This window comes from Chenopodium album, chromosome 7 (genome assembly GCF_948465745.1).
Source record: "Chenopodium album chromosome 7, dcCheAlbu1.1, whole genome shotgun sequence".
Classification (NCBI taxonomy): Eukaryota; Viridiplantae; Streptophyta; class Magnoliopsida; order Caryophyllales; family Amaranthaceae; genus Chenopodium; species Chenopodium album.
The window spans coordinates 65,305,018-65,362,539 of record NC_137840.1 but is presented as its reverse complement, the minus strand read 5'-3'; the positions used below and the strand labels follow the sequence as shown (position 1 = coordinate 65,362,539).

The 57,522-nt window shown below is 33.9% G+C and overlaps 2 protein-coding genes across 2 annotated transcripts; one reads left to right on the top strand and one right to left on the bottom strand.

The window, feature by feature from the left end:
* Positions 1 to 39,005: 39,005 nt before the first annotated feature.
* LOC145640489 (gibberellin 20 oxidase 1-like) lies at positions 39,006 to 42,583 on the top strand. The gene is made up of 5 exons (XM_081691761.1): positions 39,006 to 39,052; positions 39,136 to 39,193; positions 39,286 to 39,770; positions 41,010 to 41,331; positions 42,263 to 42,583. The coding sequence occupies exons 1-5, from the start codon at positions 39,006 to 39,008 to the stop codon at positions 42,560 to 42,562; spliced, it is 1,212 nt and encodes a 403-aa protein (XP_081547887.1). The 3' UTR covers positions 42,563 to 42,583.
* Positions 42,584 to 48,100: 5,517 nt separating this feature from the next.
* LOC145638103 (uncharacterized) lies at positions 48,101 to 50,073 on the bottom strand. The gene has a single exon (XM_081689057.1). The coding sequence runs from the start codon at positions 50,014 to 50,016 to the stop codon at positions 48,208 to 48,210; it is 1,809 nt and encodes a 602-aa protein (XP_081545183.1). The 5' UTR covers positions 50,017 to 50,073; the 3' UTR covers positions 48,101 to 48,207.
* Between the last annotated feature and the right edge of the window lie 7,449 nt (positions 50,074 to 57,522).

Sequence of the window (57,522 nt, the reverse complement as noted above, 5' to 3'; positions counted from 1 at the left end):
AAAATTTGTACATATATTTTTGTTCAAGAAATAAGTAAAACCAAATATATGGATGCATAAATGTAAATTTTTTATTTTTTATTTTTAACTCTCCACATATGTGTACGACATTACAATTTACGTGGGTTGAGTCTAAATAAATTTTCAATGCGGATTTGAGTTATAGTTGTCTCCAATTCTCCTAATTGATTATCGAAGTGCTTCAAATCTTGCTCCATCTAATCGATATGATATTCGATAGTTCTTTGAAGGTGTTCCCTTCATTACCCTATCCTATGAAGGTGTTCCTTTCATCGCCCTATCCCTCTTTTTGACAATTTTATATCGTATTTGGTAGTCTACATGAGTGAAGATGGCTAGTCCCAACACTATCATTCCGTCACTTCTTTGGCTTCCACGCATTGTGTGCACTTCCTTGAACTACCCTTGAATTAGTTTCCACGAAAAACTTAGCATTGGCTCTTTTATTGATTTGTACACCCGGATACACCCGGTACAAAACGACATTAGTTAATACATAAAACGCAGGCCAAGAAAACACAAAAAGGACGGAACGAACAAAGCGTTATTAATAAAGTACATGCGAGTTTTAAGGAATATCCAGCTATTCACAAGATAAAAAAATATTCCCATGGCCCACCTATGCTACATATTTTAACTTTTAAAAAATTATCACGGCCCACAATGTTGACTATGTATGTTAAATATTTATCTTTTACCAAAAACATACTTTCTCTCTATAAAATCACTCCCTCTCACTTCAATTTCATGATCTTCATTTTTTCTTAAAAAAATTTAAGCTCCCAAAAAAACCCTTAAGAGATTAAAAAGTAAAATTTAGTCTCACGTTGATTACCTCCTCTAATCTTTAATGTCTTTTTCCTTGTTTGATAGGGTCAAAATATTGAATTATTTGTGTTATAAAGTAATGTTTATATTTTGGTTGGATGTTCTTTGAGTTAAATTGTATATTCTATGGATGTTCTTTTTTATGCTAATAGATGTTCTTTAGTATGCTAATGGATGTTCTTTGTGTCTATATATTAATTTATTTATTTAGTTATAATTTAATGTTTTTTTTTTATGCTAATAGATGTTCTTTAGTATGCTAATGGATGTTCTTTTTTATGTTAATAGATGTTCTATAGTATGCTATGCTATAAGTTACAATCTCCTCATCATTGTCAATATCATGAATCATGGCGAAATTCGAATTGGTAGGACATTATATTGCTAAATTCTCTATAATTTGGATTGTCAATATAATTCTTCGTAAAATTCTTTATGAACTAGTCTCTAAATTCAAATTTTAAAAATGGTGGAAATTAACAAAAAATTCTCTCTCTAAATTTAAAATTGAAAATCAAGTGCAATTAAAATTTGGAAGTTACAGCAAAAAGGAGATAATCACGCCTCCCATGAATTGTGGAGTTTTTAAACTTTTTTTTTAACATGTGTAAAACTGACAGATTAAATATTAATTTAATGTAAAATCCAACCAGGGTGTACCATGAGCACGGTACACCCTGGTGTATTATGTAAATTTCACTTAGCTAGTTAAACTTCTCGTCTTTCTTTTCATTTCTTTATTTATCTTTAATTTCTTGCAATTTAGTTCAATCTACTGATACTGGTTTATCCACAATAATTAAATTTATCCATTGTCAAACATGAGTAAAAATACGGAGTACATATCAACTAAAAAATAACAAAAGAAGTAAACCATTAATTAATTGGAAAATTTAATTTCAATAATCAGACCTTTGACTGATTTATTTTTAATAATCCAATCTTTTAATCTATATCTATCTATCTATCTATCTATATATTATACTAAAAGACAAGCGCCTCAATGTGAGGATGACAAATGTTACTCTCTCATTGGCTTATCTTATGTATAAAATATATCTATATAATTACTGTTTACATATTCAAGCAAAATAAAAACAAGTTTCTATACATGCATACGATTTTCATGATTTCCTAACATAAATATTGAATATAATTTTTTATAATAAATATATACTTTCCAATACTACAAATAATCCATAAAATCTTTCCAATCTTTATTTATAGTTAAGTTAAAGAATAATAACTAATTTGAAGCAATATGATTAAAGTGGCATAATTAAGGAAACAAATATTTCGTATTTTGAAAGGCTAATATTGGTTTTTTTTTTTATGAAAATTAAATAAAATCGATAATATTTAGTTTGACATCAATTATGAAATCAATACAAACATTTATAAAAAATCAGATGTACAATAAAATATTGTGTACCTATTATAAAAGCTACCCTGTAATGAATGAAAGTTATATATGCTTTATTGATAAAAGTTATCCAAAATAGTCTACAAGTTATCCTAAATTCAATTCAGGTAATCGGATGAATACAAAAGTTTTTGATAAAGATATAAATTAAAATAGTGTAAAAATTACTTTTATCGTTTGTTGTACTCCTTGACAAATACTGAATGCTAAGACGAAATGTTGTCTTGGAAAAAAAATACATAATCTTGAACATAAATTTAATTTTAACAAAACCTTTTGCATGCACCCGGTTTACAATAATTTTATTGTACATCGAACATTTTACGAAAGTGACCCTTTTTTGAGTTTTTCTTATAAAAGTTACCCTTTTTTTTTTTACAAAAGTGACCCTTTTTTTTTATAAAAGTGACCTATATTTTCACAAAAGTTACCCTTTTTTTTACACAAAAGTGACCTTTTTTTTTCACAAAAGTGACCTTTTTTTCCACAAAAACAGAGTATCAAAATCAAAAAGTTATCCTTTTCTTCTACAATTAGCAAGTATTTTCCTCCATTTTCTCTCTCCTTTAATGGCGAAATCAATTATAGTCTGCCCTTACCACCTTCTTCCCAACAATACAATTCAATACAATTATCCTCCATCATAGGAGTATTCACTTTCCTCAAAAATCAACCATTTTTCTTCTACAATTAGCAACTACAGCACTTCTCCCTCTACTTTCCTCCATTTTCTCTCTCCTTCAATCCTTCAATGGCGAAATCGATGAAGCATGAGAACAACAACAACCCCTTCGACCTCCTCAACGAAGAACTCCTCTTCATAATCCTCGAACATCTCTCCATGCATTGACAACCACCTCGGTGTTAAATCATTTTCTCTCTCCACAAAATCATTTTTCTCGGTGATGAAGTTGTCCAGGCCAGCCCAGCCTGATTTACACTAATTTAGTGTAAACCGGGTGTTATTAAGAGTTTGTGTAATTTTAATCGGTCTTTCATTTTCTATACAATGTCTTTTACAATGACCTTTTTTTTCTTGCATAAAAAAAAAATAAAAAAAAAATAAAAAACTGAACCAATAACCAATATAAACAAGAAGAATAAAAATTAAATTGAATTAGACATTTGACGGAAAAGGGATAGATAGATATAAAATGTATCATAACTATTACTCGTGTTTTAAATTGTAATATTCGTATTAACAATGCTATTACTTATCAATTTTTTTTTAGAAAAACTAACATTTTGATTTAAAAATCGTGCATTGCTCATGTACTATACTAGATATATAACAATCATGTGCAATAATTTATGTTGTTTTATACATAATAATACTTGTATATAATATAATATTTTTTATAATATAAAAAAGTATATAATATAATATAATATTTTATAACACGTGTCCTCCATACCAAGTGTAGTCCCAATCATATCACCACTACACCAATTGGTTGTTGGTGTAGTGGTAATTGAGACTACACTTGGTAGGGAGGACCTGTGTGCTCCCCTGCAACAACAATCGGAAGGGGAGTGGAACCTAATAACCTAGAACTGATCCTCAGATCTGGATTAGCCCAAAGGGTGAACCGGATAGAACACCCAAAACTCAATGCATATATGACGGGAATTAACTTATCCTTTATCTATCTTATACAAAACTCCAAAGTCTAAATTTTTTTTCAAAATATAATAATAACATTTGTAAATTTTTGTTAATATGAAAGATATAAACCTATCAAAATGTATATATAGTTAAATTGTTTAATAACTTATATCGAATGTATAGTTTTATTAAGATTATTTGCATGTAATCATTAAATGTGTTGGATGTTGTGTAGCTATGCAATGTCCAAAAGTTTAGTTGATCGACTTTGATTTAGTGATTGTACGGTAAAAAGATATTGACTTCGATCTTGAAACCTAATAGTCTAATAAATTCTAAATAGAAAAATTAAAACAAAAGGAAATGAAAATAGTAAATGGCTTTAAATATTGAAATAAACATAACCTTTTAAATCAATTTAGCAAATTCAAGAGACAATTTTAAGGCATTTAAAATTAAATGGGGGAAAATATATGTAAAAAGAACATTTTTAGATATATAAATGTCCATGCACTATTATAAGAGTTTTGTTAACCTTTTTATAATTAAGGTAGGGATAAATCTTAGTAATATATACTCCGTATATTTTATTTATATAATATTATCAGTATCCATACCTATGTACGAAGTATTTGTGTCGTATACTATATTTAATCAGTTGTTGGTTATATATGACTATTATATAATACGGAGTATATAGTTTTTGGCACAATGCTTAATTTAGGAAAATATATGTTCTGGTAGGTCAAATATAAGGTTATTATTGTGTCTATAGATTTAACGAGTGCGGCGGGTAAATAAAACATGTATATATTAGATTGATTGTATCTACTGATGCGAATGGTATGATAAGAAAATTTTAGTTTTTTCTCAACGGGAGATTTAAATAAATTAGTCCACTTCTTATATAGCTATGTGGAGTATTATTCAATTATTTTTCAATTAATAAAATAAGATTATAAAAAATTAAAAGAAATTCAAATAACATAAAATACTATTCAAATAATGTTCCTTTAATTTTATTTTTTTTTATTGACCATTAGTACAAGTCCTTTAATAGTAAATGAATTACCTTTTGTTTTTATTTTTATTTTTTCTACGGGTTTAATAATTTGATTTATAAACCGTGCATCGCACGGGCACTATGCTAGTTATTCAACAATAATCCAAGCTTTATCCCCTATTCTTTTTTATTAGGCCAAAGTGACCAATTACCTAATGAACATTTTTTTTTTTAATTTAACAAAATTTTTTATAGGAAAAATATTTTTAAAAACCCATTTGTCTCTCCTCCGGTCCTCCCTCTTCTTCCCTGCTCAATTCACCACCAGGCACCAGCCACCCCCACCAGCTAGTCGACCACCGCCTCATCCCCTTCTGTTTTCCGATCATTAAACTTCCACCTCATATCTCTCTCTTCTTCATTCTGCCATTTTCTCTCTCCTCTATTCCCCAATGTCGGTTCTCATGTCCAACCGTCCAACAAATTCCCCCATTTCCTAACCTTCAATTTTTTTTCCAAAACCCTAGAAATTAACAATTAGTATTATATACTCCTGGAGTACTATGGATCATGGTACTCCTTACACAATATATTTGAGTTATTTTATGTATACTTTATGTTATTTTGTTTAAATGTTGTGTTATTTTGTTACAACAATATGTTATTTACTTATTTATTACTTCTACCCCAACTCATGCTATTTTTAATTTACATTAAATAACATGTACTTATTTAAAAATAACATATATAAAAATTGAAATAATAATAAATTCACATCAAAATAACATTAGCCGTGTTGAGTTTTAAGGCATCTTGAAGAAAATCAAACACTTGAAAATATACTAAATTTCTAGACATAAACACATTTACACCCTTAAATTACCTTCAAATCAATTGATTTCTAAGAAACACATAAAATTAGAAGAAGAAAAGGGGAGAGAGAAAGTATGTTAGATTTAGCGTTGGAGTAGTGAGAGGAAGAGAGTGAGAGTGAGGTTGAGAAAACCCAGAAAATTGGAAGAAGAAAGGAGAGAGAAAGTGTATGATTTTGAGTTGGAGTAACTGAGAGGAAGAGAGAGTGAGTGCGAGAGGAACATGAATGAGAAAAATGGCGAAATAACATACATGTATTTAAAAATAACATATATATAATTTTGAAGTAACAAAGAGTTAACATCAAAATAACATGAGTTTTATAGAACCTGGAGTACCGTGTGCATGTTACTTTAGGAGTATGCTAGAAATTGCGGAAATTAACGAGTTGAGCCCATCACTCCTTCCGAAACTATTGAATCGTTAGCAAATTCAACCAATTGTAGCCTAATTTTGACGATTTTGAGTTAAATTTAATGTCGATCTCGGCCTCGGTCATCGTCTCGCTTCGAAACTGAAATCCGAGAAGAACTCACGGTATTTGCCTTTTGATTACACTAGTAAGCGTCAGAGAAAGGAGAGTGCTGGTAAGACGATGTAATTTCAATTGCAGGATGATAAAGTTGAAGAAGAAAGTGAGAATGACGGTTGTGGGGGTCGTATTGGTGGTGTAGGGGTGCTGGTTTTGAAGATCGTATTGGTGGTGTGTCATTGAGGGGGAGGATGGTTGCTGTTGGTGGGTTGAGGGGGTTGTATTGGTGGTGGGTTGAGGGGATCAGTGGTAGTGGGTTGAAGGGGGTGGTTGCTATGGTGTATTTGGTAGCTAGAAGTTGTGGAGGCAATAGCCTAAGAAGGGAAAGGGAAAATGGAATTTTTTTTAAGCTTTTATATTCTTATTACTATCTCCGGTCAAAATTACTCACAACTTTGGGGTATTATTTGTGAGATATAAAATATTTCAAAGTTGCGAGTAATTTGGACCGGAGGTAGTATAATTTTTTAAAAAAAATTGAAATCAAAATGCAGCAACTTTTTGGTACAACAGGCCACACCATGCGATAGGGATTACCCGTGTTTTTTTGTTAGGGTTACCTGCGTTTTTCAATTTGGGGTTACTTGAGTTACTCAGTCAGGAGTTACCGGGGGTTCAAACATGGGTTACTCGAGGGGTTCACTCGGTTAAGGGTTACTTGAGTTTTTCAGTCAGGGGTTACTTGAGTTTCTTGGTCAGGCCGCATACAAAAAACTACAACTCAAGTAACCCTTGATCGAGAAACTCGAGTAACCCCGACAACTCGAGTAACCCCTAACAGAAAAACTCGAGTGATCCCTGACCGAGAAACGTAATCCCGGAAACTCGAGTAACCTCTGACCGAGAAACTCAAGTAACCCCGAAAAACTCAAGTAACCTCTGACCGAGAAACTCAAGTAACCTTTGTCGCACGGTACAACAGGCCATACATAAAAACTTGTGATAAAAATGTGACACATGACAAGGCAACCTGCTGGTGTAGATTGTTTATCGGTTTGGCCTAATAGAAATAAATAGAGGGTAAAGCTTGGATTATTGTGAAATACTCAAAAGATCGGTCAAAAATTAGATTATTAAAATTAAAATTTCCTAATTAAATTTTCTATTACTAAAAAAAATAACCTTTTTTTTTTGATAAAGCTTGCACTGTCACTTAAACTCATGACTTCTTGATTCACCTCCACATGTTCCCTCCTTGAGTCCTTGGTTCCTACAGTACCATTTTCTTGCTCTCCAAGCACTTGAATTTTCTTCTCTTATTTTCCTTTCTTAATTTTTTGCGCCTTCCCACTTTTTCCCTTCATCCTATATAATCCCCTTTATCCTCTCTCAAAATCTCATCACTCAAACAAGAATTCAAGTCACACTTTCAAAAATCTCTAACATTTCTCAATTTCAAGTTTTCAACCCTCTTTGTCCCAAAAAAAAAAAGAGTGAAAAAATGGATCAGATGAAAGTGAAAATGGAGAATGAAAATGAAATGGAGGAAAATCAATCAACCTCAAAAACTTGCTACTACTTCAAACCCAAAAGTGGAAGTGTTTTTCCTGCTAAAAGGAAACTCATCAAGAATATGATTTTCCAACAATTGCTTCATTTTTTCTCCTCTTCATCTAACCAAAAAAAGAACCATCAAGTTTTTCCTGCAGATTTTTAGGATCAAGTTTCAATTTTTTTGACCCCAATTCACGATTTTTTTTTTTTTTTTTAATCTTAACTTAAATCTTGCTGTAGATTTTTGAGAATCTTAATTTTTCTGGGGTTGTGAAAAATTCATTTCATGGAATAATTTTTTGATTAGTAATTTGTTTTTTAGTTGAAAATTAGGATGACCCAATTGGGTTTTTGGTTTAATATTCAATTTGAAGGTGAAGATTGATATTGAATTAGTTGGATTGTATTACTTTATTTTGTATATCATATGCCTAATTAGGCGATTACCATTTTTTAGGCATTTTGATGTATGAAGTTGATTTTTGATGAATGTTTACGACTTTTACTGAAATAAATGAATATGCCGTATATGATTATTTTGGCCATGTGTTCTTATCATTAGCTTTACATTTGACTAATCTACTTTAGCTTTACATTTGATTAATCTACTTTAGCTTTTTGAGGTGCCATGACCCTTCCTTGACTAAACCCGAAATTATCCGAATCCAAATTTAACTTAATCCAAAATGACCCGAATCCAAACTTAACTCGATGAGTCCAAATAAAAGGTTGAATGGATATTAAACCGAATTTGCAAAAAAACAATTTTAGGATGGGATTGGAATTCATTCCATAATTGAATATGGTTGCAATTTTAGATAAAACAAAGTACGAGTAGTTAAAATAGTACAAGTATTGGTCTAACAAGCAGTCAAGCAGCAGGGCATTTGCATTTGAACAAGTTGATTGAATGTGCAACTTATTGACTTTTTTTTCATTGATTTGGACGAATGAGGTAGCGTATATAAGAACAAGTCTTTCTGGCTTATATCTACCTTTCGTCCTTTTACTCATACTCCGTAATAGATTTGAATTAGTGCTCGATCAATAATTGGATAATTGTGCTGTGCTCAAACTTAAATTAGTTTAGGCTTTGCTTATCACAAACATTATTTTTCATATTAAAGAGAATAAGTTTTTTAAATTTTTTTTGTAGTATTTTTTGACAAGTTATTTACTTATTTTAAAAACAAAAATTATAAAGGAGCTATGTTGTATATCGTTAACCCTCAATCAATCCTTATAAGAACTTATCTTATCTAACTAATAAAATATCAATGTGAAAAAAAAACAGGGCCTTAGACCCACTTTACAAGAGTTCCAAGTTACAACCAATTACAAGAATTGTTCCACTAATTAGCCCAAGACAAAAGACTCAGCCCACTGTATCACTAACATTGTGGACTAGTTACATAATAAGTTTGTTCCGATTTACTGAAAACAACTAAACTGATTGGGGTTGGATTGAACTAAACTAAACTGAAATGAATTATTTATGAGAAAAGGGAAATAGAAACTTAAATGAATTGAACTAAAATGGAATTAAACTGAACAGAACATGTCCTAAGTCTATAAAATTTGTAACACAAACTCTTTTCTTTGGGGAATAGCTCTGTTCTCTATATGTTGTATTTTTGCAAATTGAAATTTATCTTTGCTGAAATCTATTTACTTTATATCATATGTTAAGCTTTCTAGAATAACTAGGAAAGTTGTATAAATAATCATCACTATATTAGCTTTTTGGCAAAGCCATGCTTTAGTAAAGGTAAAGGTTACACATATAATTGTTGTATTTGATCTCTATATACAATTTTAATTTGTCATTTTTTACTGAGAAAATACCTATTAATATGCCATATTAACAAAAAAAAATATTAATATAAGCGTATTTTTGTATTTTCTTAACTTTACCCCTTTTCTCTCTCCTCAACCTACACCTTCAGCCCACCTTTGTCACCACCTCACAACCATACGAACCACCCACTGCACGACCACCGACATCACTACACAATCACCGCACGACCACCGTAATTATGTTAACACCATCGCGCGACCATAGTACTTCGGTTAACATGTTGCACGACCACCGCAAGACCATTAGAACCACCATTACGACCATTAGCGCCACCGTCACGACTATTAACACCGCCGCACGAGCAAATTCCTTCGCCTAAAGGGTTAGTATGGCCCAATTTACATGGTTTGCAACTATGGTATCTTTGACTGGCCGACCGGATTATACCTTCGAAGGTGGTTGTGCAACTATGGCTGAGCAAATGAGTGAGTCTGAAATGCTTTGGGAGGGGAGGAGAGAGAGGAAATTGCTTTTGGAGGGGAGGAAAGAGAGCCAACAAACAAGTTTGTTAATATGGCACATTAACTGGGCAAAACTCGATTTACTGGCTAGAATTATGTGCCCATGTTTCATTTGAATTCAATTTATAATTGACTCCTAGTTTTCTCCTTCTTTTTTTTGTTTTTTTTTTTTTTTTATGATGTTCAAATTTCTAATTATGATGCTTTAGGGTAACCCAATTAGCGCAAAATTTTTGGTTTTGTCTATTATGAGTAACGATTTTTTAAAATAATTTACTCCCTCCGTTTCTAAATACTTGCTCCACTTTTTTTTTCGGTTGTTTTTAAATACTTGATCCATTTCCTTATTTATAAAGGTTTTACAATATTTAATTTATTTATCTCACATAGTGGACCTAACATAAATTATATTTTATTAATTTCATATTCACTCTCCTCTAATTATCTCCACTACTTTTGCTTTTTATTATTTTTTATTCTTCCACCAACCCCACTACTTCCATATTTTATTATTTTCTCCAATTTCTCCTAAAACTCCGCCCATAAACAAATAGAACAAGTACTAAAAAAACGGAGGGAGTACTTATTAGTTATACCTTATAATTTACTTATATTTTTGGAACATAAATCCAACAATCAAAACACAAATAAAATAGATTTATGCTTATAGTCAGCCTCGTAGACTTGATGCAGTCAACTAAGAGACCCTTTCTACACAATGGAAACACCTAATGCATTGATTTTTTGTTTTCAAGAATGTAAGGTATCGGCAAATTCATATTTATCACCGTGAGAGACAAAATATGTTTTTCACGGGGCAAATTCGTCTTTTTACGTGTTAAATTGAAGGCTATTATTGGAATTTGATGTGTCTGACTCATTTGGTTGACTGATGGAGCTAACAGTCCCAAACGGCCAAAACGAAACCCTTGGAGTGAGAAAATTCTCAAACACCAAGGCTTTGCTGAGGGAGTGTACTTCAAATCGTGAAGTTCTTCGAAGTGTGCTAGATGGTAAGTATATGTTAGAGCTTTAATTTTCGTGACTTGCTTGAATTTCAATTTGTCGGTGATGTTTGATTTTCAATTCGAACTTGTTAGATTAATTCCAATTTTCGTATTTGAACTTGAATTTCAAATTGTTCGTGACTTTTGATGTATACTTTAATTCCTTGGTGAGTTGCTTATATGTATTTTAAGGCTCCCCTATCATAGTTAATTAAGTATAGATCAATTTAATCTATATCGTTCCATATCCCAAGGTCCGAGGATAGGTTAATTAGATTGAACCAGATACAAGTAAAAGAATATTAAGAAAATGGAAAACTATAATTGCAAGCTTCTTATGGGAGGAAAAAATTAAGCTAAGTTGATACAAGGATTACAGTAAACAAAATCAACACCATATGACCATATCACTACTTATCAATCAAGTGTTGGCTCCCTTGCTAAAACTCTTACCATAAATTTTAAAGGTGTTGGATTCGAATTCTACCAATTGGGGGTAGGGATTCCTTTTCTTCTCTCTATATTCTCAAGTGTCTAACCAGCAAATATTAGACTAAAAAACTGTAAGGATTGAGATCTAATCAGGGTTCTCTTTGTCAAAAGAAAAAAAAAAAAAAAAGATCGTACCATTACTTGGATTAAGGGTCTGTTCACATTTATTGAACTGAACTGATTAGAGCTGAACAGAACTGCTTGGAGCTGAACTGAATTGAGTTGAACTAAACTGAACTAAATAAAGCTGAAATAAATATTTTATGAGAGAAGGAAATTAAGAGCTGAACTAAACCGAGCTGAATTGAATTGAGCTAAAATTAAGTTGAAGTGAACAGGCCCTAGATGCCTTCTTAACAAAGAATAAGGCCGTGAGCACCCAAAACACCAACACAAATTTAAGGGTTGGAGAGGCAATAGCCAGCCTATATAAATTGGCATATAAACAAAGTGGGCCCCAAGTATTTCCCATATTTTTAATCCTAACATTGAAAATAAGAAATAATTCTAAATTTTTTACCAAGCTAAGCTTGGTCTATTGGAAAAGATTGCACCTTTCAACTTTGAGGCTAGAGGTTAGGGGTCCAATCTCCACTAAAGACACTTGAAAAGTAGAAATCCCTTATCTACCCCTTCATTCTTAAAGTGTTTGACTAGCAAATGCCAGACTAAAAAAACGTAATGGTTGAGGATTTGAGGTATGATTAGACTTAGGGTCTGTTCTCATTGACTAAACTGAGCTGAATTGAACTGAACTGAACTGAATTGAATTTCAACGTAAGAAAACAGACCCTTACTCTATACTCTCCTTATTTAAAAACCTTGAAAACGAGGAAAAAGCTCTATAAAATCACCAACTTTCCACACTTCTTCAGCACACTTCCTCAACATGAAGGGACTATTAAATATTTGCTCCCCTAGTTGATTCATTCCATATATACTCCATAAATGTAGCATTTGTTTTCACTAATTTGACAAAATGACCCTTGAAAATAAGCACATGTCAAATCTTTTACTTGGCTTCCACTCCAAGCTATGGAATTTTCTCCCTTACTATTTTCGTCTTGTCACATGACTCACATGTCACATCAACTTCCACCTATAAATACCCACACCACTTCTAACCCTTTGCACTCAAACTAGAATTCAAGTCATACTTCAAAAGTCACCCACACCTTCCTCAATTAGAAAACCTTCCCAAAAAATTACAAAAATTTTCTTCCACCAAAAACCCAAACAAAAAAACAGAGAAAAAGAAATGGAACAAAAACAAATTAAAGAAGCAAAGTCAACCTCAACAACCAGCTACTACCTCAAACCCCAAATTAAAACTGTAATTCCTGCTAAAAGGAAACTTGTCAAACGTTTGATTTTTGAACAATTTTTTCAATTTCTTACATCTTGCTTTTCTCCTTCCACAAACCAAAAGAACAAAAATCAGATCTTTCCTGATGAATTTTGATATAGCATCAAATTTCATCAAATTTTGACCCCATTTCAACCATTTTTCCTTTTTTTATGGTTGGAATTGTAAATATTTGTTGATAAGACCCCCAAATTTTTTCTGGGTGGTATTCAATTTGTAATTTAATGGTTTAATTTGTAAATTTTGTTGTTGTTATAGAAGGAGTTGAAACCATGAAAGAATTCAATTGGGTTTCGATTGTGTAAATTTTGCTACTCAATTTGAAAGATTTGTCCTGATGATTATGAAGCAGGGGATGTAAATTATATGATGTTTGGTTTAGAAAAGCAGGGTTAAATCACTCATTTTGGAGTGATTCAAGGAGAATATCTCTGGATATTTCGAATTAGTGAAAAATATGTGTTTAGCTATTTGATGTTGAAGATGATGTAAAGATTAAGATTTAGATTTTATGGGAAATAATTTGATTATTTGGACTATTTGTTGGCATCTATCTTATTAATACTAATCAGTTTTTTTTTACTTTTATTCATCTTATTTCTGACTAATATAGCTATTTACACTATCCTTGGTCTCCAAGGCATGAAAACCCTTGGGTTATAATACTTGCTCTTCAAGGTCAAGGCTAACATTTGTAGTATAATATCACCATACTCTTATACAATTCGGGATTGTACTTCTCATAACCTTTTTCATATATTGGATAATTAGTACTCGTTGTTGGTGGGTTGTTTACCTCATTTGAGGAGTTTTCCCACATTAAATTTGTGTGTCTCTTATTACTCTTCTTGTCAAGGCCTTTAAATTTCATTAAAATGATTTATAGTTTAGTTTATTGTAGCTACAATCTACAAATTGAATTGAATGGTATGCTCAAGGTTAGGGGATCTAAGCCACGTCTATATTGGAAAATTGCAACATAACATGAAACCGTGTGTGAAACTCATTAAATTTTGCGATAACATAAAATGGGCCGAGACGACTCAAATGAAAAGGAGGAGAATTTGGTCTACTAACAAGGCCAAAGGAGGTTGCATACTAAAATCAATTGGTATAAACTATAAAGTGAAAATATCTCTTAGATTTCTCAAATGTGGGACACTCACAAGTGAATTTATGGGTAATATACCACAAAATGGCTGAACTAAGATTATATTTTGCTTATCTTATAAATCATACTACGCATTATATAGTTAAATACTTAAACAAGATCTCATATTATATTTTGCTTATCTTATGAAGTATATCACTTTTTTACATCGTCATATTGGTCACTAAACTATAATCCAGTCCGAGTACAAGTTTCAGCTCACTAATAACTTAATAAGCCCAAACTGATGACTCAGCCCACTAACTACGTTAGTTAGTCAATTGTAAGACTTATAACAAACCAGCTCACTCTTCCAGAAGGAGATACTTCATGCTGTGTACGGAATATTTTCTGCAAGGCTTTACATGAAGTCATGAAGACTTGAAGAGTACCTGTAGGCTGTAGCCAAGCTAATCCCCGCTAAAAGCAATTTGGGATGGAGATTCTCTTACCTTTTCCCCCCGCTTTTAAATTGTATACCCCGTTAATCTGGGTCGAAAGGACTTGTCAGAGGTTTTGGTCCGCTAGGATCCTTCTCTTTATTACCAAAAAAAAAAAAAAGAAGAGTACCTGTAAAAATTCTTGGTTGAAAAAAAAAAAAAAAAAAAAAAAAAACCATAAAAATTTTAAGGAAAAAGATATAAGGGTTGCATATAAGGAGCTAAAAGTAGAAAGAATAAACAACCATTAACATTTATTACATCGATTTACTCGTGAATTTTCAACACATTTCCAATCTTTTATTAAACCTATACTAAAGGCGAAACCTGAAATGACACTTGTCATTTCCTGGTTAAAAATTTTCCCGCCTTTTTTTCTTTCCTTTTTTTTTTGGCGATATTTTAATGACATTCATTTTATAACCTACAATAATAGTTATTTCCATTTTAACAACATATTTAATCTCATTATAATCAATTTTTTGTACATATAAATTTATATACTAGGAAACTTTTAGTTACATAAATACTAAGATAGATTAAAAATAAGGTATTGTAATATATTATTTTCCAAGATTGTTACTTCCTCTGTTTTTTTTACTTGACCTGTTTCTTTTATCACGCTTGCCAATGCAAAACTTTAACGGTTAATAACTTTAATTCTCTATAATTAAAAAATATAAGTTATATATTATGATAGTACTTATTGAGACGAATTCAAAATGATCCAACATAAATATGTTTTTCCTTATATATTATTCACAAAACACGGTCAAAGGAAGGGTGGTGAATAGTGTAAAAGTCAAAGCGGGTCAAGTAAAAAAGAACGGAGGAAGTATAATATTATCAATATCAATTTTTTTTCTCCAACTTTCATCATTTGACAATAAAATTTATTTTAATTAAAAAAATATCATTTGGTAGCATACTTTATATAAATTTTAAAATTATATAACGTTTATAAGAACAAAATCATTCTATTATAGTATACATAACATATATTGAAAAATTTAATCTAATTACTCTAATATTTATATGATTATTAAAAAAATATAAACTCCTACTACTCACTAAAAATATATTAAAAAAATTGATTACGAAATATTGATTATTCTAAAGTAAAATGAAATCAAATACTACCTCCGGTCCAAATTACTCGCAACTTTGGTGTATTATTTGTGAGATATAAAATATTCCAAAGTTGCGAGTAATTTGGATCGGAGGTAGTAAATTTTTATATTTATGTGAAAATGTGTTAATAAGTTAAGGATAGATGTATATTAATTCACATATGGGTACAAATCTAAGCTAATATTTTAATTTTATTATATAAAATCTCATAGCTTCTAAATTTCTATTATTATACTTCGTATTATTTTTTTTATACAATACAATTCAATAACCTTTACGTATTTCAGTGTTTGGTATTGGTATAAACTAAAATTCACGTTATTTTGTTACAAATAATTTTTTTTAGATAAATTAATGTTGAATTTACACCATTATTTGTAATTTATTTGTTGTAAAATTTAATTATGACCGTGCATGACACGAGACTTAACTTAGTTTATTGACTAAAACTAAAACAGAAGATGCTAACGTCACCCCTGTCCACGTGTCGTTCTCTTAATAAAAAAATTTCCGTCTAAATGCAATGATGATGTCATCCTTTTTTTTTTGGGGGGGGGAACTATCATATTTAACATTTTTGAAATTTAAATATTAGAAGATTCTATTTTACAACTAAAACCTATCAATTTATCATTGAAAATTGAACCAATTTTAAATAGCACACTAATAAATGGCTACATTGAATTATGAATTACACGACGTTGAACAAATACCATATCATAATTTTGATGAAAATAAAAGATTTTAAATTACAAAATATATGTACATAATTCTTATTTATATTCATGCATAATAGCGATTTATTTTTATAATGTACGAATTAAAAATAGGTTCTATATAAACCATGCATCGTCACTACAGGAAATTAGCAATTTTGCGACAACCAAATTCTGTCGCAAAAATGATTAAAACTGTCGCTAAAAATAGTTACGACAGCCAACTGTCGTAATGGGTTTGTCGCAATCCGAGTTGTCGTAAAATTTTATTTTTACGACAATTTAATTTGACTGTCGTAAAACAAAAATTATGACGACTTTTTTGATTTCAACGACAGTTTTAAATTTAGTCGCAAAAATTAGCTTACGACAGCATATAACTGTCGCAAATTTACGACGGTTTACAAAACTGTCTCAAAATACCTTTTAGCGACGGTCAAAAGCCGTCGCAAAATAAATAAAAAAATTAAAAAAAAAAAAAAGGAAAACCCCCACCAACCCAGCCCCCTTCACCCACTGTATACATAATTAACCACCCTCCTCTCCCTTACGAACCATCACCCACCGCCCCCACAATCCACCTAACGCCACCCAAAACCACCAAAGAAAACAAAAAAAACACATAAATACCCACAAGCAAACTTTAGATCTGGAATTAAATAAAAAAAAACAAAAGCTACGACATTAAAACCAAGAAAAATCAAAATTAAACTAAACCTATCAAGAATCAAAATAAAGATGAAACCTAACAAGATCTAAAAAAATATCTAAAAATAACAACACATAATATATATATATATATATATATATATATATATATATATATATATATATATATATATATATATATATACAAAAAAACAAACAAAAAATGAATAAAACTACAGGAATTATCGAAAACACTATAAAATTCAAACAAAAAAGCAACAAAAAAAAAAATCAAACGAAAAAAAAAAACAATAAAACATCCACCAAATTGAATAAAGTAAATGAAATTAAACACATAAACAATAATAACCTTTAAATAAAGGAAATTCACCCCCAAAAATCAAAGTTAACTTCAGATTATTGAAAATAGACACAAATAACCAAAATTAACGAAACAAAAACGACAATTCAAGCACAAAATTATGAATTTAGACCAAAATAATCAGAGAACAAACAAAAACCACAATAATAAAAACGAAAAAATACAAAAAAAAAAAAAGTGCATACCTTCGAAAATTTGTTCTTTGGATTTTCATGGTCAAATTCGACCATAAAAACTCCAAATCTGGAATTTTTATGGTCGAAATTGACCAAATGAACTCCAACATTATGGTGAATAGGGGAGGGGTTGTTATGGTCGAATTTTTATGGTGAATAGGGGAGGGGTTGTTTCTAGGAGGGAGGGGACCGATGAATAGGGGAGGGGGGGCGTTTCGTCGAACGGTGGTTGTTTTGGAGGGGCGGTTGCATGTGATGTGAGGTACAAGGATGTAGTGGTTGCTTAGTGTGCACCGGTGTCAGGCTGGGATGGTGGAGGTTTTTTAAAATCTTTTAAAAATAATTTTATAAAGTTAATTAATTGCATAATTAATTAAGTAATATTAATAAGAACCAATTACACACTGCCACGTGGCCCAATTAATGTTAATGACTAACAGGAATCACAAAAATGACATGTTGTGGCATTTTCGAAAAATTAAATGGTATGTTGTGAATTTGAAAATTTTTGTGATATGTGGTGGATAAAGTTAAAATTCAGGGGTATTTTGATGAAAACACAATACATTATATACTTTAACAATAGCTACTTGGATCATAAAGTTGATGACTTACAATAAGTGTGCGTCAGCGTCACATCATTAATTGATGGTGTGGTGCAACAAAATACCACATACATAAATCATTATACTTGAGTGAAAGTTGTGCTGGATGAAGCCATAATTTCAACTAATAGATTATTTGGTTGACAAAATAAAATGGGGGAAAGTGAAAATTCATAGGAATTTATAATTTGGGTATTGGTTTAGTTTACACAAAGAAATAAAAATGAGGAAATTTGAAATTCTTGGGAATTCTACTTCCCACCCCTAGATCAATAAAAATTCATTAGAATTTCTACTTTTCATTGTCACAAGACTCCTAACCAAACAAATTAAACAAATTCCAAGGATTTTCATTGGGAAATAATTTCCTGTGAAATACAACTTTCTACAAGAATTTTCTCCCAAGTCAACCAAATGAGGCCTAAGTTGGAGTATATCGTTTTAGACTTGCTATTTTGTTAGTTGAGACGAACGCTACAAGAGGGGAGGTGAATTGTATGTGAGTTCCTGTAGCTACTTTTTGCGAAATATAAAAAAACTGTAAAGAAACTTGCAAAGCACACAGATTTTTACGAGAAAACCTTCCAGGGCCCAACTGGAAGTAAAACCTCGACCCTTCTAAGGGATTTTCAAAACCAAATCACTTCACTATAATAGGGCACTACCAAATTACAACCTATTATAAACAGACATTTAATTTACTCATAAGCTCCACACTGAACTTGCTCCACAGTAGGACTCTATCCTACCCAATCTAAGTCCCACACTTAGATATACTCGTACTCCCAAAGTACTATCTCTCAGCTTTACACTAGAAGCTTACACATGGTATGCAAAATATAATTCATACACTCACCCAATAACCCAACTAATAATACAAAATATAAGACACTAGTATATGATAGGCAAGCTACGCATGAAACCCGAAACTAATATGACAAAGTTTTAAGCTTGGAAAAACTTACACAATTAAAGCACAAATGAATTCTTCACGCATAAACTCACAAAAAATATGAAATGAGATTTCTACTATTTATACAAGTCTTGTATAGCAAGTAGGGATTTCAAAAAGATAATTATGTTAATTTGACTAAATCTCAAAACACGGTTTTAAGTAAATCAAGTTTAAAGAAAATCTTTTGGAAAACTAGATAAAGATAGATTATCAAATAGAATAATATCTTTTGATAAGTAGTTTTTAAGAAATAAATTGTTTTGAAAATCTTTTTCCTAAAAACTTATCTTTTTATCTTTTCGATTTTAATTATATTTGCCAAGCATCATTGTCACGTTTCTAATAAGATTCACGCGTAACCTACTTAACATATTTACAACAAATCTAGAAGATAAAATCTTAGCTAAATTAAGTTGTTGCGCCGTTATTCTGTAATTAAAGATTACTTGGGCTTCACGCAGACTAGAACCAAGTTCCTGCTGTCTTCAAGTTCCAAGTTCCTCTTAGGGAACTTAGATAGGAAACTCTTCTTTTATCTTGTTTAACCTTCTTAAGATATTCTCTTCATGTCTTCTTAGACAAGGTTACTCTTCCACCACCAAGGTCTACTTCACCTGTTCTAATCATACACTTATAGAAATCTTTATTAGTTGAGTTCGCTTAAGTTTAAGTCTATCATTATCAAAACCTTTAAGCTTCAACATATTTATTTATAACTTAGATTTTCATTTGGGAAATAACTTCCTATGAAATACAACTATCTACGAGAATTTATTTCTCATATCAACCAAATGAGGCCTAAGTTGGAGCATATCGTCTTAGACTTGCTATTTGAACCAAATAATGGTCTAGTCTTGCTTGAAGACTTTGTTCGAGCGCTGTAATAAACTCAATCACGAGTCACAAGTAACAATTTAAATCTTACCAACAGAATAAGTTGAGATCCATAGTAGTATTTGTTTTCGATTTGAGACAAGATAAACCCCACTTTTGCAATTTCATTGAGAATAGTTGTTGTACAATCTTGTCACTCCAACATAGACAAACAACTGCTCAAGAAATAGTATTAGGTGAGAACATTGGGGGCTCAGTTAATAAATTCCACTAACAAATAAAGGGACATTCCTTTTTATAATTTATTTATTTATTTATTTTGTTAATGGAACAATTAAACCCCACATTTCAACTAATCACACCACTAATGTCTCAAAAGGTAAATGAAAATGATTACAAAATCTTCTATGGTAAACCATGCCTCTAATAACCGTTGCTCAACGGAATTCTACCCGGCAAATTCATTTCAAATAATCTGAAAAAAAAAAAAAAAAAAAAAAAGATAAAGAAGATTAAAAAAGCTATCACCTTTCTTTTTACCTTTTTGCCTTTATATATATATACTTGTAATATCACCCAACATTTTGATAATTCACTCAAATTCAAATCCCAATTTATCATTATTATTTGTTATTTCGAAAATGGGTTCTTGCATTAGCAAATGCAAATCCAAGAAAAATTCTAAGAAAAAACAATCACAACAACATCAAGAAGAATGCAAATGTCAATGCATTGAGAAAAATAACAACAATAACACTTGTACTAATATTACTCCTTTAGTACAAGATAAACTTGTGATCTCACAAGCAACAATTTCCCCTTCTTCTCCTCCTAAAACCTCTTCATCTTCGGCTAAGTCATCTTGTGCCAACTCCTACTATCCTGCCACTACTACTACGAGCTCGTGCTCAAGCACGAGCACGAGCTCGTGTTCTATGCTCTCCTCGGCTTCCTCCATTACCTCAGCCTCCTCGTCGGTCATAAGCTCAAAGCTAGATCAATCTTTTAGTAATGAATTTCTTTGGTCATGTGTTAAGGAAAATCCTCAAATTCTTAATGGTGATTATCATCCAATTAAGGTTGTAAATCCAAGAAGAAACTCTCTACCTAACAAAAAGCCCAATAGGCCCAAGGAGTTTCATGGGCCGACGCCAAGCCCACAAAGGGTAGTAGTAAGACCGGCCCCACAAAAGAGGCCTCGTTGTAACTCACCAAGTAACTTGACCCGGCAAAAGAGTTTTCGCCGCGAGCCCGAGGTTGAGCCCAATCGGCCCGTTTCGAGAAGTGGTAGGGACTTTAGGCCCATATCACCTTCACCAAGTAGAAGGTTCAATGGAGAAGGAAATAGTCAAGGGAAAAATTTGACATCATCTATGAGAAGGGAACATTGTTATGTTAGGCCTCCTAGTCCAATAAGTAAAGGGTATAATAGTAATTCGAGGCGAAACGGCCGGTTCAATATGACCAACAATTTGTTGGTAAAGAAAGAAAATGAAGATATGATTAATGGTGTTAATACAAAAATTAAGGAAAGTGAAGAAATGATTAATAGTGTTAATACAAAAATTAAGGAAATGGCAATGGGAGGATTAGTTTCTAGTCAAGATATGGATTTGATGCCTATTGAAGATGTTGAAAATCCGCATATTGCTTTGGATTGCTTTATATTTCTGTAAAGATTGATAGTTTAATTTGAAATTTTTTCTTTTCTTTTTAAGGATGTTTTTTTTTTAAAAAAATAAATTTATTTATGGTTTTTGGGTTTGTAATTAGGGATGTTTGTAATTTTTTTTTTTTTTTGGTATGTGTGTATGTAATATCATTTTTTGTTTAGATGAAAAGGCCAAATAAGATGTTTTGGGGGTAATGTATTCGTCTTGTACTCGTGTGAATTACGTTGATAGATGTAGTGTTTTTAAGAGTGCATATTTATAATTCAAGATTACAAATATATTTTGATAGGTGTATTATTTTGTTATGAATTTTTTTTTAAGTATATTAATAACATAAAATTTAAATTGATGTAAATTAATCTTAAGTAGAGGTAGTAATGTTTAGATAGATGTAGTTTTCTTCAAATTAAAAATGAAGGAAATCTGACTAATTAAATCCCACCTGATTGGAGTGTCCAATTCAACCACAAAATCAAAGTAGGTTTCCTCAAAAAAAAAAAAAAAAAAAAAAAAAAAAAAAAAAAAAAAAAAAAAAGATTTATAGAGTGCTTAATCCTACCTCTATCTTTATCAATGTAGACACTCTGAAAAACTATATTTAGGAATGATTTTTTTAATACGAGGAAAAAAAACCATAAATAAAACTTATTGTACCTTTAACCACATTCTTGTACGAGTAATTCATAAGCAACAAATTATATCGGTGTTTTTCATTTTTATTCGTTTCATAATATTCTTAACATCATTTATAGATATATCTCTCAAACTATATGCAATGTATACCGAGGCATCAATTCAATAAACTAATATCCATTTTATAATGGTTTAACACATATTTTCTTTTATCTATTTTATAGTGTTCTTAACATAGTTCCTTCCACCTATCAATAAAAAATAAAAAAATAAAAAAAAACCCACATATATATCCTTCCAATTCATTCTATTTTGACAAACCCCTTTTACTACGTTACTCTGATCTCTTTATCCTATTATACTCCATAATATTTAAACCTTTTCACTTTCTTTTACTTAATTAATCTTTTTCTTATAAGAGCATCTCCAATGGTGTTTTTTAAGGACTTGCTTGCAAATATGAAAATAATAAAAGTGCTGCTTAATCATTGGAGCACTAATGAAATACCTGCTCTCTTGAGCAATACTGCTGAGTTAAGCTACACTGCTTGAAAATTTTAAATAGTTGAGCATCTCCAATGGTAACCTACAACACTTTGTAGCTTACCTTGCCACATCAAATATTCAACCTAATATATTTTGTAGCTACAAAGTGCTCCAATGGTTAATTGTAGCATATTGTAGCTTGGAAAAAATATAAATAATTAAAACAGTTTTTATTATACACATGTCATATGTTTAATGGGTGATATTATCTTTGAAAAATCAAGCAACGTAGCTTGTTTGAGCAACGTTGCTTAATCTAGCCACAACAATTTCCACTCCAATGGTAAATTACATGCTTGTAATTTTAGTTAATTTGCAAGCAAGTCCCTATTTGTATACCATTGGTATAAATTAAATTAAAAATATCATTTTTTTTAATCCTTTTCTAAAAAAATAAATATTAAAATATTATTTTCATTATTGGTAGCAGGTGATATTGACTAATCTTAGTCCTATGATAAAGCTAGATAGACTTTATTTTTTTTAAAAAAATATTGACTATAATTCAAAGGTTTTTTTTTTTTTTTTTTTTTTTTTTTTTTTTTTTTTTTTTTTTTTAATAGTAGTTTACAGATAATAGGTTTACACATAACACATTCATTCACCTGTAAATTTGTAATGTATGTTGTATGTTTCACTTTTCTTTTTCTTTTTTTTTTTTTAAAATTTTAAAATTTAAATTTTTTGATTAATTTATAATGTAGTAAATAAAGAATTACATGTAAGCTGCAAAATTTTATAGCCAACCATTGGAGTACTTTGTAGCTTGAAATATTAATGTGACAAATCAAGTTACAACTTCTTGTAGCTTACCATTGGATTACTTTATAACTTAAAAAGGTTGTAGCTTTAAAAGTTTACATGGCAAAGCAAGCTATAAGTCTTTATAGCTTACTATTTATAGCTTGCTATTGGAGATGCTTAAGCACTCACCATTTTACACAACCTCTCTTACCTTATTTTCCTTTTAAAATTTTAACATCTACCAACTTTTTTTTTTTTTTTTTAGGGAAACATCTACCAACCTTTTTACATTATATTATAAGGGCTCGTTTGATTACCATGGAAATTAAATTACCCTAGGAAGTTTTAATTCATGGGAAATAAATTCCCTTAGCTAAATCCATAGGAAGTGTGAAATATCTGTTTGGTTAACACTATGGGAAATAAATTCCCATGGTCAAATACTCCTAATTAACCCCAAAATTACCATCCTCGATATCCTCTCCTTTTCTCAATTTCTCTTTATCACTCTTCCCCAATTCCCAATCTGAAAATTTCATCATCTCTCTTCACCCCTCACCTCCACGGCTCCACCACTACAACCACCACTAAAATAAAAATCCTAAATTTTCATCCACAAATTACACTTCTTTCTTTATGAATCTCACAATATATTAAATACCCACTTGATATAATCAAAGTTTGAAGCTTTACAATTAAAATTATACTATTGAATTTGGATGTTAACTTCAATTGGGTGTTTCAAAGTTTCGATTTTCATCAAGGTATTTGCAAAAAGTTTTGATTTTTATGATTTTTGGGGAAAGTTTTGATTTTTATGATGATTTTTGGGGGAAGTTTTGGTTTTTATGAAGATTTTTGGGGGAAGTTTTGGTTTTTATGATGTTAACATAATACTCTAATTTTTGTGTAAACAATAGATGTTAAATCATGATGAAGGTAAACATTTTTTTGTTGATATTAAGACATTATCAATAAATTAATTAAAGAATTACAACGTTCAATTATTTTTGGTTGTTCTTCCCCTTTTGACGTCCTATATATGCATGAAATTATATTTCAACCATTTCTATCATTTTAATGTTTTTTAAATTATCTATATTTAACTATTAAGGCGATAAATAAGAATATCATTCTTTACTGAAGTTTTTATATGTGTCGCATAAATCTTGAATATCTATTAACTATTATTAAAACAAAACATTGCTGACATCATCATTCTTTAAATTATCATACGTGTCATTTTCTCATAAAAAATAATCCCTCCATTTCTATTGATGATGTCATTAATTATTATTTCAATATTTTTTTAAACAACTATTATTTTAATATTTTTTTAAAACAACTACTCCCTCTGTTTTTAAATACTTGCTCCATTACTCTTGGACACGCATGCCGATGCTAATCTTTGATCACTAATATCTTTAACTATTAATATATATAAATTCTAACAATTAAAAATTAATAATCTATTTATTGAGATGATTCCAACAAGTACCCACAAGACTATATTTTTTTCTTATGTATAAATCACAAACATTACTCAAAGTAGAATAAATGAATAGTGCAAAAAATAGAAATGGAGCAAGTATTTAAAAACGGAGGGAGTATTATTTTAAGCTACAATATACATTTTTTAATAATAAAAAATTGTCACTCCATGATATCAAAATTATTTCATATGCATGGTATCAAAATTATTTCATATGCATAATAACAAAATTATTTAAATCGTGCGACACACAAGTCTATTCTAGTTTAATAATAATAAAGATTTTATCTTTCAACACTGTAAAAAAAAAATCTACATTCAATTTGAATTTTAATGGAGACAACAAACAAATTAATGAGGGCAATATGAAATGAAAGACAATATTTTACTGTACTAAATAAGAAGAAAAAAAAAACATCAAATTAACCTTCAATATAATGTATATAATTAATTATCTACATATGTAAAAAAGTCAATTTATTTTTTGGAATAGGAAAAATACACTTTAATAATCCCAATTATGGGCGAATTACTTTTAATAATCCCAACTAAGATTTATTATCTAATAATCCTAACTATGCTATAAGTTTGCCTTCAATAGTCCCAATGACCGGTAACCTGTTGAAGAGGTAATTTTTTTTTTTTTTATAAAATCCATGTGTCAGCATACGGTTGGTTTAAAATCAAAATGAAATATAAGAAAATTAAAAAAAAAATTAAAAATTAAAAAAAAAAAAAAAAAAAAAAACCAGAAACCCAACCCCTAAAACCACCCGCCACTATCTTCCCCACCAGCCCACCACCCATGCAACTTCTCTCCAGCACTTTAGCCAGCCACCATAACCCCTCTCCACCACCATAACCCCTCACTTACCTCAACCATAAGCTGCGAACTCACCACACCCAGATGCAACCCCTCACCTACCGCACCACCCAAGCAACCCCTCAATACACCAACCGCAACAACCTCCAATTCCGCCACCAACAACCCAAATTTCAGTATCAATCAAACAACAGACGAAGGTAATTAACCCCTGCTCGCGATCGTCAATTCGAAACGCCAACCCAAATTTCAGCAGGAATCGCAATCATCGGCAGACCCGTCAATCTTCCTTCTCACTGCAGGTAATCGTGATTTGCTCTGTTCTTGCGGGTTGTTGTTCATTGCTGAGGCTAACGTTAAAGAGAATGGTAGGTTGGTTTAGTTGGTGGGTTCCTTTGCAATTGTGGCGAGAAGGTAGGCTGTGGAGCAGTTGTATTTAATGGTGAGGGGATTAAGGGGCTGCGGAGTAGAGCGCTGGTGGTTGGAGGAGTGGAGCGTTGGTGGTGTTGGGATTTCGAAAGGTGGTCCAGGGGAAGGGGCGGGGCTGGGTGGTCGGGCTCTAGATCCAGATGGTACCACCGGTGACGGTGGTAATGGGTGGCGGTGGAGTTGCTGCCAGCAAGGGGGGAGGGGCTCTAGGGATGGCAATGGGGCGGGTCGGAATGCGGATGATGGTATGTACTGTAGGAGTTTATAGGTACTACGCAGCGGAAATAAACATGAATCATATTCATACAGTACCTAATCCCAAGATCTAATGCATAACACATAAAAGAACATATAATCGTACCTTTGAAGCGTGATTCCACATGCGATCGAGCAAGAACAATGGGAGATAAAGAACCCCAAGCGTGATTCCTCTACTTAGTCCACGAGCATGGATTAAGCCTCCACTAATGCTAGTTAGTTGTGACTGAACACTTCAATCAACTTTCAACGGAGATCCGAGCCACGAACACACCACAACACCACCCACGCACCACCACACGCGCCGCCCACAAGGGAGGGTCGTACTTACAGGAAGGAGAGAGAGAGAGAGGGCCGAGTAGAGAGAGAGTTAGGGTTTGGGATGCTTGGTTGCTTGTGTAACAATTTACTGTATGTCAATTGTTATGTATATCCTGCAACCCTAGGCATGGTTTATATTTATAGATCATATCTAGAAATAAAACCATGTCAAGTCCAAAACCCATTAGACTCTTCTAATTATCCAAGCCCAAATATCAATGTGGTATGTCATGAACTCATGAGGCCCAATAATGGGCCTCTAACTTGTTTAACCCAATACTCTTATGTGTGACCTTGTAGGATCCATTCTATAAGGCTTTGGGCTATTAAGCTAGCCCAAAGATCAATTGTCATATCTAGCACCAAACATTGACGACCCTATAGAATGAACTTATTATCTCCATAATAGTGATCCTTGATAGATCTAGTAATTGCACTTATCTAAGACATAACTCCTTCATGTACCTCCATACCCATACCCACCTAAAAATCTTATACTCATCCCCGCCCCATCACTCGTGGCGGGTACAATATCCACATCCATACCCGCCCCACCGGGTACAAGATAGGATTCATCCCCGCCCCACCGGGTACAAGATAGGATCCATCCCCGCCCCATCACCCACTTGGATATTCATACCCACCTCATACCCGCCCCAAAATCGTCCCAAACCCATTGCCATGATGCTCTATTGTATCACATTAATGACAATTATATAAAATTAGGTTAAGAAAAATGGGATTTTCATTATTCAAGCTTATTGGGTTTTAGAGGGTATCAAGTTTCATAAATTCTAAACTCTTCTAAAATAAATATGGTGCGGGTATAAGATGGGTACGGGGCGAGGCGGATATGTGGCGGGTCTACTCTAAAATCCATACCCGCCCCATCACCCATGGCGGGTACACATTTTATACCCATCCTCGCCCCATCACCCGCCAAACCTCCCTCCATCCCCGCCCCACTTGGGCGGGGATGGAGCGGGCCTCCCATTTAACCCGACTCACTGCTATCCCTAAGGGGCTCCTTTTTCTTTTTTCTTTTTTTTTTAATTAAATTACAGTTTTTTTTAGGTTTTTTAAAAAATTTTGGACCATTCACGTGTTGACACGTGTCATGGTCACCTGTAATAATAGGTCATTGACATGTTGTTGACCGGTTGGGACTATTGAAGGCAAACTACCCCCAAAGTTGGGATTATTAAATAATAATCTTTAGTTGGGATTATTTAAAGTAAATCGCCCATAGTTGGAATTATTAAACTGTAATTTTCCTTTGGAATATTAAATTCATTGAATTATATAAATGAAGAATATGAAACCAAACATTATTTGAAAATTTTAAGATGGATTAATTTGAAAAATATTGATTGTCAAAAAAAAATTGAAAGATATTAAATTTGTTTTGGGTTTATATAGGAATAATGTTAAGATATATTAGTATTAATATATCTTTGACTTAGTATATATGTAATTATTCTGTTTTCCTATTTTGTAGCTTAGCATATATTTTAGTGTATAGCTATCCCTTGATTTGTGGCTTAAGATAAGCATGTAATGTGTATATATATTCACAGCAAATCTAATGGAAGACTGACGGAATACAATTCCTTCATGGTATCAGTTGCTTAGGGTGTTTTTCCGCTGCTCCCTACTACTGTTCCGCCTCTTGTTCTTCTCTTCTCTTCTCTTCTTTCTTTCTCTGTTATTCTCCTCTGTTTTACAGTAACAATGTCGGATAGCAAATCCTCTTTCCACCCGGCGTTTACTGTCTTGAATATTAAGAGCAGCATCCCAATTACTCTTGAATTGGAAAATGCTGCGTATTCTACTTCGGCAGAACTATTCAAAATTCACGCTCGGTCTCACAAGGTTCTCGACCATATTATTGCTCCGAAGAAGAAGGTGGCTGCCCCTTCAACCGATGAGGAAAAGGAGTTATGGTTGACGTTGGATGCACTCGTTCTAGGGTGGATTTATTTGACAATTTCAAAGGATCTTTTGCAGACAATTATTGAACCGGATTCAACGACGATGGAGGCTTGGGAAAGGTTGCGTGATATTTTCCAGGAAAATCAGAACTCTAGAGCCGTAACCCTTGAACATGAATTCTCCAACACAAAGATGGAGGATTTCTCTAACGCCTCGGCGTATTCTCAAAGGCTCAAGAGCCTTTCCGACCAATTGAAAGATGTAGGGGCACCGGTGGACAACAACCGACTTGTGCTTCAATTGGTTGCCGGTCTCACAGACTCCTACAATGGTGTTGCTACTCTCATCCGATAAAGCAGCCCCCTCCTTCAATTTTACCAAGCCCGATCAATGCTCACGTTGGAGGAGGCGGGTTTGGCTAAGAAGGCTGCTCATTCCGCTACGGCTATGGTGGCGGGCTCTTCCCGGGATTCTGACTTTGGCTCTGATTCGGGTTCCTCATGTGGCAAGAACAAGAATCAGAAGAAGAATGGTAACCGCAAGCAAACGGGTGGTGGCCAGCACGCAGGGGGTGGTCGCGGCACCAGTCCTGGCAGCGGTCAGAACACTAGTGGGGGTCGCGGTGGTCCGGGTCAGCAGGGTCAGCAACAACAGCCACAGTGGGGGTCGGTTCCTCCATGGCAGCCCTAATACCAACAGTACCCACCTTGGGGGTATTTTCCTCAATGGACTACTCCACCTTGTCCATACCCAACCCAAGGTTGGGCCAGACCTCAAGGCCCAATGAAGCAGCAACAATCCAGCATACTAGGCCCTCGCCCACAACATGCTTATGCGGCTTCCCAACAGTCTTATACTCCGATGGATATCGAATCGGCTATGCACACAATGACATTGAGCCAACCCGACCCCTCGTGGTATATGGACACCGGTGCAACTTCGCACATGACATCCTCCAATGGTAATATCTCGTATTATTTTAATTTGAGCAATCATCATAATGGTATTATTGTTGGTAATGATCATTCAATTCCAATTCGTGGTTGTGGTCATACTACTTTGCCTTCCCCGAACCCACCCTTGTCTCTTTCTAATGTCCTTCATGCACCTAAACTCATCAAGAATCTAATTTCTGTTAGAAAATTTACAACTGATAATTGTGTGTCTATTGAGTTTGACCCTAATGGTTTTTCTGTGAAGGATTATCAGACGGGGATGCCAATAATGAGATGTGATAGTCAAGGAGATCTTTACCCACTCACTACCACCTCTTCAACCTCTTCTCCATCATCCTTTACGGCCTTAGCATCCTCTCTTTGGCATGATCGATTGGGACATCCGGGGTCTTCCATTTTAAAGGCTCTTAGTAGTAATAAAAATATTTAATGTACTCATTCCCCTAGTTCTAATATTCGTCACTCTTGTGTACTCGGAAAACACATTAAGTTGCCTTTTATTTCTTCTAATTCAAGTACTACTTTGCCGTTTGATATTGTTCATAGTGATCTATGGTCTTATCCTGTTTTAAGCTATTCGAGTCATCGATTTTATATGCTTATTTTGGATGATTTTTCTAAGTTTTTATGGACCTTTCCTCTAGCTAGAAAATCTGATGTTTTTGATAAGGTTTTGGCCTTTCAATCTTTTGTGAGCACGCAATTCGATCGACCTATTAAAAATTTCCAATGTGATAACGGGCAAGAATATGATAACGGACCTTTTTGGGCATTGTGTGAGTCTAATGGCATGTCTTTTCGTCTTTCTTGTCCCCATACGTCATCACAAAATGGAAAAGCTGAGAGGAAAATTAGATCTTTGAATAATATTATTCGCACTCTTCTTGCACATGCATCACTTCCACCATCATTTTGGCACCATGCATTGCAAATGGCAACTTACCTTCATAGTATTTTACCAAGTAAATTACTAGAGTACAAATCTCCTCTCCAAGTTCTCTATCACAAGGAACCATCTTATTCTCATATACGTGTTTTTGGGTGTTTGTGTTATCCCTTAATTCCGTCCACAACTATCAACAAGCTTCAACCTCGTTCCACACCATGTGTTTTCTTGGGGTATCCACCAAATCATAGAGGTTACAAATGTTATGACTTATCTTCTAATAGGATCATAATTAGCCGGCATGTTGTGTTTGATGAAACGGTTTTTCCTTTTGCTAAATTACACACACCAACTACACATACATATGATTTTTTGGATGATGGTTTAAAATCTTATGTGATTAATCACATGGGCATGCCTGAGCATCCCAATTGGCATGCCTGAGCATCCCAATTCACCACCCGTGGCCCAACACGGGTCTCCCTCAGTTGGCCCAACCTTCTCTCCTCCTAACCAGTTTGGGCCACACTCATCTCCCCCTACACGGACTGGGCCGCAAGATACTTCCCCTCCCGGCAGCCCAGTTCCGCTCCTTTCTCTTCCCAACAATGACGCAGCTGTTGGGCAGAATGGGCCACAGGAGGACCGTGGGCCTGCGCAGTCAGCCACGGCCCAACTGCGACCTACCCAACCAGCTAGCCCAATTGTTTCCTCCTCCCAATCCACTCCAATTACCACTCCTCATCCCACCATGGTCACTCGTAGTAGAAATGGTATCACCAAGCCCAACCCGAAATATCACAATCTCAACACCATGGTGTCCACGGTTACGAAATCCCCTCTTCTTCGTAACCCAATTTCTGCTTTACGTGACCTGAATTGGAAAATGGCTATGGATGATGAATATAATGCTCTTATTAATAATAAGACGTGGGAGTTGGTGCCCCGTACGCCTAATGTTAATGTTATTCGTTATATGTGGATTTTTACTCATAAGGTGAAATCTGACGGTTCTTTTGAGAGGCATAAAGCCCATCCTGTAGGTTATGACAAAACACAACAGGTTGACATTGATTGTGGGGAGAATTTTAGCCCGGTGGTCAAACCGGCTACCATCCGTACTGTGCTTAGCTTGGCATTGTCCAAAGCTTGGCAAATTCATCAGCTTGATGTTAAGAATGCTTTTTTGCATGGTGAGCTTAATGAGACTGTCTATATGCATCAACCTCTTGGTTTCCGTGATAAGACTCATCCTGATTATGTATCTTTGCTGCGAAAATCATTATATGGTCTTAAACAGGCACCCAGAGCTTGGTATAAGCGCTTTGCTGATTTTGTTAATTCTATTGGTTTTACTAATAGCAAGAGTGACAATTCTCTCTTTATTTATCGTGATGGCTCGAATGCGGCTTATTTGTTGCTATATGTTGATGACATTATTCTTACAACTTCCTCTAATGCTCTACGGCGTCATATTATTTCTCTTCTTAGCAAGGAATTTGCTATGAAGGACTTGGGTCTTCTAAATTATTTTCTTGGCATTGCTGTGACAAGGCATAAGGGTGGACTATTTTTGTCACAACATAAGTATGCTGAGGAGAATATTGACAGGTTCGGGATGAGTTCGTGCAAATCTTCGGCCACTCCTGTTGAGGCAAAGCCGAAAGTCAGTGCTTCGGGCTCACCTTTTGCAGATCCCACCTTGTATCGTAGCCTTGCTGGGGCGCTACAGTATCTTACTTTTACAAGGACGGATATTTCTTATGTTGTGCAACAGGTATGCTTACATATGCATGATCCGAAAGAAACTCATATGGCGGATTTGAAACGCATCATCCGATATGTACAAGGTACTCTTGACCATGGTTTGCATCTTTATCCATCATCCATTTCTACACTTGTATCATATACAGATGATGATTGGGGCGGGTGTCCCGATACGAGACGTTCCACATCTGGTTGTTGTGTGTTTTTGGGTGATAATTTGATATCTTGGTCATCTAAATGACAGGCTACTCTCTCCAAGTCTAGTTGTGAAGCGGAGGGCAGAGGTGTGGCTAATGTAGTTTCGGAGTCATGTTGGCTTCGTAATTTTTTGTTGGAGTTGCATTGCCCGATTAAAAAGGAAACTTTGGTTTATTGTGATAATGTGAGTGCTATTTATCTTTCGGGTAATCCAGTGCAACATCAGCGTACTAAGCATATTGAGATGGACATTCACTACAAGAAAACAGCCTATCTCCGACGGACTAGTTCCGACGGGCACGTAATTCCGTCGGAAAATTCGAAATTTCCGACGGATTTTTGATCCGTCGTATGTTTCCGACGAAACTAAAGAATCCGTCGCAAATCCGTCGTAAATTTACGACGGAATTTAATTCCGTCGAAAAATTAGTACTTTCCGACGGAATATATAACTTTAAATAAAAATAAAATTTCAAATCCTAACCCTACAGCTCTTCTGCCCCTTTTCTTTTTTTCCCTCTCTTCTCTTTCCTCTCTTTCTCTCTCCTGTCCGCCCTTCTCTTCTCCTTCCTTCTCTCCTCTCTTCTCTTTCTCTCTCCTCTCCTTCTTTCCTCTGATCTGCCTCTTTCTCTCTCCTTCTTCTTATTTCCTCTTCTTTTTTCTTCTCCTTCTTGCCTCTTCTCTGTCCGCAGTTCCGCATTCTTCTTTCCCCTTCTCTCCTAACACCACCGCCATCACCAACTACCAACAACAACGGACACCATTACAACCGTGCAACAACAACGGCGACCACAATAACACCGGCAACACGCAACAAAACCAATTGCACAACCACCGTCGCGAGAATCGTCAACCGCTCAAGTATTGTAGATATTGTTTTAGTTTAGTTTAGATTGTAGATCTAATTGTATTTTTTTAATAAATTTCTGATTATGGTTAATTTTTCAAGTAATTGTAATATTAGTGTATGAATTTTTGAGGATAATTGTATATTTATTTGAATCCTTTTGATTTTTGTGGTTCGATCTACTTGTTTCGACATTGTTTTGGGTTAATTGTTGTTGTTTTGGGGGTTAACTTTAGATCTATATGTTGTGGTTGTTTTTTTTTTTTTTTTTTTTTTATTGGGTTAATTTTATTTTATATTTCTGTTTTTGTGGTGAACGGTGGTAGTGGTGTGGGGTTTGAGCTGGTAGAGAGGTTAAGGGGGAGGTGAGGCCGTGAGGTGGTGGTGGTGGTTGTGGGGAATATTTGAGGAGTTTTTTTAGTTTTATTTGTTGCGGTAGAGGTGGTGGTATTGCGGTGCGGGCTGGTGGTGGTATGGGGTGGTGCATCTTTTTTTTTTTAAAGGGTTTTCTGACGGAATTTTCGTCGGAAATTTCCGACAGAACGCAATTCCGTCGGAAATTTCCGACGGACTTTTCTTGGACTGAAAAACCTCTGACGACGGAAATTTTCGTCGGAATTTCCGTCGGAACAGTGTTTCTGACGGAATTTTCGTCGGAAAAGGTCGATTTTCCTACGAACATATTTACGACGCCACTTTTCGACGTAATTCCGTCGGAAACACCATTACCGACGGAAATCAGGATGTTTTCGAGGGATTTTTTCCGTCGGAAACAACCTTAATTCTAGTAGTGATTCTTTTCGTTCGTGAAAAGGTGGCTAGAGGTGAAGTACGGGTCCTTCATGTTCCATCTAGGCACCAAATTGCACACATCTTTACAAAAGGGCTACCCCGGGTATTATTTGAAGACTTCGGAGATAGTCTAAGTGTCCGTCCTCCTCCCGCTTTGACTAAGGGGGTGTGTTAAGAAATATTAGTATTAATATATCTTTGACTTAGTATATATGTAATTATTATATTTTTCTATTTTGTAGCTTAGCATATATTTTAGTGTATAGCTATCCCTTGATTTGTGGCTTAAGATAAGCATGTAATGTGTATATATATTCACAGCAAGTCTAATGGAAGACTGACGGAATACAATTCCTTCAAATAAATCTAAAACAAGGCGACATATTTGAAGTCGACATTGAGAAGGAGACAAGTATTTGCTGAAAAAAAATTAAAAAATAAAGCTTCAATAATGGAGAATGATGGATGAATAGCACTTACTAATGTTTTCATTTTAGCAATTACCACCTACTATTATTTTTTTTTAAAAAATTACCACCTACTTTTTTCTGAAACACAAAAATTTCTCAGTTTCTCAACCACCTTATGACATCATGTGGGCCCCTCATAATACCTTTCCTCTCTTTTTCCCTCCCATTTCTTATTTCTCACTCGATACTTCACTCCCAGATTCAATTTTTTGCTGATAGAAATCGAAACATTGCAATTGACTTCTCCAAACCAAAATTAAAGAACAAGAATTGTTGTTGATGCAACATGACAATGATTCCACGAAGAAGTATCGAGTGAAAAATAAGAAATGGGAGAGAACGTATTATGAGGGGCCCACATGACGTCATAAGGTGGTTGAGAGCCAATTAGGTGGAAACTTTTGGTATTTCAGAAAAAGGTAGGTGGTAATTTTCAAAAAAAAAAAATAATAGTAGGTGGTAATTGTTAAAATGGAAACAATAGTAGATGGTAATTGTCAAAATTTCCAATAAAAAATATGAAAAGGCTAAAACCCTAACACATCCACCACACTCACTATCGACACTGGCGCCAGTTCCCCTCGCCCCCAGCGTCGCTGTGGCTTCCCTTGCCGACCACCCTTGACCGATGAAACCATCCCAACCGACCACCTGAACGATGCACCACCTAACCTTAAAACACCATACCTAGCCTCAGCCCCGATTCGAATCGGTTTTTGGGTACGGGTTAAAGTTCATGTGAGGGAGGTTTTTGGGTTGGTGTTGGTTGGGGTTTCGACGATGTCTTTGGGTAGGGGAGAGGAGTTTGGCGACGCTGAGGTAGGTAGTGGTGGCGTGATGTTGCTGGTAGGAGAGTTCGGCAACGAGGGTGGTTTTTGGATTTGGTGGTAGGAGTTTGGTGGTGTGGGGTGGTTTTCGGGTAAGGGGAAGGCAAATTTTGGCGACGTGGGGTGGTTTCGCCGGTTTTGGTGGGGGAGATGTGTGCCGACGGCCTGGGATGTATATGGAGTCGGCGACTGAAGCAAGGTGGCGTTGGTGGTGGGCTGCCTGGGTTAGAGGATTGGCTGTTTTTTTTTTCTTTTTCTTTTTATTAATTTATTTTTTTAAATCAATAGATTATTGACACGTGTCAATTATGGGCCCTATTAGCAGATTCTGTCAAAAAATATGTTAAGTGGTGGTGAAATCAATTTTTTGGGTTTTTATGCGGTGTTATAATTTTTATTTTTTTTATTTTGTGGTGTTATAATCAAATTTTCGGTTTGTTTTGTTGTGTTTTTTTTTTTCTAAAAAATCCTTAATTTTACATTGGAAATGACAACACCTTTTGAAAGTCAAAGTTATTATGATTTTAAAGATTTCATTGAAATTCAAATGAAATCTAAATTCAATGGAAATTGGGGCTTTACCATGGAGATTCGGGCTCAAATTTTTCCCAATGTAAAAGTGTCATGTCAAATCATATATTGGACCCCACATACAACAGTTATATGTGTAGTTTTTGCCTACCACTCAATACAAATTTTATTTAGTCATTGATGACTCAACTCAATGAATTAGGGGTTAAGAATCTCTCATAGGTGTCCAAGTGTCCATTTAATTCTAGATAGAATCACAGTTATAATGCAATTAGTTTGTTTACCTTATATAAATGATTTATTTCCTAAATTAAGATTGGCAAATAATCATTTTTTATTATTATTATTATGTATGGAAAATCACAATGTTTAACAGTTAAGCTAATGACATGATCATAATTATAATTAGGCCTGGTTCACTTCACCATATTCAAATGATATGTAATTAAAATTAAGTTCATAAAACATTACTAAGGTATGTTTAATTAGGCTCTATTATATTCTTTTCACTTAATTTTTTGTTAGTTGAACTGAATTTTTTTTTTCTATTATATTTGTTATTTAAAGTTACTACTTTGTAATGATTAAAACTTATTTATACTAAAATTATTATACTGAACTTCAATTATTTTTAATGAATATTATTTGAATAAATTAAAGATTATCTTAGTAAAATAAGTTTTAATTTAATCAGTAAAAATCAGTAAATTTAAAGAAAATAAATATATATTAATCTATATAAATCATTTTGTTTCAGTAAAAAAATTTAAGCGCAACCAGAGTTAGCTGAAGAGAACAAGACCTTATTGATTTGTTTTAAATTATATATAAAAAATGAAAATAAAATCATCTTATTGTTGAACTAAGGCCCTATTTTCAACGCCTTATTCAAATAAAATTTCGTAAAAATAATTTTAATTTAATTTAATTAACAAAAGTAGGATTAGTTCAATAAAAATAAATTTTAATCAACAAAAATCATAATTTTGAAGAACAAATATAATAGAAAATTTGTTAAAATAAGTTTTAATCAACAAAAAAAATTTAAGTCCAACAAAAAAACGAGTTTAGATAAGTAAAAATAATTTCAATTTAGTAAAATAAAGTAAAGAGAGATCAAGTAAGATAATGTCTGGGCAATATCTTGTCTGATATAGCTAGACTTACGTGTAAATCCCATTCAAAAATCCTTACAATAATCCTATTATTAGTATTTTTTTATTTTTATTTTTTTTAGCAGCCCAAATCACCTTAAGTTACAACTTTGTATCTCCCTATAAATACCTCCAATTGTCCAACACTTTCATTCATTCAATTTTGTTGTTATACAACTCATTATTAAATATTAAACAATGGATTCAAGTGTATCCATTCTTACTAGCTTTGTCACACCATGGAATCTGTTAGATACTGTAAACTCCTCAGCCTGGAGTCGATTCCATTGATCTCAATATATAGGGTTACAAGTGTGAGTCCTAATCACGTTAGGAAAACTCAAAAGATAATTACACAATATATACAAAATATATCCAACGATAACAGAATATCTAGAATAATAATCCTATATTCTATCACACCCCCGCAGTCGTAGCGGGAGGAGGACGTACGCTAAGACTGGATCTGAAATCCAGAAAAAGTTGTCGGGGTAGGCCTTTCGTGAAAATGTCTGCAAACTGATACCGAGACGGAACGTGTAATACCCGTACATGTCCCAACGCCACCTTTTCCCGAACGAAATGAATGTCCATTTCGACGTGCTTGGTGCGTTGGTGCTGTACGGGGTTGTGAGATAAATAGATTGCACTGACATTATCACAATAAACAAGAGTAGCCTGCCGGAGAGGACAATGTAGCTCTAAAAGAAGGTTGCGGAGCCAACATGCCTCAGAAACAACATTTGCGACGCCCCTGTACTCTGCCTCTGCACTTGATTTGGAGAGAGTATGCTGACGCTTAGACGACCAAGAAATAAGGTTGTCACCCAAAAAAACAACAGTAACCGGAAGTGGAGCGACGAGTGTCAGGACACCCGCCCCAATCTGCGTCAGTATATGTAATCAAGTTTTTAGGAGCCGAAGGATATAAATGTAACCCGTAATCAATGGTACCCTGAATGTAACGTAGAATTCGCTTCAATGCATCATAATGAGCCACTCTGGGATCATGCATGAATAAACAGACCTGCTGAACTGCATAAGCTATATCAGGGCGAGTAAAAGTGAGGTACTGTAAGGCACCTGCAAGACTGCGATAGAGTGTTGGATCATGAAACTGAGGTCCGGCATCTGCACTTAGTTTGGATTGAGTATCCACTGGAGTTTGTGCAGGTTTGCAACTGCTCATACCTGCACGTTCAAGAATTTCCTGTGCATACTTTTGCTGTGACAGAAATAAATATGAGGGTGTACGAGTAACAGCAATACCCAAAAAATAATTCAATGGACCTAAGTCAGTCATCGGAAACCCGTTCCGTAGGTGAGAAATAATATTCTCACGTAGTTTATCTGAGGAAGTAACCAACACAATATCGTACGCATGTGTGTGACACTCAAATAATTCAACACAATAATTCAATATGATCAAGAACATTGTACGCATGTGTGTGACACTCAAATAATTCAACCCAATTGGAATATTGGACTTTTTCTCGATCAAGAATAAGAGGAAATACATTCTTGATGTTATTAACACCTAAAGCAGGATGATAATCAGAAGAAGAAGAAGAAGGAGAGGGTATGTCATCATCTTTGGCCATGAGATTAGTGGCAGGAAGACAGTAGGTACACCAAAAACTAAAACAAAAGAATAGAATTAAGAAAAGGAATTAATTGATAAAGTAATCAATTAGTGACGATGCAAAAGGTCCTGCTAAAACACTAATGAAGGAATTTCCTGAAGGAATTTCCGTGGAAAGAGAACAAAGATGGTTTGCTTAAAAAAAATAAATTTGCGGAAGCTAGATCGTAACCTAAAGCTCTGATACCATGTTAGATACTGTAAACTCCTCAGCCTGGAGTCGATTCCATTGATCTCAATATATAGGGTTACAAGTGTGAGTCCTAATCACGTTAGGAAAACTCAAAAGATAATTACACAATATATACAAAATATATCCAACGATAACAGAATATCTAGAATAATAATCCTATATTCTATCAGAATCAACCATCCCAAAAGAAAAATTCCGTGGTGCAAAAACAAACTACCAATGTCCCAAAAAATTTCATTTGGTCTCTTAGTGATGATATCAATCAACCTAAAAAGAAACTCGACGCCCCAATTATAGACCTTGAAGGGTTTATTAGGGGAGACGAAACGGCCACCAAACAAGCTTCCGAAACTCTCAAGGAAGCCTGTGCGAATCACGGTTTTTTTCAAGTGATTAACCATGGGGTTGACCCAAAACTCTTGAATGAGGCTTACAACAACATTGGTCATTTTTTTAGTCTACCACCCTCAGAAAAGGCAAAGGCCGTGAAAATGCGTGGTTCGTTATGGGGCTTGTCCGTGGCTCATGCTGATCGTTTGACGACGAATTTACCATGGAAAGAGACGTTATCTTTCCCTCACCGTACCAAGTCCGACGGCGATTCTGTCGTGGATTACTTCACCTCGGCGTTAGGCAACGAGTTTGAGCCTATGGGGTAAGCGTACAATAAATAAATATTATTTTTGTTAATACATGATCTAGTCTTGGGAATGATTTATGTCTCGTTCACTTTACCTTATTTTTATTGAAGTGAAATTAATTTTATTAAATTTAAATTTTTTTTGTTGAAGTAAAATTATTTTTATTAATCCTCTATTATTATTTTTCTTTAATTTTATTGATTTTTTCTGAATTAAAATTAATATTATTATTTTTCTTTAAATTTATTGATTTTTGCTTAATTAAAATTATTTTTTTTTTTTATAGTGAAGTGAAATTATTTTTAAATAATACAGAGTATTAGTTTTTAAAGGTGAACTGAACATTTTTGTCAAAAAAAAAAAAAAAAAGGTGAACTGAACATGGCCTAATAAAACAATAGTGTACGGAATAACAAAAATTTTGAAGTTCATGTGATTTATGTGGTAGGAGTTCAATTATCTAATGTCTAAATGAGATTTATTATCAATTGCTGATGTAAGAAAGATAAGTGTCATGCAATGTTGAATGTACTTGCATTATTTGTTCATGAATTTATGTTTTAAATTTTGATTAATGTACATATTATGGAAATGAGTTATGGTATGATATTTTACCAATGATAGAAGAACATCAAAGATATTTTTTTTTTGGAGATTTTTTGGAGAGCAAATCTGTTTTGATATTTATTTATTTAATTTTTTGAAACATGTTTTGATATTTATTTAATTTAGTATTTGTTGTTATATGAATAATCAATTTTGTATTCTTTATTCTCAAATCAGTCCACACATATGATACTACGGGCCTGTTCATATTTACTCATTTTCAGTTCAGTTCAGTTCAGTTTAGCTCCAATCAGTTCAGTTCAGTTCAGCTCTTAATTTCCCTCTCTCATAAAATATTCATTTCAGCTTAATTCAGTTCAGTTCAGTTCCAATCAGTTCAGTTCAGTTCAGCTCCAATCAGTTCAGTTCAGCTCAGTTCAGTAAATATGAACAGGCCCTACCTCCGTTACAGTTTATGTGCAACGATTTGACATAAAGCAGAGAGTGAAAATATCTAATCGTTGCACATAACTTGTAACGGGGTGGTAATAAATTTGAATGGACTTTCAAAAAATCATTTAAGTGTGCTGATTTATTTTATCGTATTTTAATTATGCTATTAATATTTTCACCTAAATGAAATTAGTATGCGACACATATCATATATATAATCTGATTTAAGTTGACCTTTATTTATACTTTTGTAGGACGGTTTACAAAAACTATTGCAACGAAATGCAAAAACTATCTCTAGTGATATTGGAACTAATGGCTATCAGTTTGGGAGTAGAACGATCCTACTACCGCGATTTCTACAAGGATGCAAACTCGATCATGCGATTGAACCATTATCCGCCTTGCGAGGAGCCAAGTCTAGTCCTAGGAACAGGGCCGCATTGCGACCCGACATCCTTAACATTGTTGTACCAAAATGAAATTGAAGGTCTAGAAGTGTTTGTCAACAACGAGTGGCATTTAGTCGAACCTCGCAATGATGCACTAGTCATAAACATTGGAGATACCTTGATGGTACGGTTTCTTATCACAATTCTCGTAGACTCCTAGGTAACAGGATGATTATGTTGTTTTGTTCTTAATAAGACATATCATAGACAAATATTGGCCTTTTGGACTACAATTATTGCCTCTAAAATAGGGGTATTGAACATATTGTCCTCATTATATATAGATAGGGAAATCCAAGCATGAGTTTGTCCCCAACAATAGTATGCGTAGATTTGAGAAATCTATTTCATCCGTTCTTTTTTGTCGTTTTACACTTGATATTCGCCTTAAAGTAAAAAGGTTCTAGACATATTTGATAATTGTGTAAAAAAAAAATTATAATGTGATTGAAAATTTATTAGATTCATTAATTTTTTATTTTTTTTTTACTTTTAGTTTTATAGATAAATTGAAAACCATAAGAAATCGAGTATATATTGCCAAACGGATTAAGAAGAAACGACCGGGTAAATTAGTCAATAAATTGCATTGTACACCCAAATTAAAAGGCTTTTGTGTGTTGTTAATCTTGTTTTAACCTATAACATGCATCTTACATGCTTAGACATAAACGAAGAATGTACAATTGTGCAACTACACGAGGTGCTTCACACTTGATGACTTGAGTGCACATTACAAGTAATGCATTCTAGTCTTACAATTCACACACATTTATTGCATAATGTAACTGATACATAATTCAAATTGACTACTTTTACATTGATTTATAATCAACTTAAAAAATCAAGCATCATTTAATATGCGGTTAAATATTTAATATTTTAACTTTGGGAAAATCACAAGACAAAGTTTAGCACTTGTCTAAGAATATCAACATCTCATATTTATTATATTATACATATTTGTATCATTTGTCAATTTAAAATACCAATGCAAAAACTAATCTGTAATTTTTTTTTATTAACTACGCGTGTAACCTTAAAATGAAATGCAGGCTATGACGAACGGGGAATACAAGAGTTGTTTGCACCGGGCAATAGTGAACGAGAAGGTGGCGAGGAATACAATGGCGTTCTTCCTATGCCCGGCGGACCACAAAGTCGTTACACCACCATCGGAAATACTAGTGAATAAGCAAAGGAAGTATCCAGATTTTACATGGGCTGATGTTGTTGAGTTCACTCAGAAACACTACAGAGCCGATGCCAATACTCTTGACGCCTTCACCAATTGGTTTTGGTCAAATGCATCTTCGAAAGAAAATGATGCTAAGCTTGAGAACGTAGAAAATTAAGCATTATTTGGCACAACATTATGTCTTGTGAGCCCCAAAATTAAAATAAAAGTAGACTACACCTATATGATAGCTTAATTATTAAAAAAGAGGAAATATGATTAATGTTAATATTAATAATATTTATCGTTTGTCAAAAAAAAAAAAAAATTAATAATATATGTAATCTAGGTATCCTTATGAATTAAGCAATTTGTGTTATGTTTTTAATAAATAATTTGTCCAATACTTAAAGTTATTCCTAAATGCATTTTAGACCTTTTTTTTTACTACCATGACAAACGGGCCTAGACCACAACCACCACGAGCGTCCACTTTATACGACTCCACCTCAAAATCATATAGCAATAAAGGGAGTAGTTCCTTCTCATGGACTCAACACTCTCCCTCACATGTGAATTGTCCATAATACTGACCCAGATCACAAAACAACTCAAAATTAGCTCTGATACCATGATAAATTAGCAAAAGAGAGAATGAATGACTTGTCATTCTCATTAATTTCAATGTGAATATATATTGTTTACAATGATCTCCTCTAAAATCCAAAGATATCCTAGAATAATAGGATATTAACTAAATAACTCTAGATAATATTTGCTAAATATATCCTCACATAAATAGAAAATACGATAATATCAAACATAATATACGATATCTCATTAGTTCATTATATTATGTACTTATCTATGGATATGCTCATGTTTATCATCAATTCATCACATTCAATTGGAGGTGAATTTACCTTGTGTTTTGGTGTCCAAGTGGCACTTTTTATTTTGTTGGAGCATAATAAGATGGATTGATGGTGTGGCAATTGAATCCAAGAAATCTGTGACAACTTCTAGTCGAAAATGTTCAAATTAAAAGTCAGCCAGCAGAAACAACCAATTGACACGCCTAAGAAGGTGAAATCAAGCGGAAAAGAACAATTGACATACGTAAGGACTTTTACGTTGCCGATTAGTTTTATAAAAACCATTGACAATATACATATATATAAGGTGAAATCAATTAGAACAAGTTGAACGAATAAAGTAGAATAAATATAAGACGATTTCAACAAGTATTTATAAACACAAACATTGATAAAAGTCGGCCAGATAAGGAGAATAGTGTAAAAAAAATTTAATGGAGCATTTAAAAAAAAATCGAGGGAGTATTGTTATATACAAACAACAAACTCTACCCGTTATTTAATGGAGCATTTAAAAAAAACCGAGGGAGTATTATTTGACCAAGTTGTTAAATAGTCAATAAGTCGGAAATGATCAACAAGTCAGCAAGCAAAACAAGTGAGTTAGCAGAAACAACCAATTGACATGCCTTAGCTAAGAATGAGCAGAAATGGCCAATTGACATGCCTAAGAAGTCGGAAATGACTGTTGACTTAGTTTGTTCAATTAATTAGGCATCTGTTATAACAAACCATTGACTGTAGAATAAATCTAGACATGGGTTCCGGAGGTAGGTGAGGAGGGTGGCGGAGGAGTTGGGTTGTTGAGATTATCTACCATGGATCGTCGAATGAGTCGTTAGTTGTGGTGGTTTTAACGGTGGCCGTGGTGGTTGATTTTGGACGCGTGATGGTCCGGTATAAGACATGGAGTCATTTTTTAAAAATTAAGAGTGAGTGAAGTTAGCAAAAATGAAGATGGAGGTGTTTGTAGTAAAGTGCATGTCCCCATAAATAAATAAATAAAACTAACTCAAGGAGATGGGACATGAGTCATGCTCCATCCGTCCTTAAAAGACCGTGTAGTATTGAAGTCCCAAAATGATAGTTTTATTTGCTTTTTTCAAGTGTCATTAATAGCACTGTTAAAACAGTTTGACAGTTCGGGTTCGGTTCGATTTGAAATCGGTTCGATATTAAATCGGGTCGGTTTGAAATCGGTTTAAGTGGCTTGCGGGTCGGTTCCAGTTCGGTTTAAATAGTTATCGGTTCGATTCAGTTTCGATTTATTCTTGAGCGGTTTTAATTCGGTTCGGGTTGTAAACAGTTCGGGTAGTAAACGGTTCGGTGCAGACGGGTTGCATTTTGTTAACGGTTCAGTGTAAACGGTTTTTATCCCGGTTCAAACAGTTTCGGGTTAGAAACAGTTCGGTTCTTTTTCGGTTCAGTTTATAACTAGTTCGGTTCTTTTTCAGTTCATTTTATAATTGGTTCGGTTCTTTTTCGGTTCATTTTATAACTAGTTCGATTCTTTTTTTCGGTTCAGTTTATGGCAGGAGGATTTTTAGTGGCAGGAAGATATTTTATACTATGATAATAATTTGGCAGGAAGCTATTTTATACGATGATAATAAATTTTCAATAAATATTAATTTGGCAAGAAGATTTTTTGTACTGTGATAATTAAATTTCATTTAAAACATCTTTAAACTTGATTTTAATATTCTCTTTATAGTAAGCAGTTTGTAGCCGATTTGTTTATAAGTGGTCCGGTTCATAAACGATTCGATTTGCAAATGGTTCGGTTTATATACAGTTCGATGCAAACGGGTCGCGGGTTGTTAACGGTTCGGTGTAAACGGTTTTTATCCCGGTTCAATCGGTTTTGGGTTGAAAGCGGTCGTTTCGGGTTAGAAACAGTTGGTTCTTTTTCGGTTCGGTTTGATTTCAGTTCGGTTTAGAATTGGTTTGGTTCATTAACGGGGTCGGTTCTTATGCGGTGTAACGCTATTCGGATCGGTTCGGTTTCGGGTTCATTCACATACAGTTCGGGTCGGTTTTCGGTTTCAAAAATACGGTTTTTAATCGAATCGGTTCTCATTTGGGTCGGTTTGTTTCGGATAGTTAAACGGTTTTGGTTTAAAATTTGAAAGCACTAGTCATTAACATCAATTTTTTACCAAAATTCCCACCAATTTACAACAATATTTGTGTAAATTTAACTTTTTTAGATTTGTCTTTTCCGTGTACTTTTATTACTTTCCCTCTCTAATTTTTAGCATATCCAATGAAAATTTACTTTTTTAAAGTACTTTTGCTACTTTTATTTATGTTTATTACTTTCCGTGAAAATTGCTCGTAATGGACTATCATAAGGGACAGAGGGAGTATTAGTTATTAATTGAAAATTATCAATAATTTTTTTTAAAAAATTATTAAATATTATTGCATATTAATTATTAATATATTTTATTATGACTAATTATTATTAATCAAAAGTTAATTATGTCAACAAGCCAAAAGACATAAACCTAAAGCTGCTCTAACTAGCTTTTGGCTTAAAAGCCATATTTTCAGTCGGTTAAAAAAGCCAACAACCAAACATGTTTTTTTTTTTTTTTTTTTTTTTTTTTTTGACCAACTTGAAGAAGCCAAAAGCTGGTTTCCTAACACTCCCAAAGTTTGTTTTTTTTATTTCTATTTTTTTAAACCGTCTCTAAAATATCGAAAATATGGAAGACTTTTCAATGGCCTTTGGCTTCTTCAAGCTGGTGAAACAGCAAAAACCTCATTCTCTAAATTTTTTTTTAATCTTGACCCTTTATTTTTACGGTTAAACTTTCCCATTTATTTCATTTTTTTTATAATACTACACAAAAAAAAAAAAACCTTTCCCATTTAGATCATTTTTCCCATTTATTTTTGTGTGATTAGAGTATTAAATATTTAGATCATCTTGGCAAAAACAAAACCAGAGAATGAATGGAACAAACTAAAAGCAATGTGTGATACATAGGTTTTTAATTAATTTTCAAAAAACAATCATATTTAAATATAGATAAAGAAATTAAAAACTCCTTTCTAATTAAAGTGAAGAATTTACTTTCCCTCTTAAAAAAAATAAAAAAAAAAGTGAAGAATTTACTGGTTTTATTTATTTATATTTTTTATATCTTAAAAGTCAACAAAATAAAAGAATAAGTTGAGACTTGATAATGGTTGAGATTCACTCAATTGTGGTGGCCACAATTTCATTATAGCTATAAACTGTCCCTAATATATTACTTCGTACAATTTAACAAATAACATTAATATCTGGGCAATTAAATATATTCTCTTAATAAAAATTGAACCCTCAACCTCAAATTGATATTATAACATGCTGTTTTTTCCACGCACTAACCCTTGTTAATATGAAAATAAGCAAAGGAAATACCTATATTATCTTACATGTTCTTAGTAACCATCACGATGTAGTAAATTAGTGCTTGATAAATCACATAATAGGCACATGGAAGCTAAGTCAATGCCGAAATCTTAAATTAATAGCCAAAGTCCCCTATAAGAGAAGTGAGAATGACCAACTTATTAACATGTCGCAAACAATATGAAAATGACTAAAGCCTAATATCAAATCATAACCATTGACAGTATGATTAAATTAAAGCCGAGCTAAGCTTATTTAATTAAGCTCACATCCTTGTCATTATCGTTCAAATCATTAATATGTCAATATCATTTCTTTTTTATGATACTGTATTCATGATGTTCCACAACTCTTCTATCCGATCTACCTTTCACTTTGTGACTTTGTAACTTTGTAGTTTGATTGGTCAAAAATCGCTAATTTTGGCTAGTACATAGTGAAATACCATCTTATATTCATATGAATTTTGTTGAATTTGTCTCAATTATTGATAATTATATTCATGCCTATCAACTAAACAAGTCTTTATTTATGATGCGTGTTTGTTTGGTTCACATGAAAATTTAATGCATGATACACCGTAAGAGATTAGGAAGTATGCCACAATGCAGGTAATATCAAACACAAGGCATTACCGCATTAGAAGATGTATACCAGTACTAGTGCTTGGCTATTGTAACTTTGAAAAATAGACTATGGCACTTAGGGTATTGATGCTACAAACATTTGAGCCCATTATTCATCAGATTAGCACCTAATAAGCAGCAAAATTTAAAGATAATTACTGACAGTAACAATAACAATACAAATATTTAGACCCTGTTGTAAGCAATTAAACCAATGCATGCCATACATTCATACAGATTACAAAGCATTATGATTCCATATATTGTAACAAAAAATGCTAATACATATCATTAGATGATCAGCTAATGATAAATTCTGCCAGTAGTCCTCAGACTTCTCACACAGGCATATTGAACATAATCGTTGATGATTTTATATGAAACTACAACGGAGTCAGTTTACTGTCAACCATCACATTTCATAAACACTAACGAGTAACGACTAATTGATCAAGAATGCTGTGAAGGTGGCCTCAGTGGCTCGGTATCTACATCTCCGGTTGGGGCCCTGCTGACGGTCTTGAAATACAACACCAACACAGTTTTCTTCTTCAATAGATTACAAGAGTACTGAAATGAGGTGCTAATAAACAACTACTCAATGTACTTCGTATATGATATGCAATATACGAGCAAATGAACCACAGAATTGCAATACAAGCAGCACAACACAGCTTCTCTTTTCTCTATCAGCATCACAGAAAGCGTTATTGCAGCATTCATCAGACCACCACATAAAAGGGGAAAACTATATTCAACCTTCTATATTGATCAGAAGATAGAAGGCTGAATTAAAGAGGCAAAGCAAGTAAATAACTATTCTGTATTAACCATATTTCATTGAAAATTGTAAACATTTACAGGTTAATACTGCTATTACTTATACTAAAACAAAATTACTCATAAAACTTGAACATCAGTCCAATACAACAAGCTTATTATACTCTTCCCCAGAGATAGCAGCCTCCATAACAGCCTCAGGACTAAGCTGATCCTCCTTCCCATCCAAAAACAACTTCATCATATTCTTCGAAAACCCGCTCACCAACGCCACCCCTGCCTGGTTCTTTGCCACTGGTGTCGCCCTCGAGTCTCGAAGATTCCAGAACACAATCTCCGGCACAGCATTACCATACCCATTCTGCTCATACTTCCTCTTAATCACCATATAGTCAGTCTCCCACGGATGACTCGAAGCTTGATCAAACTCCATATCACTAAACACAAAAACCCTTTTGATCATCTTATCCTCAGGAAGTTTACCCTGCACTGCAACACTCAGAATCAAATCAAACACCTTCTGAAAATTAGTATTCATCCCCCAATCCATATTTTGAATAAACTCAATCTTCGATTTCAGGCAATTCCCTTCGATCACATGAAGTTGAGGGTTCGCACTAAACGTGATCACCTTCCCTTTCCAGGGCTCCTCAGACAACTCAGATAACAGCAGTCCAAGAGCAACACAGACCTCCATCGGAGTCCCGCCCATCGAACCCGAAACGTCACAAACAGCAAGACAATTACTCAGTTTCCCTTCCTTAGACAAGTCCTCCACCATTCTCTTCCATTGAAGCTCAGCCACCTCGCCACCATCGCCGTCTTCCAAAGCCGAAACAATCTCATGAGGGAGCAATGCACCAGCAGCAATCTTGGCCTTACCAGACTTAACCTTCTCCAAATACCCCTTAAACCTCTCCTCATCATGCTTTAGAAAGTGCTCTTTATAAGTCTTCATTGCAACAGAAGCAACCCTATTGTAAGGCAACTCATTCCACTTCCTCGCCGCCATGAACACCTCCGGAAGCTCCAATGCACGGCGCAGTGGCACCAACACGTCCTTCCGAAGCCGGTCTCGAACCCGGTAAGCGTAATGCACCTCCTCCACAGCCTCATACTCCTTATACTTCTCCCTAGGGAACACCTTCTTAGCAATGGCTTCAACGATCAAGGTTGCGCGGTCGAAAGACGAGTCTAACGACGGACACCACTTAGCCGCGAGGCTAATCTTATCAAGTTTTCCGCCATTAAACTTCTCCAAATCATTAATCAAATAACCCGAAAAAAGATCGGAAACTTGATCATGAAGAAACCGGTAATCCGGGTCACGGGTATACCGTTCAATCGCAGTTTTCGCCATTTCAGACTTCTTCTTGAGTCGAAGTTCACCGGCAACCTGCTTTTCTCTCTCCTGCTTCTCCTTCGAAATCATCGAATTCGAAATCCCAGATTTCACCATCTTCTTCTTCTTCTTGCCACCCTTTTTCCCCGGATTCTTAAACATCCGACGATTCTCAAACGGGTCATTTTTAACCCGTTTCTTCATCTTGCGCACATGGCTCAAACCCAGAACCCGAAACAAAATCTCAGGAAAATCCTTGAAATACCCAAAATCAGCAAAACTAGGAAGATTACACGCAAGAGTTTTGGGATGATTTTTATGGAGCCAAAACGCAGCAGTGTAAAACCCATTTTTGTCAGATTTTCCAGTACCTCGAACACCACGAAGATTACAGATGAGTTTCAGGGTGGTCAACGGGTTGTGGGCCCAAGCCAGATTGAGCCGTTGAGTCAACGAATCGGCGGGTGTGCCGGGTACCACATGGAAGAAGAGGTCAAGACATGGGTTGCCGGAGGAAAGGAAGGTGGCGGAGCAGTTCTCGGTGAACCCCATTAATGACTGATGTTGTGGTGGTTGATTTAGGTTGTTAAAATTCGCCACCATTGCATCGACGAATGGGTCGCCGGAGCCGCCGTCTGCGGCGGCGGAAGAGGGTGGGGGGGTTTGGGGGAGTGGTGGGCCGGTGAGAAATGATGGGGCCATTTTTGATGAGGTGATGAGTGGGTTTGGAGTGAATGGGAATTTTTATAGGGATTTGTGAGTGTGTTTAGGCTTGGAGGCCACGTTTTTTTGAGTCGGTTTAATTTTGATTTTGATATTTATCTAAAATTAAAATGGAATATGGTTTGAAGAAGCTTCCTGTCATTTAAATTAAAATGGAAAATGGAATATGTGAATCAAAAATTATTTAAATTTATTAGAATCATTATGATTTTGAAAACTGACAATTACAAAGTGGAAACACCTTTTTCTTGTTTCCTGTTTTTGGTTTTTAGTTTTTTTTTCAGGAAATTGAAAACTAAAAATGATGTCAAACAAGCCCTTAATTTTTTGGTTTATTTTATTTTATTTTATGTTTTGTTTTGTTCTCTCCATTGTGAGAGTCTGTCCCAATTTTCTCTAAATATGTGGTTTACATATCTTTATTATTGTATATGTCATATGACTTTTATTTAATAATATTATTACTTCCAGTTATAAAAAAAAAAAATTATTATTGTTGGTGTAGTGGTGATTGGGACTACACTTGGTAGGGAGGACCCGTGTTCGATCCCCCGCAACAACAATCGGGAGGGGACTGGAACCTAACCACCCAGAACTGATCCCCGAATCCGGATTAGCCCAAAGGGTGAACCGGATGGAACACCAAAAAAAAATAAAAAAAAATAAATAAAAAAAAAAAAAAAATCAAGAAGTGGGAGTTGGAAGGAATTGGACTTTTATACGGGTTTTTGTTTCGATTGGGAAAGTATTGGGCTTATGTGTGGTCCATTAAAGTTTGTATACCGTTTTTGAATTTATGTTTAGTAATTCAACTTTCAAAGATTTTTTTTTCTAAGGATGAGAAGAAGATGATGAAAAAAAAAAAATCAAGGCATACTATGGGATCAATTTATCTCAAGCTAGTGAAACTTGTGAAACAGACAATAGTGAAGCTGGCATGACACATATATTTCAAGATTTCGCTACTTTAGGGCACGTTCAACAATAGACCTAACAATCCTGATCCGACCAGCGATCCGAAATCATTGATAAAAAATTGACTTGAACCCGAACTAATCCGGCCCGATTTAACCCAAATTGATTGACCTGAAATGACCCAAAACTCAAAATTGACCCGACACGAACTCAATGCGAAGTGTTGACCCAAATTTGACCTGAACTGACTCGACCTGGAGTTGACCTGACCCAAACTCAACTCGAAATATTGACCCAAAATCTGTCCTGAACCCGACCTTAATATTTGTTGACCCGAACGACCCATTTGTCAGGTCTATTCAACATCATTACCAAATTTCCAATTACTTCCTTCGTTTCTATTTAGTTGACGCGATTAATTTAGGCACACATATTAAGGAGAGGAAAGAAAATGATAAAGCAAGTGGGGTACACCAGTAAATGCAAGGTATAAAACTTACCCAAAAAAGAAACGTGTCAACTAAAAATAAACTTCCTAAAAACAAATACTTGTCAACTAAAAAATAAATACGGAGGTAAGTATTAAGTTTTTAGAAATTTATTGTATGATGTAGGTTGTATGATGACCTTAAAAATAACCATATTGATACAAATCAGGTTCATTTTGAAAACTTACAATAAAAAAAGTGAAAAATGAACAAGTTCAAGAAATATAAATGAGTAAACTTTGATCATGGAACTTGTAACTCTAACTCCCTCCTTGTCAAAATTAGGTGAAATTTGCCTAGGTTATCCTAAATCCTAATGAAGCAAACTGACTTTATAAGGTTGCAATATTCTTCTGCAATTTTTCCTAGGTTATGCAATAAAATATACAGTAGAAAAATGAAAGGTAATTTAGTGAATTTGCATAATATATCTTTCATGACCAAATGCAGTCCACTGTGTGCGTGCACATACGTGTATGTGTTTGTAAGGGTATGTGTGGGTGATTGGAGCTAGAAGAGGAGGAAGTAAAAAGGGAGTGTTGTGAGACAAAACAAAATGTCTCACAACTATTAAAAAATTAAAAAGGTACAATGAAGAGAGAGAAATGTGGAGAGAGATAGGAAGAGTGAAAAAGGTAGTGTGGGCTCCACTTTACGTGCAAAACGGACAAAAATTTGACAGAACTGAGTCTATATTTTGTTCAACTGAAACTCTAGTTGAATCTTTTTTAATACCACTGAGAATATATTTTATACCACTAGGATTGTATTTTGTACCACTGAAGTTTCAGTGGTATGATTTAACAGCTCAATGAGACATCTCTAAAATGACGTCTGAAATGCCTATATTGCCCTTGTGAGACATAATTTATTTGTCTCACAACCCTCCGTTTGGAACACCTCAGAGGAGCTCTGGGAGAACATACAAAGACAATGGAACATTTTTTACAGTTTTGCCAAGATCATCAGGTCATAAGAGAGCAACTTCCCTCAGCGCGCAGCATAATTGTATGCTGGATGAGTGGATGGGGTGACTTCAGTCCTGGGGAACTCTGTGTTAAAACTTTCAGAGTAAAAAATTGATCATATATACTAACAAGTGGCTGATCCTAGTTTAGTCTATCTTCATAATAAAGTTGTCAGAAGCTTAAGAAAAGCGACGAGCCTAATTGACTAAAAAGATGCTTGAACTTACCTATAGTTCAGATGATAATGATTCAAATAAACTGTCAAATATGCATGATTCAGCATGTAACCTTTCATAGTTTTCGTGAAAAGTTATAAGGATATTAATATATTATGCAAGAACAGTTTTCTGAATCTTGAATTCAAACTTGTTCAGGGACATTCTATAATCTGGAATCGTTATAATATGTGAGTGAAAATTCAAGCATCATATCAGTTGAATTTAGCTTCCAAGTATAGTGCTGGGATATTCAACAAGCCAGCAGCAGACTGTCAGATTACAGGAAAGTCCTACACCAAGAAAAGAGTATTTATAAGCTTCAATTACTAACATACTATCCATGTTTGACTACTCTGAATGCAGGACAAAGCGCGGCTGAAACTACCAGTTTTCTGATATACGTGCATCAGAGGCGCATTTCAGTCTGACCAATATCCACAGCAACTTCTAAACCATAACATGTTCTTCTGTGTGGTAAAAAAAGACTTGAATGGCCTTGGATTTTAGTTTTTCAGAGCTGATTCCTGAAATCAAAAACAAGTTATGTACCATGGTGCGAGCCTCTGTAGAAGTAGAACCTTTGGAGAAAATACCATCTTAGTAGTAAATTATTTTACCTGCAAAGTATATATATGAAGTATAAACAGATAACAGAAAGCCTGTTTTTCTCATAACTCATAAGGTAAGATCACGTACTTCTGAGTTCTGACATCCCACACCCATCAGATGATATTGTATTAATGGTTAAGAGTGGTTTGATTATAAAATTGCCTTTCAACTTTTAGGAAATTGCCTCTAGTCTGCAAAAGAATATTACAAACAGGAGCAATGATGATTTACGCCTCAGAAAACTGAAAAGAAGTGAAAAGATGAGGGATTGATCATTTTAAAACAAATATTCTAAGGGAAAAGGAATTTCAAAAGAAAGATTAAAAAGATTAATGAAATCTCAAGCATTGTAAAACTCAGAATAGAATGAGCAAACTTTTTATTAAATTTGCCATGTATATGAAAAATTACAACAATATACACATTTATGGGATTAAATGGAAGATGTTAATGACCCTCCTGGCAAAAAAATCTAACCTTGTATATGACTTCTGCTAAATTAGATCATTTATCCAGAAAAGCAAAGAGCCTATAATGTAATCAATGACTAACAACTACTCTATCCAGTAAATAAAATCTTTACAATTGAGAGACTTTCTGTTATCAAGTTGATAAAAAATCTACAAGAACCTACATTCCTGTGTTAAACCCAGCTTAGAAACGCGTTACTTTCTTGCTGGGGTGTATAGAAGGCGAAAACATCTTCTCTTTTCCCCTTGACTAAACCTTTCCATCAGAAGAAGGCATAATTTTCCGAGTTTGTGCCATTGAGGATGACAAAGTATTTACAGAATTTTTCCCTTTTGAAGGAGCCGAAGAATGGAAAGGAAATCTTTTAGGAAGCATCTGATCAAAGATTGCCTTTGGCAATCTTGATGACTCAGAGATGACAGAGAAAGAAAGAAGTAAGCTGATGATGAAGCAACTCTGCAACAAAGAGCCTGACATATTTGTTGAAATTCCTTGAAAATTCTCAGTTACTTTCAAAAGCTTCGAGTGGACTGCAGTTTTATTGTGGCTTCAGAAAGTTTGTGATAGCAGACAGAGGTGAGCATTGTATGGAAGTTGCCAACTAGTTTGTTCAAGGAAAGATATGACAGTGGCAGACAATGCACCATTAGATTAATGGTTTGTGCATGAAAAAGTTAAGGTCCCCTGAAGGATATAGCGCGAATTTAATAATCAAACTGGACCCTTGAAAGAATTTTTCACAGTTAATCTAAGAAAATCTTTGCTGTCAGATTATTAAAAGCAATTTAGTCACCACTTACTACAAATGAGGATACTTATAGCCACAACATTAAAAAGTTCATTACTTATAACTGTCATCAGAACTTAATTAGTAATATCAGTAGCTGAAAATGTTATTTAATAAAAATAATTGGTGCATATGCATTTTTCTCTAAGCTCTAGTTATGATGTTCCTAATAATACAGGGAAAAAAATAATTTAGAAAAGAATATAATGATTTGGAAAACTTGCATACAACTAGAATCAGCAAATGGATAATTGGAATCGGTTTTGGTTAAGGTCATTGTTGACACCGAAATTTTGTTAATTATAAGGTGTCAGATATATGTAAATAAGGAGATAATATCAAAAATTATAAGATATTTATCTTCTGAATCTCATAGATTATTATCTTTTACTCTACGACTCTCTATATAAAGAAGGTCGAATCTAGGGTTTAATTAGGCTCAGATGGAATAAGTCACAAAGACCCATCTCCTCCCTACTACCAAACATTGTAGGTACGTAGTATGGATTTAAGCCGACAAGGCCCCGTACTATAAACAAATATCAAACCCTAGCCCTTTGGAGAGAGGAATCAAGAGATGTACGAGAGTTGTGACCCCACAAATTATCAATGAAATAATTGTTCCCGTATATTTTCTACCTCTTTATTTATATATTACAGGTTTGAAATTTTATGGTTTACAGTCATATTCGGGTTATGAGTTAATTAGTACAGTTTCAAATGGGTCATTTGTCATTTACCCTAGGCCAGTAAAAAAAAACATTTTACAATTTTGTCGGGTCAGGTTTACATACAAGTATACAACGAGTATATTTGTAAACGTCATCCAAATTTCACAAATATCATCTTAAATCACATAAAAGTCACCCCTTTACCTTAAAGGTTACTAAAAAAACTCGCAGTCACCAGTCTTACACAAGACCTGCAGGCTGCTTATAATGATTAATGTCATACCATCAATATTAATTTTTGCTTTTCAAATTCAAGTATGACAATGAGAATGATAACATGAAGCAATATCAATGGCAGAAATTAGGGAATCTTGTTTAAAGCAAAGGCTATTGATATAATCCTAATTAGCGTCGCGGTTAGAAGAGCCCTACCTACACTCGTGCGTCATTAATATTATAATCAACAATTAATCATGATTACACGAGAAGTGTTGTTATTGTTTCATTATTTACAAATTCATGGATTGAAAAAGGACAGACAAACTTCACTTTAAGCTTCTCTTTTGTTTTCCGTTTCTCCAGCATCATAACTATGTTTATTTAAACGTACAACTAAAGATAATGAATTTGACTATTAGTAGACTTATAGAGACAGTGTAACATGAGTATTATTATACTTGAAAGGTTTTGTTACAAGAAACCCCTAGTCCATATTTGGTAGAAATAGCTAGGAAGCCTAAAAATTAGTAGTAAAACATGCACTCCCACTTTCCATTTGGCAGTTGCGCAAACGTTGATTCACACCGAAGATCAAATCATAGTAAACGTAATAGCTTTTGTGCGACTGGGAACACCTATATTATTTTGTGCGACCAACTTGTTTTGGGGTGACTTGTTATATTGGTGACGAATAACCAGCGTTACAAGAATTAGGTGAGATCAGCCGATCTGAAATCTAGCCGATATATCAAAGACCACCAGAGTTAGGTGATTAATCTAAGCACAAGTTCTATACTATTGTGCTATTAACATTGGTCCCCCCCCCCCCCCTCTAAATATATAACTGGAAATTAAAAGTTAAAACTATTGGCTAAGCTTAAAGAATGTCGGGCAAAAGCCATTCGACGTATTGGAAAGATACACATTACAACCCTTAACTTGGTGGGAGTTTTTTTCTCTCCAAAAGTGGTCACACCAGCAGAAAGTGAACAAATAAGGCCAAGAGGAACGCTCTCAGCAACCTGAACAAACCTTATTGATGCGAAAAAAGGTTTAATTTATCAAACTATGTGACCTTTTATTCGTATAATGAGGTACTATTTACCTATTTCAGATCCTAAATGAAGTACTGTAAGGCAACTTTTCAGTTTGCATAAACATAAGATGTTTTGTGAAGAGGCCAACAGAAGCTCCCAAAAAACCGGCATAAATAAGTAATATGTATATGTTTTTTGGGTGGGGTTTTTGATGTCCCATTATATTCAATTTTGACTATTATCTAAATTCTAAAGCTAACATATTTTGCACAAACAGAATAATCCAGCACGAACCTTATGGCTCATAGAGTGTCACCTTATTTTGGATGCAGGAAAAATAAGGAACTATAACAGTTAAAGAATGACACGTGGACTTACATGGTTCACTAACAACGTGTTAGCTACATTTGCATATATCAGGGGAGAATGATTTAATCAGGTTTTAAGGAGTTCTATGCACAAAATATATAACAACTAGTTACACCACTCACAGAATATAGACCAGCAAGACCCTGTGCTGCGCCGTAAGGTTGTTCACTTGTTCATAGTTCCAAATTCAAGGCATCCCATCATTACCTATTCATGTATACTGTAATCATTTAGCATAAATAAGTTATCAGATCACTTAAATCATGATTATCTCACTATCTCAGAAACAAGAATAGAATCTTATCAATATAATCCATATTATTAAGAAAGGAAAAGGGGAGAAAAAAATGGCCAATGCATTGTTAAATTAAACTTGAGAGGGTCCAAAGAAAAACAGGAACAGCATTACTTAGGTTCATCTTTTGAGACATTCCTGTGAAAATCCTGACACTGCCATCTATCCATGTATCTATATGTTCTAGAAATAGAGAGCAGCGCAATTATATGTTACTTTATTAATCATACATTATCAAAGGTTCATGATGCCTAAATGAGTCCCAAAATGCTCTTTCAAACCCTTTTAAAGTCATCTTCCCTGCATTCAAGACTCAAAGTTTATTTTATCTTATGGTAG

Bases quoted from the DNA above. Each gene is read 5' to 3' on its own strand.
- LOC145640489 (XM_081691761.1), top strand. From the start codon at position 39,006: ATGAAGGAATTTCCTGAAGGAATTTCCGTGGAAAGAGAACAAAGATG. The intron at 39,771-41,009 runs GTAAGCGTACAA...ATACTTTTGTAG, and splicing joins AACGAGTTTGAGCCTATGGG to GACGGTTTACAAAAACTATT. The intron at 41,332-42,262 runs GTACGGTTTCTT...AATGAAATGCAG, and splicing joins ACATTGGAGATACCTTGATG to GCTATGACGAACGGGGAATA.
- LOC145638103 (XM_081689057.1), bottom strand. From the start codon at position 50,016: ATGGTGGCGAATTTTAACAACCTAAATCAACCACCACAACATCAGTCA.